The sequence below is a fragment of the Centruroides sculpturatus genome, unplaced genomic scaffold, assembly GCF_000671375.1.
Source record: "Centruroides sculpturatus isolate CEXI.00-Female unplaced genomic scaffold, Cexi_2.0 scaffold49, whole genome shotgun sequence".
Taxonomy (NCBI): domain Eukaryota; kingdom Metazoa; phylum Arthropoda; class Arachnida; order Scorpiones; family Buthidae; genus Centruroides; species Centruroides sculpturatus.
The window spans coordinates 1279802-1346759 of record NW_019384317.1 but is presented as its reverse complement, the minus strand read 5'-3'; the positions used below and the strand labels follow the sequence as shown (position 1 = coordinate 1346759).

The 66958-nt window shown below is 32.9% G+C and overlaps 2 protein-coding genes across 2 annotated transcripts in view; both read right to left on the bottom strand.

Moving 5' to 3' along the window:
* Positions 1 to 8136: 8136 nt before the first annotated feature.
* Positions 8137 to 47236, bottom strand: LOC111624020 (malate dehydrogenase, mitochondrial-like). Its single transcript, XM_023366791.1, has 8 exons — positions 47078 to 47236; positions 32457 to 32651; positions 27344 to 27511; positions 25037 to 25162; positions 19775 to 19951; positions 18024 to 18074; positions 17860 to 17961; positions 8137 to 8341 (listed from the first exon to the last, which is right to left on the bottom strand). The coding sequence occupies exons 1-8, from the start codon at positions 47153 to 47155 to the stop codon at positions 8216 to 8218; spliced, it is 1023 nt and encodes a 340-aa protein (XP_023222559.1). The 5' UTR covers positions 47156 to 47236; the 3' UTR covers positions 8137 to 8215.
* Positions 47237 to 52039: 4803 nt separating this feature from the next.
* The window catches only part of LOC111623708, a 62307-nt gene continuing 47388 nt past the window's right edge, over positions 52040 to 66958 (bottom strand). The window contains exons 17-20 of the mRNA XM_023366396.1: positions 59039 to 59176; positions 55677 to 55745; positions 52250 to 52444; positions 52040 to 52172 (exon numbers count right to left, since the gene is read on the bottom strand). Of these exons, the coding sequence (XP_023222164.1) occupies positions 52131 to 52172; positions 52250 to 52444; positions 55677 to 55745; positions 59039 to 59176 (444 nt within the window). The 3' untranslated portion in view covers positions 52040 to 52130. The remainder of the gene's footprint in view (positions 52173 to 52249; positions 52445 to 55676; positions 55746 to 59038; positions 59177 to 66958) is intronic.

Below are 66958 nucleotides of genomic sequence, written 5' to 3'. Positions count from 1 at the left end.
TCTGATTTATAATAGTCCTATTAATAATTTATGTCCAAGTTGACAAATATAATAAGAATTGAAATAAGGAGAATAAGGCAATAATAATTACGAAACTGGTCTACTGGCGGATACTCCCGAGATCTTTATCCCCGCTTCAACATATAATTTTAAATAGTTAAACGACCCTCATTCTTTTACAAGTACGTTAGTTTTAGAAAGAATTTCGGGTTTGTTTCGGGGGATTTTCACCGTGGAAAGTTGGCAACACTGAAAACACGCGGGAAAAATTGTGAAAAAGACGTCACTAAGAAACACTCCCGATTGGCTATATTAAAACGGAAAAATTCTGCCCCGTGGTCACTAAGGGGGCCTCTCTTTAGCGGGCCCACGGTGGGCGACCGGGTGGTGAGGGACGGGGCCCGACATATCCCAGCGGACCACCCCCGAAAAATTCCTGGGGATTCCTCGACCCGTCCGGAAGCGATCCCGGGTCCCCGGAGCGGTGGGCCGCTACCTCGACCGCTGGGCCATCGGCCCAAGACGCGCTCGTTACCAATTTCTTCTGTTTTGTCGTAAAGGCTACGACGCGTTTCGTGAGTACGAAATATAAAACGTCGTTAGTTTACGCTAACTTTACCGTACCCGAGAGGTTTCGTGTGGTATCTTACGCGACGTCGGTCAATCCGACCCCGGGCCTATTACAGAATTTGTATTAGGTATACTAGAAGTAATAGAACACGATAAAAAAATTCCGATAGGCGACCTTAATCCCCGAATACATAGTCTAATGATAATAAAAAAAAAACTTGTTATACTTTTAACTAATAGGTATTTCTACTCGAAACAAAAAGAGTTATTTTTTATTAGCGAGTGTTATTTTACATACATAATATTTGTACACATTATCGTTGATACTCGAAAACAAACATTTCGTCGAACTTCCTACAGAATGATGAAAGTTTGTACTAACGTCAAGTATGAAATTGTTTCTTCTGAGCAGGGCCGGATTAACCCACTTTGGGGTCCTAGACATTTTCTTCTTCCGAGTCCCCTCCCGGCTTTTTCAATCAATAAATCTTGTTATTATTTATTAAATTTCATACGGACACTGCAGCTGCTTTATAAAAAATAAAAACAATATTTCACAGGATTTAAGAATACATATAGTTAATATTATTCTTATCGCTATAAAGAATATTCGAAATTATTGGGAGTTTTACTTTCGATAAAAAGAAACATGAGAATACGAGGGTTGTTCAAAACGTTCCCGAACTTTATTTATTACAAAAAAAAAGTGTTTCCACTTTTTGAAACATCTTGGAACGCTTTTTCCGGAAAGCTCATAAGCTCCTCCGTCGTTTTTTTCTATCTCTGGAATGGTGGCAAATCTTTTTTCTTTCAGCGTGTTTTTTAGTTTGTTGGAGAACAGGAAAAAGTCGCACGGGGCCAGATCGGGTGGGTGGGGAAGCGCAGCGGCCTTGTTTTTGTCCAAAAACTCGTGTTCTGAGGGACAAATGAGCCGGCGCGTTGTCGTGGTGAAAAAACCCACTCGCCGCTCCTCCAAAGTTCGGGCCGTTTTCGCCCGATTTTCTCTCTTAGGCGTTTCGTAACACCAGGTAGTACCCCGTGTTGACTGTCTGGCCCGTAGGTAGGTATTCGTGATGCACAACCCCCTTTGCATCGAAAAAACAGTCAACATCACCTTAATATTTGAGCGAATTTGTCGAGCTGTTTTGGGGCGGGGCTGTTTCACCCACCCGTGGAAAGTTTCCGTGAAGGATTTTCAGAGTTTCACGCAGAATTTCACAGAACAACGCTGTTCTTTCAAATAGCTGATCTTCGCAGAACCCCACAAACACCACTTCACATAAACGGCCGTAGCTAATCACCAAAATAAGATATCAACAAATGGGTTGAAGGAGGTTACTCGGGGGTTTCCGCGGACACCAAGCGGATTAAAAAATAACAAACTGGAGGTGCGCTATTCAAAAAGTTCGGTAACTTTTTAATAACCCACGTACATTTTCTTTAGATTTTAGAATTCACAATAATCATATAAAAAGAAATATATTTTTGTTTATTATATACTGTTATCCAACAGAAAAGTAAACTATCTTATTTACAAATCTTTTCAAAATAGACAGTTTGACCGGGCCCTAGACATTTGTCTATGCGATGATCCGGCCCTGCTTCTCAGACAATATTTCATCGTACCGAACTCGGAAGTTCGGTACGATGAAATTCCTAACATTCCCGCGGGCCGTAGTTTGCCGACCCCTGGTCTAATCTATTGACGTAGGCCTAAATGATTGTAATCATTAGCGAAGTAGAAGGCGAAGTTTTAAAAGCGAAAACGGGTACGTCGGACGTTTAGCGCCGCTTTCCCGTAAGCGTAGAANGAAAGAGGAAGCTGAAAGGGACAAAGTGGGTGGTCGGCGGAATCTGCAGAGAAGACAAGAACTGTTTTTTGTGTTTTGTAAACCATCGCTCCGAAGCCAGTCTAAATTGGGTCGTTAGCAATTTCGTACGGTCCGGATCTACGATTCGTACCCTTCCGGCAGACCCGGAAGCGACGCCGAAGAAGCCAGCGAGCGGCGCGACGAGCGAGAGGAAGAAGCGCGCTAGAGTCGCCGAACGACCACGGACGAAGGTGAGTAAAAAAATGTTATTTTGTTACTTTTAATATATTTTTGTAAAAAATTCGTTTGGAGCGATTTTTTATCGATCTCTCTCTCTCGTTTTCCCCCTTTATCGCGGCGGCTCCGCCGCCTCTCGTTCGCTCGCGTCGTCACGTGACATGGCTGGTCTCCAAACCGCGCCGGGGTGGAGGCTGGCAGTCGGAAAACGGCAAGTGCCGCCACGACAGTACACGCATCTGGACTTTAACCAAAATTTTATTTCGCAAGCATTTTTATTACTGCCGAATTTGCATAATTTCCTCTTCTTTTACTCTCGTTTCTAATTTACGTTTGGTTTCTCCGATATATGTTTTACTAGGGTTACAACTGCGATTAAAAGAATAAACTACTACTTTTTCATTCGATAAATCTAATCTTTTGTCTGATTTATAATAGTCCTATTAATAATTTATGTCCAAGTTGACAAATATAATAAGAATTGAAATAAGGAGAATAAGGCAATAATAATTACGAAATTGACTCAGACGGTGAGTCTGAGTCAATTCCCGGACTGTCCGGACGGTAACACTATTCCCCGTGCTCGTTTCAATCGGTCCGAATCGTAGGTGCGACGAAAATATGAAATAAAATGGTTTTTACAAGATATTATTGTTTATTGTGAAATTTTTTCCGTCCCCATTACGCTACGCCACTGCCTAAGATATCTCGACCAACACCTAAGTGTACGTAGAAACTCCGAAAGTTTCTTACGGTCCCTACAGACGCTCGATGGGCACACCACAGGCTCGCGTAAGTCCATTTTTAAAATTGGGGAGACTTTCTCGACTTACCCTGTATAAATAGGGGGAAGACAATAATTTCGAACATTAGAAAAGAAAACCAGCGGCTGTTTTAATTTACTAACCGTTTTGTGGGCCGCACGTGCAACGAACAACTTACCACCCACGATAAACGCGTACCTTACAGTATTGTCAACAATGCTTTCCTTCTCCCCTCCAAGTAGCTTTGGCTAAAGCCGGCATCGCACCGGACAGGACGAGAGTAAAACGTATACAACCGAGTACGGACATCCCTCGCTTAACGTACGAAATTAATTGTGGCAATCCCTTTTTGTAAGCGGCAGAAGTTTTAATTTACGCGGACGGTAGAACGGAGGGTTTAATTACGGTCTATTTTGCAGATAGAACGAGTATTCTCCACATAGTAAATTACAATGTACGCATGTATTTTGAGTCTGGCCATCTTTATTTCCGATCAGTTTACAGGCGTGTAAGTGGCCGAAAACATTTATTGTGATTAAAGTTATTCCAAGCTGATCTCGTTCTCAGTGTCAATAATTGTGGTGCAGAGTAATCTTCACCAAACGAGACTCTGGCAGCAATAGCACCTTCACGAAGCAATCACCCTCTCGTACAGAAGATGATTGTTGACTATTGTATAGATAAATTGGTGCTTCAATAAACTGTCATAAATTAATTAATTCAACTGCGTGATTAAGTTATTTCCTTTTCTTTCCTAAGCGAAGCAGATTTATTCTTATCTCTATTTATCAACCCCTAACATTGAACGTAAGACTGTGTAAAAAGTGTTATATGGCGCATTTGAACTCGTCTGTCAAAAGGTTGGCCACCCCTGCCGTAGATAAAAAGTCTGGACTAATCGAGTGTCTTGTCTGATCCAGTGTGACGCGGGCCTATAACCGAAATTTTATACGGCCAATCAGTTTTTCGTAACATTATTAGCGAGGTTGCGACCGACGTTTTCGGCCCAAAACGTGAACGTCGCCGTCTGGCAATTCTAGAAAGGTTGATCGATAACGGCGTTGGCTACGTCTAGCAGGGGGAGAAGATCGGTTTAAACTTCATTTTTGTGTTTGGGGTTAAAATTACGACCTATTTTATTAAAATTATTATTATTTAAGCATTTACGAATAACATTGTAAGGAAACAGACGATTTTAATCCAAAAATTATTCAATTTTTTTGCGAGTGATGCCAAGCGCCTACAGAATTTACATGTTTTTCTGTTCATAATTGTAGGAGTAGGTTTGTTCTTTGGCAGTATCTTCTACCGTCAACGGCGTAATACGTTCGTAATCTTTCTAAAAATAATTTTCCCAGCCGCTTTCGAATTTACATAAGCTGGACAAAAGTACGGAGGTAGTCCTATCGTACTGTAGGAGACCCGACGATAATTAAAAACAATTATTTAGTGTTATTAAACACGCTATAAACACTTTAAAATAGTTTGTTTATTTACTTTGGCCGTTAAACTTCTCCGCCATTTTTTCGACAATATCCCGTGAGTCGGTGGGCGACGCTCATGTTTTACTTGGATTTCAAAGTCGCCGTACGAGTTTAATTAATTAATTAACGGCCGCAACTGAAATGAACGTAGAGAAAAACGGTTGTTACGCCGGTGCCTGTTTTCCGGACCGACCGGCCGGTTATAAATTAGCTCGCTCCTCTAATCTTCCGGAAATCGACGAGCACGTTTGAAAAACTGATAATAGTAGTACTTTCAAAAATATTTCCTCAAAATCGACGAAAAACTTTATGAGTTAATTGTACATAAACAACCCCCGTTTTTTTGCCTGGACCGCATTTAATCAGAGACAAAGCTTTTATTCGTATTCTTTATTTATTTTCTATGCATTTCGGGTGCAATATTTTCTTGTAATTTGCACCCCTCTTCAGGATTTTTACATTTCTATACATTTGGTAAATTTAATTATTACATCGGTAAATTACTACAATAGTTATACAACGGTTAACTAACTTGTTTTAAGTTTTAGATGGACATCTGCCCAGTGTTGATGTTATGTCCCCTAAGGCATTTTAGACCGTTTCCCCCTCTTTTTGTTTTCTTTCCCTTTAGCTCCTCCCACACGTCGTCAACCTCCATTCCATCATTTAGGTTTATGGTTTTGTTTTTATTAATGATTTCCAAGTGCTCTTTGAATTTCCGTAGATAGATATCTTTTTCTTTATGGATAATTTTTATACTTTTTTCGTTTATTGTGCATCCAAATTCCTTACAGTGATTTGTCCACGGTGATTGGTTATAATTAAGTCTAATTGCTGCTTTATGTTCTTTAATTCTGGTACCGAGTTGTCTTCCTGTTTCTCCAATGTACTGTATATTGCTGGGTTCTTACATGTGCATTTTATTTCGTATATGACACCTGCTTGGATTAGTATTTCGTTATTTTTGATGTTATTGGTGGTGATGATGTTTTTAATTTTATTTTTTAATTTGGCCGCTAGTGTAACACCGTGCTTACTGAAAATTTTTTTGTATTTTTCAAATGTTCCCTTAATATAGGGGAACGACGTATATGTAGTGTTCTCATTCTTATTTTTAACGTTGAATCTGTTTTTCTTAAATGCATTTATCCACTTTTTTTAGTAATCTGCTTGGATAGTCGTTCAATATGAAGGTATTTATTAGTTCATTTTTTTGTTTTTCTTTCTTCTGCCTTAGATGTTCTGTTCCAAATTTTAGTTATTGCTGTTATAAATATGTTTCTTTTTACTGTAATAGGACTGTACGACTTATAATTAAGGATTTTGTCTGCATTGCTGCTTTTTTGTAAGGCTTTATATTGAGTGAGTTTTATGCACGGTTTATAGTTTTATCTAGGTACAGTAGTTTATTTCATTTTTATTTTCTGTTTCACATTCATACTTAATGGTATTGCTTAGCGTGTTTGCATAGTTGTATATTATATTTCCGCTAGTTATTTCATTGTCGTATATTATGATATCGTCCACATATCTAGCCATAAATATTATTCCGTTTAGTTTTGCCAGCTTTTTTTCTATTTCTTTCATGCATATTTCTGCCAGTTTTGGTCCGATTATTGTCCCCATGCTAATACCATTTTTTGTCTATATATTTTTTCATCTATATGGAAATAATTGTTTTTAAAGCTGTATTTTATTAACTCCAGTAGCCAGTTATGTATTTCTAGGTTGCTTAGGCTTTTTTCAATTAATTCCCATTTTATTGACGGGTACATAGAGATTATGTCTAGACTTAGTAGCCTATACGTCGGTTTCATTTTAATTCTCATCAGTTTTCTTATTAATTCGTCAGTGTTTTTTATTGAATAATCTGAATATGGTACTATTTTAAGTTTTTTCTTTATGAATAGTTCTAAATTAGATAATATTGTGTTTTTAAAGTCTACTAATGGCCTGCATATATCTCCTGTTTTGTGTGTTTTTAGCCTTATTTTAAGTTGCGGTTTTCTGATATTGTTGTAGTTTAGTATTTGTTTTTTCTCAGCTGGTGTTACCTTTCCTTGTTTATACAATTTTGTGATTTCTTTCTTCATCCATTTTTTAATTTCTTCTTTTGGTTCTTCTGTTAGTTCAACAAAGTCATTCGTTAACACTATTTCAGATTTTTTCATTTTTTCCCATTCTTTATCCACTATGATGATTTGATTAGTTTTATCAGCTTTGATTATGTTAAGGTTATTATCCTTCAAGTATTTTTTTGGTATTGCGCATTTTTTTGAATACTCTTTTCCGCCCCTATCTCTCGACATTATCTTCCCTATTTCATTGTTTCTTTTTAGTTTCTTTATGTCTTCTTTTATTTGATGTTTTAAATTACACCTATTTTCTATTTTTATCTGATTTACCGCTTTGTCAATTTCGGATATTATATTAATTGCTTTATCGTTTAGTGGCATATTGTATTCTAGTCCTAGTTTTAGTATGTTAGTTATATTTGCTGGTATAGTTTTGTCTTATTAACTATTAACTTACTTTCCCATTTTCTTTTTTCACTTGGCATTGGGTATCCGAATAGCTTTTTAAGTTTCTGGCATAGAAAATAAATAAAGAATACAAATAAAAGCTTTGTCTCTGATTAAATGCGGTCCAGGCAAAAAAACGGGGGTTATTTATGTACAATTAACCCATAAAGTTTTTTCATCAATTTTGAGGAAATATTTTTGAAAAATTGATTTTTTAAAAGTAATATAAAGTAAACCGCACCATGGATATATACATATCTATTACTTATAGCTGATAAAAGTAGGTTTAGAACACCGTGCAGAAAAGCTTATCAAATAGCATTTATTATTGATTATATTCGGGAAGAAAAATTTGTTTAAAACCGGTTAAGAACGGGTGGACTGAAATTGCAGTATTAATACAATTTAACAAAATAACGAAATATTTAATAAGTTAAAAATATTACTACTGTGCAATGGTTGCGTGCTTGACTTTTTTAAATCAATAAATCCAATTAGATTTGGCTATTATAAATTTAAAAGTAATGTTTTGATTGCATTAGCTTTTATCATTTATAAACAGATTAATAACATCGACTGCGTAACCATTGGAAACGCGTTTTTGAAAAATATTAAAGCGCGTGTTTATTATTAACAATATACAGTACTTAACAACAGTACAACTGGTGGAGTCGAACCCCTTAGCCTATAAACCTATGCCGCCTTTTCCAAAATGGTTGGCGTAAGTCTACGGAAATGACAAACCGTATAAATTCTACTGTCCGTTTAATGTTTCTATTTTGTACAGTTACCGCGCCGTGGCGGTTTCCTTCCACCCATTACGCCCGTCAACCTTTCACGAAGTCTTCTCCCTTCTTGATGTTTCCTTTCAGTTCCGGAATCGCCGCCTTCAGCAGGTCGGATTCGTAGGACGACAGTTTACCCACTCCCAGATTCTTGGCCACGCCGTTTGGCTGTAAAATAAAAATATCATTATTGCGCTTACCTAAAAGAAAGCTTAGAATTGTTTAGTGCCTGAATGATAATTTGATTGTTGCTTCGTTTAAATTTGTAACCTTAGCCCGCACTTAGAAGATCGTGACCTCGAAACCCTAGATCAAATAATGTTAGTTTGCCCGTTTGTCAATTTCCATAATGCGTGGAGAGCTTTTCTTTAGGATAGCAGTCTTTGAGCAAATGGCTTGGCTTACTGTACCAAGCACGGCCGTCGTAGAAACACCGAAGTACAATTGTTGGCTCATTTTCATTGCTTGTGGTAACGAGGAAAAATTTTAAATTTTTGTTGTTAGAGTGCTTTTGATATACACTAGTGTGCAAAACTTAAAGACCAGGTAGATAGAGTAACAGAACTTATGAACAACTCGGTGGAAATGAATGAAAGTGCGGGAGCATCTTGCCAGAGATCTCTCGGTTGTGCGCAGAAAGCTTGATGTCGAGTCGGCGCGACTATAGCGCCAAATGCGGCCGGCCACACAACACAAGTTGAAGAAATGGTAAAAGACAGTGTGTGCCAATCGGTGAGCAGTTACGGTGCATTGTGGTAGTGTTCTTCATTACAATATGGCCCAGAGACGACATTTGGATGACTTCACACGGGGAAGAACCATTGGGAGACTGGAAGAAGGACGAAGTGTAGCCCAGGAGTTTGGTATTGCTTGCAGCATTGTTTCACGTCCATGGGGAGCGTTCCAAACCACAGGCACTGCTACCCAAAGGAGAGGAGGTGGTCGGCCACCATCAACTATGGCAGCAGATGACCGCTACATTGTGCAACGGGCAATAAGGGACCCGTGTCAATGTGCAACCACATTTAACAGGACTGCAAGGCGTGCAATCTCACGCTCCGCGGTGGCACGGCGACTGCATATGGGTGATCTCTTTGCCAGACGACCGGCACGTTGCGTTCCGTTTACGACAGTGCCAAGAGCATAGGGACTGGACCAATGAGCAGCGGGGTGGTGTGCTCTTCTCGGATGAGAGCGGGTTCGGTCGAGTAGTGATTCTGGACGTACCCTCGTATGGCGAGAGGTGGGAACACGTAATGCACCCGGGAACATTGTCGAACGTGATCATTTTGGTGGTCAAGGTGTTATGGTGTGGGGAGGCATAATGTTGCATGGGCATACTGACCTCCAAAACTTTGAATGCGGTACTGTCACTGGTCAATGTTATTGTGACACTGTACTCCTTCCCCGTGTGCATCTTTTCAGAGGTGCATTCGGCCCTGACTTCATTTTTATGAATGACAATGCTCGACTGCATTGAACAGCACAGGTGGAGGAGCTCTTGGAGCAAGATGATATTCGGCAAATGGACTAGCCTGCCCGTTCCCCCGACTTAAATCCCATCGAGCACGTGTGGGAGAGACGTATTGCAGCGTGTCCACACACACCAACAACCATCCAGCAGTTGTCAACTGCACTGGTAGAGGAGTGAAACGCCCTACCACAGGAACTCCTTACCAACCTTATGGGCGCACGTTGCAGAGCGTGCATTGCCGTCCGTGGTGATCACACACCCTACTAAGAATCATGTCCTGCCGTTTTGTAATGTCTATGGGACCATCAGAAATCGCAGTGACTTTAGTGTAATTATTGTCATTGAATAAAAGTGTCATTTCTGTTTGTCTCGTTGCGTATTTCTGTCAGTTACCTCCTGTACTATACTGTAGCAGTTCTTTCTATGTATGGACCAAGTTTCATCGAGCTATGTTACTTGGCAGTGACACAACACGCAAACGTTACTTTCGTACTTAAGTTTTGCACACCAGTGTAAGAAGTTGGCTTATGATTAAAAATGAACAGATCGGCCGTGGGGGTTTCCGCACGTCGGTACTCTTTAGTGCAAATGATATTAAATAAAACTTCAGCCTTTGGAGTTTTTCATTAAAATATTGTTTAATTCGATCTTTGTAGTAGTAAGTATTATAAAAAAAATTATAAAAGCTCACAATTTAAATAAAACTAAATTCCTAAAATTTATCAAACTCATTTTAACTTTCACTTTGAACTGATTCAACAGAAACAAATTTGAGTAAAGAGATTAACACACTGACTGCCAAATACGAGTCAAATCGTAGGAATCTGTTACTGGACCCTAGTGCCAGAAGCGTATATTATTTACAAATAGGTAATTGGTATCTGAAATAACAGAAAAATTTCTGATTTTCTTTCCTGCATAAATCACTTGTGTGTGTGTTTATTCTGTTAAAATATTTTGTTTTGTGTGTGAAATATTTCTGGTCTCGCTACACTAAAACCTCGTCCTCGATACCAATCGGGCATAGCCTGTAAATAATGAAATTAGTCTTCGGTTCTAATTTTTATTGTTGGTATTTTATTGCCAATCATTTCAGTCATACAAGAATACATATATAATATATCATTTGAAAGAATGCATGCATTATATAATGTAATTTTTTTTTGTGATTGCTTTTCCTTAGCAATGAATAATAATGCAAACATTTGATCTGATCGATCTATGCCAGATATTGTTTGTCATAACACAATCAACCCAAACACAGAGATGATCATTCTCTCTACCTGCTTTGAGAATTTTTAAAATCTATTTTGTATGCCAACTATGAGATGAATCAAGTGGGATTTCTTGGCAAATGTAAGATTATTCTTCAGCCAGACAAGTTATTGTATGCAATATTCGATCTATAAAATTTTTTGTAACAGTCGGCATTAAGGGCACGTGAATTTGTGTAAATTAAACCACTCTGCAATAGATCTAATATGTCAATAGTCAATGCCAAATTACTTCAAAAGAATTCTTGTACAGTCTGTAACAAAAGTATAAACACACCTGTTTTTGAATTTTTTAAATTTTAGGTTAAAAACCTATAAAAATTAATATAATTTTAATATAAAAAATGTTTATATTAAAATGATTAAAAAATTGAAATAACTTTTAAACTAGTAATTTTGGATTGTAACAAAATTACAAACACAGGCTTAAAAGTGACTAATTTAAGTTGCTCTTATTATTTTTAACAACAGAGAGCAATAATAATTTAAAATTGCCACTGTATTTGATTTCAAGTGTTTATAAATTTTGAAACATTGTTTAAACAATGTCTTGTGGTTGCAGTCTAACAGAACAAGAAATTCACAAAATGCATTTACTGCATGGATCTGGCAAGTCACTAAGACAAGTAGCAGCCAATGTGAATCATTCTACATCTGCTATAAGACCTGTTTTACAGCAAAAAGAACATTATGGAAAAATTAAATGATCTGGTAGGCCTAAAAGTGTGACTGACAGACATAGATGCCAAGTATTTAAATTAATAACACAACAACGTGTCATCGAGAGAAGCTGCAGCTGTTCTACCAACCAAAGTATCATACATGACTGTTTGGAGAATACTGAATAATTATCAAACTGTAACCTTCCCAAAAATGAAACAAACAGCACCTAGAAGTCAATGGGCAAAAGAAAAAATGTCTTGAATCTCAGAGTGGAATTAAATAGTATTTACAGAAAAAAAAATGGAATTTAAATGGACCAGATGTCTAAGTTACTGGCATGACTTAAGAAAGAATGAAAAAGTGAAAATATTAGACAGCAAGGAAGAAGAGCAGCTGGTGTGAGCAGGTTTTTAGATATACAGTGGTACCTCAGGTTACGAACGCCCCAGCATACGAAATTTTCAGGATACGACATGAAATTCGAACATATTTTTGCTCCACGATACGAACAAAAACTCACCATACGACGTTACATTAGTTCGCATTTTTCATTTGTTTTTCTTACTACAGTTATTTTTTTAAATGTATTACTTGGCTTTAATTTGAGTATGTTTTTCGCGTTGGAACGAATTATTTGGTTTTACATGTAATCGTATGGGAAAAGATGATCCACCTTACGACATTTTCATGATACGATCTCAGTTTCGGAACGAATTAATTTCGTATCCTGAGGTACCACTGTACACAGACGTTGTTTTTATATTAGTAATAAAATGAACTCTGAAAATTAAGTTGTCATACATCATCTTTTGATAATTACATTTGGGCCATTAATTGGTGGAAGTAACAGGACAATGCTTCAGTACATATCTCAAAATCAACAAAACAATAGCTTGAAAAAGAAAAAATTGAGGTACAGTGGAACCTCGCTTAACAAACATAATTCGTTTCAGAATCTTACTCTTAACGCAAAACAGTTTCCCCATATAAATTAATGTAAAATATGACAATGCATGCCAAAAAAATACTCAAATATTTTACATATAACATTTATTCAAAGGCAATTACAGGTATACCTCGCCTTACGTCTGTAATTGGTTCCTGGAGAATGACGTAAGTCAAATTTACTTGTCTCCAAATCTACTTGTCACTAGGCTAAACCATAAATTACCATTCCCGGTTCTGCATTTTTAATAATATATGGTTAATAAAAATCTATTTTAAGCTTACAAACAAATAAATTTTAGTTTTTAATATGATCTTATGTGCTTTAAACACTTTTCTAGTGATATTACGACTTCAATATTTGTGGCGGACAGACGTAAAGTCAAATAAAATGACTTAAACTTGATTTTTATTTTTCCATGTACTTTTTTGACAAACGACATATAATCGGGAACGACGTAAGTCGAGGTATGCCTGTATACAATATACATTAAGGAGCATGAATCATCATCATCATTTCTTCTAGCATAGAATGAACCAATCTGGAATGCAAATTCCATTTGCAGAAAACAAAACAAAAAATCACAGATAATATGTCTGATAAACATGCCAAACGATATGAAAAATTCTTGGGGCTATGTAAAGACTATCATTAAATATTATAAATTAATTAATTTGATTAGAGGTAGGGAATTATGTTGCTATCTTGTATTAAATTTAATGAGATAGCAACATAACTAACTACCTACCTCTAGTCAAATTAATTAAATATGCCAAACGATATATAATAAAGCCCCAAGAATTTGGCATTACAGGTTATGGTTGTTGATGTTTATACATAATATGTGCAAACACAAGTTTGAAAAAATGTTTGATCACGAGCGACACGAATATGCTAGTGGAACGAGTGCTAAAACACAGACTGGTGGAGCATGCGCACAATCCGGGACTTCCCCTCTTCTCGTCGCTCGTTAAGCGAGTAGTTTTTTTACAATTTGTTTTGCTCATTATGCAAAATACTTGTTATGTGAGGTTCCACTGTAATTGATTGACCATCTAGAAGTCTAGATAGGAATCCCATCAAAAATCTATGGGGCTGTCTAACGTTTGCTGTCTCTGGAGGAAACAATCAATATAACAGTGTAAATGAACTAAAATTGGAAACTATGGAAGCATGGGAGGCACTAACTGAAGAAAAAGTTAGTAAACTCAATGCCAGATAGAATATTTCAGCTAATTTCATCAAAAGGGGATTTCAAAATATTAAAACAATTTTTAATTGTTATTTATTATTACTATGTTTATAATTTTATTACAATCAAAATCTAAAAAAAATTGTATAAATGATATAATTATTTTATACTTATTATGAAACTTTGTATAAATAATTTTTATTGTTTTGTATTAATTAAAGATGTGTTTATACTTTTGTTACAGACTGTAATATTTAAAACAATTGCCACGGTAGTAAGCATCCAGCACGAAGAGTACATCTTAAGTAGAGTAAATGCTTCAGCTCTTAGTTAACATTGTCATTTTGAATCACTTGAAAGACTAGAATAAGAAATGACGTCATTCAAGTTGTTCTTTATTACATGCTGATGGGCAGAATGAGAAAAGCACACCTGAAATGGTTTGGCTATACAAAATGAATGAAAGACAGCAGACCAAGAGAATGTGGGAAAACTAAAAATTTTTGATGGAAAGAGGAAGACGATCTTCAATATTGGTTGATTGACTAAAACCAAATCTGTTTTTTATATAGGTTTAATTTCATATACAGTTGACTCGCCTTAAAGCAAATTCTGTTGTCGTCCTGGCAAAATGCCATTGTCACAATGTTAACATTTTTGTTCAATTTGTCATGCAAAAATTATCAGAACCCTCAAGAAATAGGGTTATTTCTATTATTACTATTATTATTATTCACATTGAAAAGTGTAAAAAGCAAAGTGGTACTGTAATAAATGCTCTATTTTGAGTAGAATAGATTTTTTTCCTTGCAATAAAGACATGTTGGACCTCAGATTGTAGAGCAATTCAAACATATTGTTTTAGCAATCATTCTACCACACTCAGAAAATAGGGGTTAAAGTTTAAGGATATCCACCGCTTTAAATGGATGTGGTCCCATGCAAACACACAGTAGTTTGCATTTCAGTGAGTTCTTACAGTTATGATTGTTTTTAGCCAAATTTGGCATTCTAAGTGGTTAAACAAAACAAAGCTAAAAAATCTATGAATTTTTAGCTTTGTTTTGTTTAACCACTCTGATATACTGCTCCATACTTCAACAGCAAATAGCATTTTCTCATCGTTTGATTTGAAAATCATTTAGAACATTAAATTTATTTTAAAAATAAATTAGTTTACAAAACAAAGTTAAATAAAATTAATTCAAAATATTATAATTTAGAGATTTATGGAATTATGAATTAATAAGCAATGAAAATTATGCAACCTTAACCATGAACCTGACAATTGTTAGTTCACTTCATCAAAAATTTGTATTAACTACTGTTTCCCTAGCGATTCGTATTAATACGAGACGATTAATTTTAGATTGAGATATCACTGTATATATACATATATCATTTTTGGTGGGAAAAAAGACTGACATGAGAAATTTATGTCATTTTCCATCATCAATCAATGTTTTTATTGTTTATCTCATACGAAATGTGTATTTTCCAGTGATACACCTATACGATGGCTTTCTGTAATACTAAACAATATGGCACTTGTGCACAAACGTGACAATTTTTTCAATGAAGACTAAACACAAGAATACTATAATTTCTTCTATTTTCTTTTGGTAAGAATACCTAATGTATTGATATATTGTAGGCAGCTGATCAGAAAAAATTTGATAGTGTGTAAAAATGCATTACTTATATGGTAAACAACAACAGTATAATGTGCGCATTTGCCATTACTAGTAAATCTGAAGACATCTATGTCAATATAGAAGATTATGTAGAAAAGTGCATTTCCAATTTTTCTGATATACAAAAATATATTTGGAACTGGTTGTCATAATCTTCATTTTAAGCACGTAATATGCAAATAATTTATGATGGCAACCATCTTAACTTCTGATTTTGGCACTCTGAACCTCACTTTACTAGTGCTGTAGCAGCTAAGTGGAAATGGCTTAACTGTCTTTAAACAAAGCAGATTTAAGCAGTTTTACCAGAAAATGAACCCAATATGTACAATAAAATAAAATCATAGCAATTGAATGACTGACACATTCACTAATCACAAGAATTATCCAGGAAAAGACAATCATTTGTCTGCTTTTTGCATGATTACATTATTATAGTACAATACAGTATTTTATTACCCTATTAGATAAGTACAGTATAAGAGGAGCTATTTGGGAAAGTTTCATAAACTTTTTAACTTTGAATTTAAAAATTATTACTACTACACAAACATCTATCTCAATTTAGTTCCCTCTATTGATGCAGGATAATATATTTCTTTATATTTATCTTCATTATTATTTTTATGGTTAATTGTTAATTTTAATTCCCCTGTGATAGTGTTCTCTTTAGAACACCTTTTAATTTTTAAATTATTTCCATTAAATTCAGTATGTTTTTTTTAATTAAATATTAAATGGTGTAATTCACTGAAGATTGCCAGTCATATTAGGTTGAAAATGTTATGGTTTATTAAATCTACTGAAATGTTGGTTGTTGGAATAACCTTGGAGTCACAAGGTGATCTTTTTATTCTCAATCTCTGGTTAGATATTATAAATAAGATTTTTCTTTTAGTTAAAATACAGACTGAACATCGAGGTAAAATGAACTATGCAGGAATGAATGATGGATCGAGGTTTCACTGTATATATGTAAAACTCAAACTAAAAATCTAGCTCCAGGAAACTGGCTACTACAGCCTGCCAAATTCAAAACTACAGCTGTAATTTGCCACATGGCGCTTTGGAATCATTGGATGTCGCACAATGCCGATTCAAATGTGACTGCTATTGCATGCAGGTGATCCTCTCCAGTTATTTGTTAGAATTTATTAAATTTTCATTTGTAAGGATCAAACAGACTCTGTACTAAAGTGTATTAATTTGCATCTGTTAAATACAAACAATGGAAAGTAAAGAAACTTTTAAGTGTATATTTAGACAGAGTCCAGAAATTCAAACCAGTTCTGGTCCCAAGCTTGCTGCATATTTGGTCTAATATTTTAAAATGTTTGTTTTTATAATTATCTAACTTACTTTGCAACTAATATAATTATGATTTCATTGGACTATAATTTGAAAAAAAAAAAAAGTTTCAAATTGCAAAGACACAGATGAAATCTGAGACACTGTAACTGTTCTTGAGATTAAGAAAAGACAAATTCCACTGCCATCTGTCTGTCTATGTATTAAAATCTTACAGGCATGTGATCCCGATTAACTGTGTGTGAACTTCAAATGCAAACCAAAAGTTATGTTATTTCAATTAAAAAATTTTTCCACTATAAGGCATTAGATGATGGCATGACATTGTTGCTAACAGGATAAGTATGATGTAAGGGGCAAGACACTACTAATTTGAGGTGGGGGAGCATATACAGTAGAGCGTCGATTATCCAAATGCCGATCAACCGAAACGTCGGTTCACCAAAAGCATTTCGGTTGGACCGTGTCGTGCTGAATCAAATGTTTCTGATACTAGATTAACTTCTAAAGTATAATTTTTTTGTTTTTATATTTTTCAATATATTTAAAAAGTAAAGAAATAGTTTTTAACAATACAATAGCCACGATAATAATCGTGGCTATTGTATTGTTAAACACTATTCATAGTGTTTAACAATACAATATTAATATAAAAATATTAATATTTTTATAATAATAATTATAAAAATATTAAGCCTAACATCGACAAAAATTCAATTCAATGCATAGCAACACGTAACGGAGAATAAGTTAAACTTGGGATATACTAATATACTATATTAATAATGTACTTTTTCTTACATAATCGGTTAACCCAAAAAATTGGTTTTCCAAACCCGTCCCCAATTGATTCGGATAATCGATACTCTACTGTACTTTAAATTAAATAAATTTTTAAAAAATGATTGAAAATTAAAGCCCGGCATTGTGACGAATGTTACAATAAATAATTGCTTGTTGTTAATGGTTTTTGTCCATCTTTATCTGTTCATTTGTTTTTTATCAAAAGATTAAAAGATGCAGGTGGCAATAATTAGTTAAAAATCTAACAAACTTCACAAAACCATTATTCTTTTGCTATATTGCTTTTCTCTTCTGCAAAAACCTTTAAGAGATTATTCAAAAAACAACTTACTCCTAACAAGATCGGAGTCGAAAAGTAAGATGCTTCGGTTTCTTCGGATTTGACGTACGAACATTCGACGACTCCTTGTTTTCCGCTCATTGCATTAAGCAGCTGTAAAAAAACAGAAGTTTTTACATTTTGTTTAAAAAGTATAAAAGTATAAAACTACTTACAGAAAATGTGAATCTTGCTCCGGCAAATGCCATCGAAAGAGTTGCCGAACCCTGAAAAATAAATATGAATGTTACTTTTATTCAATCTTATTACATTGCTGCTTTTTACATTATTGATGTATAACGAGAGCAGAAACTAGTTGAGGTGATATAATTACTTAGTTTTCCTCATCAATTGATTTAAATGAGTTAGGCTGATGATTAGAATGAGATGATAAAATTATTTTAAAGCATATACAACTTTTTTATTGCTTGTTACTGTCAATTCTTTTTATGTAAAGACATATCTGACAACATTAAGGAACATCAAAACACAAAAATTAACAGAGAATTATTTAATAAATGTTGGCTCTTCTAATGTTTATGCTTTTTTAATCTTAAGACAAGACTCCCATTTATTTTTAAGTCATCTAATTATTTGTAAACCAATCTCTCTATCATTGAAGTTACAGAACTCGTGGACAGCCCTAATTTGTATATTTGTATTGGGTACAAAATTTTCTTTGTCCTTACATCCATCTCACACAGGCCACCAAACAACATAAACTAATCTTTTTGTTGCAGTTATTTTTCAAGAGTTTGAGCAACCATCAACAGTATGTTGGAATAAGTACAAATAGTCATACTGTCAACCGAAACCAAAATTTCTACCGTATCGGCAAATGCATAGTATCAAGACTAGAGCCGAAAATCCCTAGATTCTTTGACTGTATAATTTAAGCAACAACAATAATAATTATGAATCAGTAAATATCTCAAGGTATTTATTACTGTAGAACTTGCTTACTTTGAGCTGGTTTGAAAATCTATTATATCAAATTATTTCCCCCCCTCTCATAATTCTCTCTCTCTTTTATCCCAATGTAATACTTTAATACTGGAATAAGATACACTTTCTTAAAGCATTACTCCCAAAAGTATTTTATACTCATATATTCTTTCCCATATTCCATCATCAGTATGATGTGGAAGTTTGGTGATGACTTTTATTAAATGCATCTAATAATTCTCTGGGCAATTTTTCAATATGTAAAAATTTATACATAATGAAAAATTTAAAAACTGCTTTATCATCAAATCTGGGAGAGTCTTATAGATAAACTTACATGCAGTAACTATTTGAATACATATTTGTCAAGTTTAAATTTTTACTTCATAGAAATATTTTTTTTTTTTTGGAACAGAGGAAGAAGAAAGGAAGAGAAAAGTATTCAGAATTGACAGAACTCACACAAGACAAACTGAAGAAAGTTTTGCCATCCACAAAAGAAGCTGATGTCTCTAAATGTTTCTCTAATTAGAGTATATTTGAAGCTGAATAATTATTTTGAAAAAATCAAATTTCTTTATATCATATGTTTTGCTTATGAACGCATTTTATATATTGATTTTCGATTTGTGTGTTTTATTTTATTAAAAATATCAATTATTATTAAATTAAAAAGGAATAATGAAATTCTTTCTATTAACTTATCAGCATAGGAGGAGGTTAGTAAATTAAATTTAGTTTTGTAAGAGGCTTGCAACAAGATGCTGGACATCCCTGATCTAAACAAACAAAAATGTCTTAATATCATTTTTAAATCGTCAGAACCAGAAAGTCTCTTGTTTTCATTTAAATTGCTCTTTTTTTTAAAATACCAACCAAATTTTCTCTAAAACAAATTAAAAAGTGTCAGTTTGTTTTATGGAATCCAGCACTTGCCATAAAAATCTTTACGCGAGCGAATGACTTTTGAAATGGTACTTACCGTTCCAGCTTTAGCTTTGACCACTTCGGTTCCGGCTTCTTGTATTCTTTTTGTGAGAGCATCCAACTGGTCGGCCGGAAACGAAACCGACGGAGTCGCTTGAGAAAGTAAAGGAATGATCGTGATTCCCGAATGTCCTCCTATTACTGGTACATTAACTTGAGCAGGATCTAATGACTAATTCAATAATAAACAATAATTTATTTTTCTACTTACAATATACAGTCGACCCACCCATAATACTGTTGATTATTCCGTTTTATATGAATTCCATGTTGTACGAGTCACTTAGATTTTACAAATACGTGTGCCGGGCTGTGAATGGCTCACGTATTTGTAAAATCTAAGTGACCTTGTTCAACATGGAATTCATATAAAACGGAATAATCAACAGTGTTATAGGGGGTGACTGTAGTTGAACTAGATTTTTAATGTATATTCTCAATTCTAAGATGCATTAAGAGTTTATAAAATTCTTAAAAATGTTTCCTCAAAAAAAAAATCAAATCTTAAGTATCAAAATTTTTTGATACTTTTGTTATTTTTTGTGTTTGTTAACAAAACTTAAATTCTTCAAAAAGAAGTCATGTTTGGCAACTGTGTTTCTACTCTTCTGAATATGCAATAGCTTTTTGTTTTGTCATCTCAAAAGTATCAAGCCAAAAATGTCTTATTGGTGTATGTGGTGATTGTCAATTCTTGTTTTGGATTGTAAATGTAATATGAGCCCGTGGATTTTTACGGGGCTCTTAAAAAAAAAATTCCAATTTTATGTTAAGTGTAAATATCTTCGGAAAAAACCCGAAGAAATTGAAACTAGATTGGAGATCACCAATTGTAATAACAAGTAGATGGGAAAGTTGACACTTAGGTGTGAAGAATGCACTGTCATCATCAACAAAAGTCAATCACGTGGCAGTTTTCCCATGACAATGATATAAAAGGTGCAGACCACCGGAAGCTCGGGAGTTCGTAAACAGAAGTTATATTCGGTCATAGTGATTCCACGTCTCCCGCATCGGTAGAAGACAGCGACCAAGCCCAACTCTGGCATAAAGAACTGTTATTGCCACATATAGCACTTTGAGGTAATTATTTTGAACCAGCGAACTCTCTCTCTCTCTACACATACAGGACTAGTCATTAGAGTAAACCCTTTAGAGAAAGGCTAGATTGTATAATTGCCATAGGCGTACTTATGTTATCCGCATTTATTCTTAGATGTATCCAACCTTTTGTAACCTTTTGTATTTCCTAGTTAGTTATATAATAAATGCTTGTTTAGTTTTTAAACCTGTCTCTTGTCTTTAAACGGGCACCTGCCAGCTTTCTCACCTCCCTCCCCACTCGATTTGCCCTCCTAGCCATCCAACGGCTCCAAGATCGGGCTTTACCAGCCTGTGCAGAGTAAGTGATCAGGCAGAGATTAAGCCCTGACCCACTGTTAATCTCACAGTAAGATAGCATCAATTCTAACATATCTCTATTTTGGACAAGCAAAAAATATCATAGGACTAGTGCTGAATATCGGATAGTTGTGCACCCAGCTACAAAAAATGAGTTTTATCTGGCTAATCAAGTATTTGGATACCCATATAAAGAAACATAGAAATAGTAAAGTGTAAAGAACATGGAAGAAAAAATCTGACAAGGGCTCTTGCTCGACTTTCCTGACACTCGAAAGGAGATTAAGGTGATTGGGAAGGAAATCCGAAAAATTTCAATTAATAACAATTTAAAATTTAAACAACAAAAGCTTAAAAAAAAGAGTAATTTTAAGCTAAAAGGAAGAATAAAAGCTTACTTTTGAGGAAGAGACCGTGTTTTAAAAAATTGTAAATGTCAGCAACAAGTCCGACACATCATTTGAGATACAACACAACAAGATCCCATTTCCCCATCCCCTTGTACTTGAACAGCATCAATCTATAATTTGGTACACAGTTAGGTTACGTCGTGAAAATGCACACTAAAAAGGGATTTTTCGAAATTCCCCCGCGGGGGGAGAGGGAGAGGATTAAGACTTAATCTGAAGAACAGCTTCTACTGTACTATTTTAGATGCGGTTTTTTGTTTTTAACAACATTTAGTCTTCATTAAGTACTTAGGTGTATTAAATTGATAACATTTCAGACATTGTTATAAATATTTATATATTTCGATTTTTTAAACAAATGTTCGAACCGTTTTAAATTTGAATTTGTTATTGCATATTGGTTCGATTATAGAATGATTGTCAATGTTCCAGAAAATTGATGAAATTGAAAACAATTCGTTTGATTCTTAGTAATTCTCTGCATTCTCAGCGGTAAGTGTTATATAATAATTACTATGTATGTTGAAATACTGAATATAAATGGGGGTTTGCTTGCAAAACTTCCACAGGCGAAGTCACAGGTAACAGCTAGTGTCCTATATATAAAAATAATCTTGCAAAGTATAACATTTTTAGTTAATCCAGCCCCAAAATATAATGCAAAATAAAGCAAAATTGTGTGTTGGTGTCTATTTTATTTTATTTTTTGGGGGATAGATGGAATGTTAAAACATCAGAATGCAAAAAACTGGGTCAAAATTTGACAAATCACAATACTTTTCTTATATTATATTCTATAATAGCCAAGAAAGTAAAAAAAAAAACAGAAAACATTTACTATGCTTTATTATTATTTAATTTTTGTTTCTGTATTGTCACCTTGTTTAATTTTCAACCAAGTGATCAATTTATTAGCTGTTTTTAATCGAATATACTTTCTAACAAATTAAAATTTATTAGTTTTAAAACTTGAAAAAGATAATTTTTAAATAAGTTTTCTTAGAATCATCAAATTATTAAATTAATTAACCTATTACATAATTTTATGGTTGTGGTTATAATTTTGAAATAAAATGAGTAATTAAAAAGTTCCCCTATCAAATAAATCTATTAATCCATTACAAAAGTGTTAAATTTCTCCCTTTACAAATATTACTTTTTAATAAAAAATAATAACTTAATTTTGATTTGTATTAATTGGAATTTTTTTATTAAGTAATCATTTAAATGAAATTTAAATGATTACTTAATAAAAAAATTTAATTTAAATTATAAAAATATTTAAAAAATACTTAATAATAAAATAAATTTAAATGATTACGTAATAAAAAAGTAATGGTACTATTTTAGTTATCTTTTGCACTTTGTTTTCATCTTTAAACTAGTTCATTAGCACTTGCCCTCAAATTGAAAGCATGAAAGATAATTGAATGGCCAGTGTCTCTCTCTCTCTTTCTCAAATTCATATATTTTGCCTAACTGACAGCATGTTGAAAATTTAATCATTGTGATCAATATTACATTATACTACGTACTCTATCCAAATCCCTTTGGTGGCCCGACCCTAGCATTTTGCAGTGTTTCTTGTGTTGCATTTTATAATAGTTATTTTAAATTATTTAAAAATTGTTTATACTTTTTTTAAGATAAAAAAGTTAATATTTCATGTACTCTGCAACGGTCAGTAAAGCATATTAAGTAAGGAATAAAGGAATGAGAAAGTAAAAGTTTCCATCAGAATGTTAAAGTTACACAGTGAGATCGCAATTTATATAACCTGTTTTACTTTAGAATCACTTCAATTTCAAATTCTAGTAAAAATTTAAGATTAATACACAAGGTACTGTATATCAACACTTCACATGTTTTTATATACTATAACGGATAATTGGTTTTAATTTTCTTGTTGGTAGTTCATTTTTGTTAAAAATCACACAACAAAAAAATTATTCAATTTCTGAATGTTCAGAAACACAGCATCTTCAGTCATTTTGTATTCAAGGCATTCAATAACCCTCAAATTACCTTTGGTACAAGAATACAAAAGTTTCTGCACTGTTTGGCACTAGTAATACCTCGACTTATGCTACACTGACTTACGCGATTTTCAAATCTCGTCGATTCATCTTTTGTTTGAGTGGCACGCAACTCTTGATTACTCACTCCCCCCACACTATTGTTTGGCTTACGTGTTCAGACCTGTCGTGCAGAATCGACATATAGCTACAATTTATTTTGTGTTATTTATTTCTGTTTGTTATATCTACGGAGACTCGAGAGACTCTACTATGTCATCTAAACGAAGTAGAACTGATTCTTCTGCATCAAACAAGAAAAGAAAAACTTTATCTTTGGAATGTAAAGTTAACATTATTAAAGACTTCGATACAAAAATGAAAATTTGTGAATTGGCAAAGAAGTTTGATCTACCGGAATCGACGGTCAGAACAATTATAAAAGGTAAAGAAAAAATTCTCGAAGCTGTGAAAAATGCTCAATCTTTAAATTCGACATCATTCGTAAATGTCACGATATTATCCCTGAGATGGAAACAATGTTAAAATTATGGTGTGATAATCGACTAAATGAAAAATTGTATAATAATATAATTTGTCATACATATGTATTATTTAAGATTTTATTAAACATTTTTTCTAAATTATTGTTTTCTTTAGTCTCCGGCCCAAATTAAAAATTATTTGTATTTATGTATTTATGTGTGAAATTATACACCAACTTACACGGTCATCGCTTGGTCCCACCTATCACGTAAGTTTGGGGTATAATACCCCAAACTTACGTGATAGGTGGGACCGAGCGATAACCATGTAAGTTCTTATTTCTAAGTGTAAAATATCTTTAAAAAGGATTTATTATTAAAATAATAATTATTATTTTTATATAAATATACATCAAAGAGAAAAAACAAAAACCTATAAAATTGTAGACTTCTTTTTTTTTGTAAAATATTTTCTCTTATAAACATATTTAGATTTGTCAGTACAATGTACTATTCAAACTTTATATTCTGAATAACTTACAATAATGCAAGTCAGTCAATGGAATTTTTTCAAGAGAGTTTTTTTTAAAATAATTTTTAACAAAAATCTGTACTTCGTGAAATAACATAAATATTTTGTAATAATACAAGTCTGCATTCAAAATTTGTATTTATTCAGATCCATCAGTACAGTTTATGTTTGGAACACGACAGAAAAACCACAAAAACACCTGGTTTATTTTATTATTAAATTTGGATTTTACTATTAAAATAATTTTTAATAATAATATAAAATGGAAACAAATTTGGCCATTATTTGGATGTGTAGTGCATTTTAAAACTATTTTGAATTAAGAATGTAAAAGTATAAATAAAAGTAATTGTCTTAACAAAAATACACATTCTAGAACATTGTGATGAGTTTCATTTCATACAATTTACTTACTTTTGCTTCTGCTACAAAAGCATTGGCTCTGACTACATCCAGAGTTGTTACGCCAAATATTCTATTGGGATCATAAGCATTGTGTTTCTTGAACACTTCGGTGGTGATGGGTACTGTGGAATTCACCTTTAAAATGAAAAAAAATTATTAAGTTAAATAATACAAACTAAAACATGTTTCTAGTAATCATGAAATTTTTAAGAAACATTTCATATCAATACAAATTTATGATAATTTTTGTTCTTTATTTATAATAAATTTTCTAAAAAAAACAATAATTCTTATATAATAATTAATCTAAACTCAATTTTTTACATTAGTTATAATTACTCTTACCAATTCAATTTTTAATGAAGTATAGATATTTTAGCACCCAATTTTTTTAATCATGTGCTTATAGATTACCAATTTCTAAACAAAAATACATATGCTAGTCTATGTATGAATGTACAGTATTTCATCATTGGACAAAATAGAGAGTATCATGGTTGTTTAAGCATAAGCAATGATGAGAAACAGTCTTTCTCACCATTGGTTATTCCAAAATCTAACAGTAGAAGTTATCCAATTTTACAATCTTGAATGATGGTATTATTGCATTAATTATTAAAAATTGTAAATGTTTTGTTTTATAGGTCAAATTTTTAATGTTGATTTCCAATGAAAACTATATTATGGAGCATTACATTTAAAATCTATACCAAAGAAATATTTTTCTACTATAATAAGACATCTTGCATTACAACATGGTGACAACTCAATTCTGTTTTTAATGTTGGATTACATTAAGTCTATTTATATAAAATGAATTCAATTTAAGCTAAATTTTTGATGCATGCATAGTTAAAAGCAATTTATCACGGTAGCTTCCATTGCTGCTACTGATCAGAATCTGAAACGCTTTGACTTCTCATCCATTTTAGGTAATGGAAGAGTAAGGAGATTAAAGAAGCGCCATTACATTCTTCTTGTTTGAATATTTGTCAAATAGAACAACAAACATTCATGAAGACACTCATTGTATGAACTCTGTTTTGTCTTCACTGCAAATCAGACTACTTGTGTTGTATGGCTTCCTACAGTTGGCCAAGAACTTCAACATAATTTTTATTGTTGGCATGCTCACTATTTAGACCAGTACATGTAAGCCAAATAAACTTATCATTTTAGTTAGCCAAATATAATTAATAATTACCGATCTATTTTTTTCCCCTTATGCAATGATCTTGGCAGAGTGACAATTGATTAAGTATGCAATTAATTTTAAAATTTAAGCAAACAAACTTTTCTATACATACATAAACATTTGAATAGGCAGAAATTGAAATAAACATTTGTAATGTTTATCCCGTGATACAACCTATTTAGCTGTAAACATTTAATGGGTAGTGTTATTTAAGATTAAATCACAAACAGATGAAGAAAATTTAGCACTATAGACAGACAAATTTAATTAGTTGCCTTATGCTAAAAAATACACTATTACATAAACTAAAAAATTAGAACTAGTTACTAATTACAGTAGACCCCCCTATAATTACGGTTCCTATAAAACTGCAAAAAAATTGCGACGGTATCTGTAAAAAAAGGTAAAAAAACTCCTATAATTACGTAAAACGTCATCGGGCAGCCAAACTACTTTCCCGCCGTCCGTAGCGCCACGCTACGGACATTTAGGCGGGTAAATTGAGTTTAGTTTCGTCTGTACATATAATTATATATAAATTATATATAAATTAGGTACTGTACATATAATTATATATTAGTTATATATAAATTAGGTACCGTAAGTCTAATACAGCACTGTAATTTTATACATTTCTTGTGAAAGAAACGTTTCTTATTCAACGGCCATAAAAATTATTTATATTAATGATGTCTCCAAAGGTCAACGAAGTTTTCGCAGAAAAATAAGTTATCAGAAATCGGCCGCGGTTTGGTGTGCTGCTTTGCGACGAAAACAAGCTTGAGCAATGGCGATGTCGAATGGTGCGCACTCGGCAAGTAATCCTACAATTTTTTGTTTATAGCGTAGTTTATATGGATTATTCTCAAAAAATATATACGTATTTTAGAAATGTTGAGTCGGATTAGTCTAGAATCGATTAATTTTACGGAAGAAAACCTTTCAAACCGCCGTAGTCTGTAAACTTGACATGTGTCGGGCTGTGATTGGAAGGACTCATAAGAAATCGGATTCCTAAAGAATGAAACGTATCTATGATCTTATAGGGGGGGGAGTCGACTGTATATTTTGCTCCTGAAAGACATAATAATTGACAATATTTAATTAAAAAAACTACTTACGGGATTAGCAATTATACAAATCATGGCTTTTGGGCAAGTACGGGCACAGGCATCCGCCAGATCCCGAACAATCGAGGCATTAGTATTAAACAGATCGTCTCTAGTCATTCCGGGTTTTCTGGGAACTCCTGCAGGTATGACGACCACATTACAGTTTTGAAGACATTCCTTTAAAATAAATTAATTTAATTATCAATGATCATTTAATTAAATAAGTAAAATTATATACAAAGAAAAGACCACAAGTTACATAAATTTGTGCATTATTTTAGTATATGTCAATTAGAAAAGTTTACCATCCAGTTTGAGGAATACCTCAAACTTTTCTATTTTGGCAACAAATAAATATCAATTACTTGAATCTTAATAGTAGCAAAGAGTTCCTCTATACCAGAATGGCAAACTTTTTTGAGCCAGTGTGCCATATAGTAAGCATAACCTAGCTTTAAAGATGTTCATGTGTGCCAGTTTTAGACTTTGAATAATAATACTTAAAGAAACTTATTCTAATTAAAGCATATTTGTTTAATGTAAAAAGCTGATCAGTTGATAAACTAAAAGGATAACTGGAAAAAGACAGACAATAAATCAAAATCATATGATATGTTACATGCCAGATTATATCTCCTTATGTGACACTTTGGGCATGCATGTCATAGGTTCGCCATCCCTCTCTATACAATTGACGACTAGCAATACAGAACATTGTGTTGCAGAAAAGGATTTTCTCACTTTACTGTAGATCATTTCTCATATGTATAATAAAAAAATTATGATTGAAGTCAATAAGATGATGCATATTTTTTACAAAATGAGACATCATGTAACACTTGAAACCTATAGGCTGAGAGTGGTAAACTTTTTGAATCTGATGCCAAAGTAGGCATGTTTAAATTTTTAAAAAACTTTTCAGTATGCATAAATTTTTATTTAGTTTCAACTCTTAAAAGTTGATTGAGAAAAAATGACTATATACAAAATTGAAATTAATATAATTTAATAATAATTCAAATGAACTTTAGAGGGTGTCATATAAATTTTAAAATGGCAAATTCAAACATAGCATTAAATGATGTCTTAGGTATTATATGGACAGAGATTCATGTTGTTATTAATCCAATTCTTTCCTCAAAATCCAATTATTATAATTTGCATTCTCTATACTTTCACTTTTTCAAATAATCTTATTGGATCATATTTGCAAGACTCCTGCATTTACCAGAAGGTGTGAAAATGCAAACAAGTATATATATCATCATCACTTGCAGGAAAATTGTATTTTGAACAATAAAAATAAAATGAATATTAAGTATATTAATAAGATATTTCAAATTCAAAATGTAATGTATACAAGCAACGCTTTCATAATATGAAACTTCCATAATGCAGTTTCACTCTTGCACGATTAAAGAATTGTGGCAAACCTTGCATAACTATTCCCAAACTTTTGGATGAGTAAATCCTTACTATTATGTTAAATATAAAAGTAACATTTTGACATTTCAATCTTTTTTTATGAATCCACTCTCTCGATTCACTACATGTTAAAAAGGGGAAAAATCTCGGCACATTTTGTTTGGGAGATCTCCATATTAGGTTCTGTGTACCGAACTTGCCCATGTTTGAGACCATTAAATATTATAACTTTGAAGCACAGTTTATAATGCTTAAGATTTTCTTAATAAAGTTATTTTGTTTTTATTTGATCAGGTATGTATCAATAAACTTTATTCTTAAATATACTAAAATAATTTCTTTATTAAGAATGAAATTACAATCTTAAATTATATCTAATGAAAAAAAAGAGCCATGTATTACATTGACAAAAATTTAAATTTAAAATGAAGCATAAACTAGACCATAAAGAAAAAACAAACAGAATTACAACTGATATTACTATGGAATATTCTATTTTTTCAAGTTTTATGAAGAGGGGAATACCATATTGACTCAAATACCAGTCACTATTTTTTATCCAGCTTTAAAAGGGGAGGAAAACACTTTTGCTCTATATTTGAGCCCAATTTAAGCTTCTTTTAATTTCAATAACTAGCCATAGTATACGCTGTATGGAGTTAATACAATGTTTAAAATTTGGTGTGTCGATAGTCTAGCAATGTTGAATACAGGCCGAGTTGTGACCCGTTGGTCCGTGACCTGCAAAACAATGTGAAAGAATTAAATGTTTGGCATGATTGTTAACAATTGATTAGGTGGTTGTTTTTGAACAACTGACTAAACTAAGCCAATTATTTTTATTATATTCAAAAGATTCAGTCAGTTTTGGTAACTTCTACATAAATTTTATTTTAGTAACTTTTTTTTACTTCTAGGAGTCTCTACTAATCAAGAAATTATCAAAAATTGGAAAGAAGTTTGCCAAAAATTTACCATGAAATTTATTCTGTCATAAAGTATAATTATAAACTTATGTATTTAATATAAATTGTCTAAAACATAATACAAGTGAAAATGAAACAAAGTTTTGGATCATTTTTAATACTCTTGAAAGTGTACTTGCAAATTTGACTAATACAAGTGAATGTACAAGGAAGCCTACTACTGTTTCCCAATGCAACATATATGCCAGGCAGACTACCACCTGGTGCATAGAATATTGAATCTATAACATTTATTAAATAATTTCATTTTTATTGATGTTGACAAAAAATAACAAAAGTTATAATTTGTCACTTATCAATTTCCAATGCATATATTTCCTTCTTTAAAACAAACCCTTTGATTACAATTTTCTGAGTGAATAGATATCACCACCTGGTGGGCTTTTTAAACTTATCATCTTGTATTTTTGGTTTTGATTCATGCAGCTTTGTATGTGCTTTATTTATATTGCCTTGGTCATGTTTACAAAAAATTTAAAACAATTATATAAAACAGCAAATTTTAGTACAGTAGAGTCCCAAAAACTCGGCCTAATGTGGACCGAAGGGTGGCTGAGTTTGTGAAATTGTCGGGTTATCGGGAATGGGGTTAAAAAAAAAAAAATAAGTACGAGTGTTTCCTCAGAAAATACAGTACCATACTTGTATGTATTGTTTGCTTAAGAATACAACAAAGAATAAACTGCCCAAATACCCTCAATCAAAGGAAAAGTACATACTTTATGAAGGCACAGAGCCTTTACTACATGAAAATGAAAATTAATGAATACACAGTGTACAGTAATTTACCTGATAAGACACTAAGACAGACCTCAGAAAAATACTTCATGAGGCATAAAGCTGTCTATAATGAAAATTAACTAGCCGACTTTGCAAAAACTGGCTACATTTTTTTAAAGAAATGCATAATGTCCTGTTGTCTTCCGCAATGCACTCTGCATTTTGCTGCTTCATCACGAAGACAACAAAAGAACAGTAAGTCCATTACCGACACACCTTGTTCAAATACTAAAGGGCAGTTTTGACAGCCTTTAGTCCCTCACTATGTGATATTTTAGGAGCTTGTACGGTAGAGTCCTCAACGTCTTCATCATTTTCCGGCATTTTTTCATTAACTGTGACAGCAGCAATAATTTCTGCATCGGACATAATGTCTTGCTNAAGAGCTTGTACGGTAGAGTCCTCAACGTCTTCATCATTTTCCGGCATTTTTTCATTAACTGTGACAGCAGCAATAATTTCTGCATCGGACATAATGTCTTGCTTGGTATCGTTCTGGAACCACTGTTCGACATCATTTTCATCAGCTTCTGCACATCCATGTGAACCGCCGGGGAGGGTGTAGGTCTCCCGATCCGGCAACGGCTGTTTAACCCTGTTCACAGTCAGGATGGATTAAAATTTTGTTAGTTTATCCCGCTGTAACGGGATTGCGAGTCGAGTGGCGGAGGAAGGAGTGCCGTCGGTAAGGGGATAGACAATATATGAATCAAATAGGAGACCAAACGTAACATTAAAAATAACAATTTATTAAAGCTAATTTCGGACAGTACAACGTCTAGTTCGCGTCCCTAAGTCGCGGAGAGACCGAGAGAGAGCTTACAATAATTGGTTCCATACCTCTTGACTTGTTATCCACTGAGGAAAATTTATCCAATATTTGATTTAGGAAAGTTTTTCACTATTTAAAAGGACACTATTTTAAATTTATTTTCTCCTGGCACCTGCTCTGGAACGACTCCCCCGAGAAGGGGAAGGAAAGGGTTTTTATAAGATCGGCATGGGAGAATGGTCACGTGATTGATTGTTATGAGGCAAAAGGTACGCAGATGGGTCAGAGTTGTCCCCGGGCTCATGCTAACTATCAACTTTGGAGTTGGAATGTGGGAATGTGGCTCGTGCTAACTATCAACTTTGGAGTTCGAAATGAACGGATGTTTACCTCGAATAGAAAGGGGCGATAGCCATTTTTCTTTTCTCCTTTTAGTGAGGTTTCACTTTAAGTCAAGGGAGAAATTAATTAGATTTTTAATTAATTAAGTAAACTACAGGCCCTTAATCGCAACGATCGATAAAGCTCCGGATTTCACATCCAGGAACTCTTTTCAGGAGGTCGAGTAAGTTTACATTTTCTGCATCATCATATTCAAAGAACTCACTTCCCTCGTGATCAAGAAGTTTTTGCCAGAAACAAACTAGTGTTAATGACTAACTCATTCCAGGCGTCCGCCACCCAGCCAACAACATCCAATAGGTTAATTTAAGTTCTGGATAAGACCTTGACCATCATTGTTTGCAGAAAGAAGGGAGGATAACAGCTTGTGCCGAGTTATCCGGACTGCCGGGTTATCAAGTGCCGCGTTTTCGGGACTCTACTGTAGTGGGTAATCAAAGCTTGGTGCCATTTTCGAATCCCATTTCCAAAAATTAGTTTCCTAGTTGGCTACTTATGGTTCTATACTCGTGATATGTATCTTGAAAACCACCATAGGCTGGAGCTGGTCCCACGGGTATAGGTTATCCAATCCTTGCTTGAAGTTTCTGACATTCAGTTCTATACATAATAAATTTTGTTAAGGTATAATAGTAGTATCTAACTTTTATATAAATCTATGAGATACAAGCCACATTGCACAGAAATATGTTCATACAAAAACTAGTACATCAAATCTTGTTAGAATAAAAACTGGTTTATAAAACATTCTACTTACTGGCAACTGGTCTGGTCCGAGATGACCGGTAACTTTAGCTTTAGAATTTATGTGACTCAGGTCTGCTGCAACACCCGGTGTATTTGCAATATCATAAAGTGCCAACTGAGAAACAAGGGGGCTCTCTTTTAACAGCAGAGACAGGGGCTGACCAATTCCACCACTGGCACCTAACACAGCCACCTTGAAATTATTCTGAAATATGGCAAAATAAATTTTAAATTTACATTCAGACATTATAAATTAAATAAAACATTTAACATTTAAAATTTAACATTTGCTTTGAAGAGATGTTCTCTTTAAAATTATAAACACATTCTTCTCTCTAAAATTAAATAAAATCAAATTTATTAAAGATTTATAGCAATTATACGAACACATCACTTAAGCATTTCATTTATAAGAAATCAAAGTACAAGAAACATTAAAATTATAATAAAAATACACAATTTTCTTCTAGACCTGTAACAAAAATTCCAGCTTCTTGTATGCATGAAATAAAAATATTAAAACAACATTAATGTAAATGGCCAAAGAACTTTGTAATAGATTTGCAAATACCTTTTTATAAAATCATGTAAGTTATATTTGATTCTAAAGTGTTTGAATCAAGTCATTAATGCAAGATGCGAGTGGTTTTTATGCGCCTTTGAACTTAAAAACACGTCTATTTGAAATATTGTATAATTGTACAAACTGTCTCAAAGTACCTTTATGAGATATCCATCATATTTCCACTAAAAATGGTCAACACATTTGTCTGTAACTTTGAGATTAAGGTTCACCATTTGTTTGTCATTCTTATAATTCTAAGTTCTGAAAATTTCTTCTTTTATATTTTGAAACAAAACTGTTTTTACCCCCCTCAGGCTAAAAAGATAATTTCTGTAAAAAAACCCAATCAAACAACTTTCCCTTTGGCCAATTTAATCTCGAATAGGTTAAGGGCAATTTTGGCAAGATTGTCTTTAGAGTTAAGTGGCATTCTCATTATTACTCAAGAGAGACTTCTTAAAGTAGAATCTTGCAGCAAGTCATTCTTAAGCTCAGTATAGTAGCAGACAGAGTTTAGAATCAAAGCATAAGTCTTATTCACAGATTACTAGATAAAACCAGCATCAACATGCACGTCCAATCTACTCTAAATGCTCTCTCTGTAGAGAACAAATTCAAATAAATCCAATCCAACACAAGTAAAATCCAACAGAAAACAAACCACTAAAAATGTATGTACAGATATCCCTCATACAACACGGCATTTCCTCAACACAATTTGAGAATTTGAAACATGCTCCATACAAAATTTCATAATTTCTAAGTGTGAACTCCGGTGTTTGAAAATATTTTTTTATTCAAGTAGGAATACGTGCCATTTCAAATTTGCCCCGAGATTTTATAATATTGAAAATTTTCAATTTGTTTTGTGCCTTTTGTCAGATTTACTTTAAAGAAAACTGATAGTACAAGCATTTTCTTCCCTGTCCTAGCTTTCCTATCAACTGGATGTCGTAGTCATCGTTGCTTTAAGATTGTCACTGTACTTTGTTTTTAGTAAAGTTTATTTAAACATTTTTAAAAAAGTGTTATTAAATTTTTTTAAACCATAAATAGGTAATCATTTATAAAAATGACAAACGAAACACAGCAATATCTTGGTATTTGAACTGTTCCCAATTTGAAAAATTTGGTATTCAAACATTCTGGGGTGGAAAAATCACTCTGTACAAGACTAAACAAACACGACCCTCTAGAATAAATTTTCAATTAACATTATTTTTATTTTCTCATCCATAAAAAATGATGTCGCTGATATTTATCTCTGATTGAGATCAACAAAAAAGCTCACATGATGGCAATACTTTGTAAAAAGAAAACAGCCTTGTTTAACTAAAATTAATAACATGTAATACATTATTTTTAATTGTGATTGTTAGTTAATTATCGATTGCTTTAATACACACATTTCTCTCAGTAACGAAAAAGAATAGTATACTTTTGTTAACTTTTGAAACCTAACCTTTATGTTTAGCAATAATCCTTTGTTTTGTATAGCACAGATTCACATAACGTGGCACTTTTTTAAAACCTAACTACCGTGTTATATGAGGGAATGCCTATACATATAAAAATACACTAATAATTGCAAGTTTATACTCATTATTTTAAAAGATCAAGAAATGTGCCTCCTAGTCCAATGCTAATATTTTTTTTAATTATCTTCTGTATTAGAGAAGTCTAGTCTCTCTTAAGATACAACTTATAACTAAAATTAACTTCCTACTTTCATAGTGATGTTTTCCAAAATCAAAGTACTGTACTACATTGAAGTATGACTTATCATTCAAGAAAATGCATATATAATTATGAAATTACTATTAAAAAAAGTGAGGATTTAACTTAAAACAATGATAATTCTTGTTAAGGAGTTAGGAGCAAGCATCTTATTTCTAATCTTTCTAGAGAGATTAATCATCTTTGTCAATTTTGAACATCTCTCAAGTCTACTTGCATCAAACTTTAGCTATAAATCATGCCAATCAAGAGGAGAAAAATATCTTTTCATTTAAAAAAACAACTAAAAGCCTGATATTTTTGTAATAAGTCAAACAATTGCTGGATTTCGGGGCTACTTCACCACTACTAATTACTTAATATTTCATTATTAATAGTAGCAATAAAGTAGCCCAAAAATCCAACAATCATTTGGCTTATTAAAAAAAAAACAATTTTATCATAGCAACAATAATAAAGGGCATCCAGCATAAAATCAGTTATGTTCCCCAAATGCATAAGTTATTGTAATCTTTGTATTGGAAAGGAATTTTTTACAAACAAAACAAAAAAAAAAATTAGACAAAAACTCTTTGAAAAGTTTGTTTTATTTTACAAAACAATATGGAAGCTTCCATAACCAAAGCTTTGTTATTTAAGGCAGCCTGGTTTTATATGCAACATCTTGTACAATAGTAATGTGTTTGAATTGATTCATTAATTGTCATTTTTATAATAAATTTATTACAATTTTTATTTTAAAAAATGTCAATATATCTTATGCAATATTAATCTCTCTATAAATATTTCTGGAATAAAATACTTCATTTTCTTTTTACTTTTATAAATTTTAAAAATATTTTTTGTGAATGGGGTTCTTAGAGGGGTAGTAACTTTTGAAAGTGTCAGCCGCACTGAAAAAGTGGACACCGTAGACTGTTCCCCATGAGGACCCAACTCTCATTTATGGCTCCAAGTAGTTGGTAGTGCATGCCAACGGCCACACCCTGGGAAACCGCCTCGGCTGGTGGGCTAAACTAAGTGAGGGTATCAGTAGTGCCATCTGCTACTGGTAGTTAGGGTGTGCCACTCTATAGTGCACGAAATCTGGAATGGCCAAAGCAGCAGAAGAATCTACTATCAAAGATCAATGGTGTAATGGGCATGACTGCAAAGTAGGTGACATACTAAGGACACATTCTTGGCATCCAAAGTGAGATGTGGCCAGTCACCATGGAAGAGATTGGAGCCTCACCACGTATTCTCCACCATAGTAAACCATGAGAACCGCTACCACTAAAAGAATTAGTTCTAGAGACAAGGTCGAGCCCCCTGCGAACTGTATCTCTACTGTATGCTACAGGGAAGAGGAGTCATGTCCTGAGAACAGTAAGTTTGACTCTAATATTAGAGAATATGAAGAGGCCATCTTAACCCCACTTGGGAGGATGATATCAGAAGTTTCCAAACTGAAGACCAGGAATGTACTACTTAACATAGGAACTTGGAATGTTAGAACACTGTATGAACTGGAAAAACTTGATAATCTCATTCAAGAAATAAAGTCAATGAGGCTAGATGTTATAGGTATTTGCAAAACAAGATGGACAGGTTCAGGAATGCTTTACAAGAATGAATATACAATGATGTACTCAGGAGCAGAGACACATGTAAATGGAGTAGCCATCATAATGAAGAATAGTATAGCAAGAGCAATAAAAGGTTTCACTGCAGTCAATGAGAGAATCATTGCAGTAAAGATAGCTGCTCAACCTTTAGGCTGTGTACACACTAGGAGTTTTTAAACGTGCATTAACTCGGTGTTCGACAAGCGTTTTTGGAGCATACGCACTGGCTCAGTTTGGAAATGGACGTGAAAGTAATTGCTTGTGTGCCCCTCCTCCATCGTTGCTATAAAAGATGATGGCAGAGGCAAAGAGAATTTTGGATGCACCCAATATTACGAGATAGACTGACGCATGTAATGTTTGCGACGTTGTATCCAAAACTAAGACAAAATGAACCCAAGATTTTTAATTCTTTTAAAATATCTATGAAATCCTTTGACGATAGTTGGTCTCTTTTAGATTTCATCAATAAACAGATCAGTATCGAAATGATCGTTCTCCATTTCAGCACATATATCTCAAAGCGCTCGGCTGACGCCCACAAAACGCGCGATCGAATGTACAGTAACATGGCAGCACATATATCTCAAAGCGCCCACAAAACGCGTTTTAAAAAAAATCTATAAATGCGCGTTTAACGCGCGCTTGGCCAAAAGCGCACGTTTGAGTGTGTACGCTTATATAGAACTCTTGGTTCTTTAAAACGCACATTTAACACGCGTTGAAAAACACCTAGTGTGTACACAACCTTAGACATTCTACTAATCCAGGTTTATGCTCCCACAGCTGGACATGAGGAAGATGATGTTGAGTTATTCTACGAAAATCTGAAGGAATCGGTGGAAATGGCAAAATCAAATGATATAATCTTAGTTATGGGCGATTTTAATGCAAAAGTGGGCAATGAGAAGATATCGGAAAGCATGGGCCAACATGGACTTGGTAAGAGAAATAAAAGAGGAGATACTCATTCAGTTTTGCGAGGAAAATAAGTTGATAATCACCAACACCCTGTTTAAACATCCAGCAAGAAGAGTGTATACATGGAAAAGTCCAGGGGACATATGCAGGAATCAAATAGACTTCATTTTGATAAAGGAAAGATTCAGGAATATTATAAAACAAGCCAAGTCATATCCTGGAGCAGATATTAATTCTGACCATAATCCAATTGTAGTGAAAGCAATAATTAAACTGAAAACCTGTAAGCAAAAGGCAGTAGCAAAGAAGTTAAATTCAGCAACATTAAAGGAAGAGAACATAAAAGTAAAATTTAATGAAGAATTCAATAGGGAGATCAATAATAATAAAATAAATAAAGAATATAATCAATCAATAAAGGATATTAATGAAGCATGGAATGCCTTTAAGGAATGTATAAATAGAACTGCTAATAATAACATACCAGAGTACAGTAGGAAAATTAGCAAACCTTGGATGACTGATGAAATTCTAACAATGATGGAGAATAGGAAAAGTTTGAAAAATAAACCAGGTTATGAGAATTTAACAAGATCTATAAAAAGAGAGTGTAGAAAGGCCAAAGAAGAGTGGCTTAACAAAAAATGCAAAGAAATTGAAAGTTTGGACAAAGAAAATAAAATAGAAGAACTCCATGAAAAAATCAGAGAAATAACTTTTAAAAAACGAAATTTTCAGGCACATGGTATAAGAGATTTAAACGGGAGAATAGTCTTGGAGACAGAGGAAATAATGAAAAGGTGGTATGAATATGGAAAGGAATTATTCCAAGGCAACAGGGAGAAGATCGAGTCTCCAAGGCCCTCCAATACTCAAATGGGAAGTTGTAAAAGCCATTGATAAACTTAAACCCAGTAAGGCTGCTGGCCCAGACAATACAGAACCAGAATGGATTAAAGCTCTAGATGATAGAGGCATTAAAACCCTGGCTAAGTTATGTAACGACATCTATGAACTGGGATACCTTCCTGAAGACTTCGAACAGTCAATATTTGTTCCAATCCCCCAAAAATCAAAAGCAAATAAATGTGAGGAGTTTAGAACCATAATTAGTCATACCTAATTAGTCATGTGGCAAAGGTTCTAACTTATATCTTGTTAAATAGAAACAAAGGAAGATGGACAGAAGGCATTAGTGAAACACAAAGTGGCTTCCAGAGAATAAGGAACAAGAGAAGGTATTTTCAACCTGAAAACTATTATTGAAAGATATAGGGAAAAACAGAAGAATATTTTTTTGTGTTTTATAGACTATACAAAGGCATTTGATAATGTGAAACATGATTACCTTACGTATTAGATGTCTAGTAGAAAATGGTATGGATGGAATGGATGTCAGATTACTTGCCAAAATATACTGGGGACAGAGAGCTACAATAAGGATTGGCAAAGAATGTTCGCAAACCTTCCCAATTCAAAAAGGAGTAAGGCAGGGTTGTGTCCTATCTCCAGAAAGAATTTTCAGTCAGGTGAAAGATCTAAAAGGAGTTAACATAGGGGGCAGAAATTTCAATAATGGTAATCAGGTATACTGATGACACTGTGCTATTGGCAGAAAATGAAGGAGATCTAATGATATTGATAGAGGAAATTACAAACTTGAGCAATCAACTTGGACTAACACTGAACTGCAAAAAGACCAAAACTATGGTCATTTCCAATGAGAAAGAAACTCCAAGAGTAAATATTAAAATCGGAAACAGTAAACTGGAGCAGGTCAAAAGTTATGTCTATCTGGGACATATGATTACAGATGATGGAAGGAGTGATAAGGAAATTGGAAGAAGGATTGGAATTGCAAGGACTGCATTTACAAACATGAAACAAGTGCTGACTTCAAGGGAGATTACTATAAAAACAAGAATTAGGTTGGCAAAATGTTATGTTTGGTCGACCCTGCTTTATGGAGCAGAGTGTTGGACAATGAATGCAAATAATGAAAAGAAATTAAAGGCATTTGAAATGTGGATGATTAGGAGAATGCTGAAGAGTTTCTTGGAAGACAAGAAGAACAAATGAAGATATCCTGGCAATTGCAAATCAGAAAAGAATCTTATTAGTAGTAGTAAGGAAAAGAATAGTGAGGTATCTGGGGCATGTAATGCAACAACAGCCTACAAAAACTATTACTAGAGGGAATGATTGAAGGGCAAAGAGGTAGGGTTAGGCCAAGAAAGAACTGGTTCAGCAACATCAGGAATTGGACAAACTTAACATATGAAGAGTGCTCAAGAGAAGCACAACATAGATCATGGTGGCATGAAATGGTTGTCAACCTCCTGACAGGAGAAGACACCTAAAGAAGAAGAAAAATATTTTAATGCTACAAATGCAATTTGATTTTTCATTATTCATATTTTTAAAAAAAAACAAAAAAAAAAAGCCTCTAGAATTATCTGTAGTCGACAAATAGAAAAAATATATTTTTATATATTAGATGATGGGAAAATTATACAAAATTACAGCAGCATTGTTCGCAGATTTACCAGCATAAAATGTTTGAGTAGGATCAGACTATTAAGCATAGTTCACACTGAGCACAATTTGCTGGTGAAAGCGAAAAACAGAGCGAATAACCGTTTATATTTGCGTTTATATATAGAGCGAATAGTTGCTCTGTTTTTTGCTTTCTCTAGTGAATCGCGCTCAGTGTTAACTAAGTTTTACAGAAAAATAAAACAGTTCAATCAAAAGAAAACATTCTATACATCACTGGAAAAATCCAAATTCTTGAAAAATTAAATGGTATTAACTACAAGACATTGAAGTTTAACTCTTTAGACCCCTTTCACAGGATCTGGTTTCCCTTTGATAAAAATTGGAAAGGCAATTGCAAGACACAAATGTTGCATCAAATGGGCATTAAATGTTGCCCAGATAACTGGCAGTGAATTGCAAGACAAAACTTTTCATACAACAGAAACAGTAAAATCTCCATCCAACAACAAATCTGCCTGGATTGCCCCTGCTACAACTTGACACAAATGTCTGTCTGTCCATGTTGCAATGTAGTGGAGCAAATGTGCATCTTCACACGATCCAGGTGATTAGTTGTCGGGGCAACTTCAATTAGCTACCGCACATGATACACAGTACTGTTTTGTCAGTTCTATCAGACAGTAAAGTTACAAAAAATTTTGTAGCTTTTATTTTTATTCTGAAGAAGTTAAAGTTTAGCATCATCTACTCAGAGTTCCTCAAAAAGAACATAGGAAGATCTGGGAAGCAGTCTTTTTCCACCAAAAGGATAATCCCACACTTACCTATTGCATTTATCTTTCCATCTATGTCACACTAAACAAAGTACAGTAGAACCTTGATTATCCGGACTAATTGGGGATGAAGGTAGTCCGGATAAGGAAAAATCCGGATAATCGAAACAAATACTTTAATTTGTCTTTTAATGATAATACAACACGTTTTCTTTTCGATGACATATCGGTAATATTAAAAGTAAATACTGTATTTAAATCGTGATCAAATTTTCAAGAAACAAACGTTCGTATTGAATTTGGACTACTACTGACCAACGCTAACAGACTACCTATTGTTTAAAAGGCCCTCTGGTGGCGCAAGAAGACGGATTTTATAAAATAAAAAGCAGTTGAAACTGCATTTTTATGAATAAAAATTTGACAAACTATTTATCGTTTTATGACGAGTAAAATTTTTTCGTCGCGTTCACGGCTTTTAAGTAATGCATAAACCTTCGAGGCGCGAGGCCCTTCGGACCGCGAGGCATAGGCGGTGGCGTCCATGCCTTACGCCGCCCTTGGTCATAGAAATGATGTAATTTGAATATAAATTATTTATAAATGCGTATGTCAAGTTATATTTTTATTACTACGTAAAATATATTTAAGAGTTTACTACCACTGTGCTGGGTGAGACGTTGTTGAAACAAAAAAAGTTATGCATTCCATCACGTACATAAACAGTGTCATAATTTGCCAAGTGCAAACCAGCAAATTCGTAAAATTTTTGTTTATTTTGAACAATCCGGATAATCGAAAATCCGGATAATGGAGGTTCTACTGTATTAGCAATTTTTCTATACACATCCCTTTCATTGGACTTGAGAGATTTCTCACTTTCAACTGAGAGGAGATAAATCTTAGTCAAGGGCAACACCTAAAAAATGGTACCTGGATAAAATCTGGATGTCATCTGAAATCATATGGGCATTGCCCATTCAAATACTTACTTACCCATCCAGACAAAATATCCAAAATTTATGATAAAAGGCAGTTAGCACTTTACCACTTAATACTGGGAGAGTTGATAAAATGTAGCTTTACAATCAAAATGGGAATGACTCAAATAATCAGTGAATTGATTAAGACATTCAGAAAGTTTTTTGAAATTGCCTGATCTTTTCACCAGATTTCTGTAAGTGTAGCTAGTTCTTCAATGAGTAAGAAAAGGAACCCTGAAGAGGTGCATTATTTAGTTCTGCCTAATGTATTGTATTTGTAGTAGTGGTGTGGCTAGGATTCCATGTAACAGTGTATTCTAAGGAGGTATATGCTCACAAATAAAGACACATGAGAATTACCATAGCCTCCAAAAGATAGGTATTTCTAGAAGGACTATTACCAATATCATCCATAACTACAACAGCAGAATAGGAAAAAACTTGCACCACATGCCCTAAAAAGAATTGCACCAGGAGCAGAAAGCAAAGACAATGATCAGACAAAAATAAGCTTGTTACAAATTATCTCTATAAATCATTGGATATAAATATATCCCAGTATTAGCTGCTTGTTTCACAATGTGAGGTTTGTGGCTAATGCAAAACATTAAAAAACTGTAGTACTTCTGACTCCATGGCATAAACAGAAACACTATCTTTCCAAAAATCACAAATTTAATGTGGTAGTTTTTCAGAGGAAAGTGATTTTCTGTGATAGCTCAGACAACTTTTACTCATGATCATATCTGATCACACTGTACCCATCCATCAGCATACGAAGCATCAACAGTACGAATAAATGTTATAACTGTACCCATCCATCAGCATCCATGTTATAACTAGTGATTACTTCAAGGAAAACCTAAAAGTTAAAGTATAACAGCAGTGCTTATTTGGAGGACTTTTAACACACATTTCTCCCAGGAATCAAGCACAGTTTAGCCCAAAAAATAGACACGGCAGTAGAATAACGATATATGTAAAATCATCATCCAGTACATCCATGCTAACAATGTAAAAATGTTCTTCACAGGCCTCCAAGTTCAGATCTAAATATCATAGAAAATATCAAATTTTAGAAGTCAAATATATCAAGATCAGTACAACAACCAGTAAAATGTAACAACAACCATGAAAAATGCAATGCTATATATTAATCTGAATGATTGAGTTTAATTGTTAGCATTCAGATCTAAACCAAAATAATTTCTAAAAGGTGATAAGATAAAAAAGTCCAATAAAGCAAAAAACCAGACCTAAATCTCTTCTTTGATATGACAATGTTTGTTTACCACCTAAGAATAAAGTCTATGTCCATGTTAAAATCTCAAGTTAAAAAACTGTAATAGAATTTCAAACCAGCACTATCTTTGTCATTTGATATCACTACATTCCAAATTTCTGCATTAGCTTCACATGAGAGTACCAGTGTAGCACATTACATGCCAGATAGCAGAAAACATTTTTGCCAGAAGTGTGTATCTTGCTACTGCTACCAACTTAAACTAAAAAATCTCATTTAATTTAGGGGCTCTCTCCCTATATGCCCAATTTTAAAATATTTTAATTCAAAACCATTTTTTATAAAATACCATTCTATCCATATTTACATGAAAATAACTATAAAAATTGTAAATAAGCTTTGTTCATCATATTACATATGAATTTTTGTTATATAAATAGCCAATTAATCACTTCCTAAAAACAATCCAATCCCAACAATGGATTTATTTTTATGACATTTGGAAATGTCACAGTTATATTTGCAACATCATTGCTTACGGTGCACGATAAATGCTACATTTTCAGTAATAATTTTTACTAATTTATATAATTTTTTAAAATAATCCCATAACTACAAATAGTCAATTATTTACAGTTATCAGCAACTATAAATAGCTACTTGGTTATCACGACTACAACTATAACTAGACATTTTCTGCTATTAAAACTTTTTGTCTAATATGCTTCATTAAAATTAAGACTCAGTGAACAAATGATTTACAAAAATATTTATCAACATACAATTTGAAATATAAAAATTTACATATTCAAAAATTAGTAAGGAACAAAAAAAAATTCAAAGTGCATAAATATCATAACTTCCATTGTGTCTTCTTCAACTCTGACCTCCTAGAATGGGTCATCAAACTTTTTCACAGCGGGCCAGATAACTGATAGAATGACACGCATGGGTCATATAACCATTTTGTTCAATACAGCACACTAAATAAATACACACACACACAAAAAAAAAGCACAATTGCTGCAGCAAGCACGTAACCATTTTCCTTAGAAACTTCATTGCAGATACTGTACTTATACAAAAAAGCGCTCTGATAGCTAAAGTTGCAAAATGTCACCAAAGATTTTATTTCATTGATTTTCCTAAAAATTATATTACTGTCAGATGCAAAAATCAGACTGGACCAATTTAGACAATTTACACTTATTTTAAACTTACAATGTAAAAAAATTATCTCCAATCTGTGATATTTCCATATAAATCAGGGTTTCTTAAACTATGGGTCGTGATCCCATTTGGGGTCTCTTAGCGAAATCTTGGGGTTGCGAGATTTTAATGCAAAATATTGAAAATAATTTGTGATATTTTGAAAATGGTACGCTTTGTGTCATAGGTTTCGTGAGTTGCACATTGTGTCACTTCTGCTGCAGCGAGACAACGATTGTAGTGTGAACTAGTGTAGTGTTGTTGATTTTTAGTGCATTCAGTTGTCTCTGTTCCATTGTAACACAAGAGTGAACTGTGATAGTACACCATTATTGTTTTTGCAAATTTGTATATATCTTTATTTTATATTTTTTTGGGTCACGAAAAAAATCACAATCATAAATGGGGTCGTGAATAAAAAAAGTTTAAGAAGCCCCAATATAAATAATTATATTTTAGCTCATTTGTGGCAACAGGCCGGATAAACTGACCACGCAGGCCGGATCTGGCCCGCAGGCTGTAGTTTGGTAACCCTGTCCTAGAACATAAATATATGTTTGACTGAATGTTATTTCAAAATCCATTCCAATTTATCATGCTTTCAATTTTTATTTATTTAAAATTTTAAATTTTGTCTAATCCTAAATGCTGTAAACAAAGTAGATTTACAGTTTCAAAACGTTATACGGTAGAGTCCCGCAAACTCAACTTAATGTGCCGAGAAGGTGACAAGTTTTACCGATAGCAACGACGCTAATCTAAATGGCAAAATTTCTGCGACGACATCGTACGTGCAAATCAGCGTACATATTAACTATGTACCAATAGTGACTATTTTTGGTTAAATTTTAATTTATAAAACTATTGACTATTTGGCGGTTACTTCCGAGTTAGCAACGTTCACACGGTGGTGTCTTGGAAAAACCATCATCATATATTCTTTGTTAACATGTGAAATTGATGCTATTAACAAGTGTTGCCAGTGAATAACTAACTTATTTGATCCCAGTGTTTCATTATTGAGAAAAATATCATTACACGTATTTCTTTTTTTCTTGGACAGCGTGATGAGTTTTACAGAATACAGAGTTATTGAGAGTAGAGTTTCTGGGACTCTACCATTAAATACTTTTATGCATAAAATTTGCATGATTGAATTAAATTATATTAATAAAATTAATCTATTTCTTTCCAAATTATTATGTTAGTTAAAGTAATTCAATATCCTATATTGGGCACATAAAGCCATTAAAAAGTTATAAATCTAACATCTTTGAGCATGCATTTATCTTGAAGCATTAGAGAACAAAACTGAAATATTCAAATTTTAGAGATGTATTACTAACTTAGAATATCAAAGATAAAATGATTGTTCAAAAGCATTAGAAAGTCACTGAAATTACCATCTTAAACATCAAATGCAGTTTTATTGAGTATATAATATTCCTTCCTTATGTCTTTTTAGACAATCAAATGAAGAAACTTAATTGATTCAAATAATATAAATAAAAATTGGAAAAAAATAAATACAAATAATTATTTTGATAAATCAAAACTATAAAATGGCAGTCTTATGCATTTATAAACAGGCCTTACAAAGATTAAACAGTTAATTAAAATGTTTCATTTAAAATAAAACATCATTTGGACAATGGATTGCAAATGCCTAGTTATAAATCATAAAGTTCTGAATATTCAAGAATAATCTCACAAATGAATCTAAATTTTCAGCAAATTAAATTATACCCAAGAAAAAAATTTTAGCTATGTTGAGAGATTTTCTGAATTTTTTCTTATTAAAAATTTTAGCTGACTTGTGGCATGATCTATACTCTTGTGCAAGCAATTCAACAAGTTTTGCTAAATGATGCGAGTCATTTTGTTCTTTTCACTAAACTGCGGGACACTTAATTGAAAACGTAACCAACCAATCGTGTCTTTTACACAATAATAGATGAACACACTACACAACATTCAACAGTTAGATAAGCAAGACAAAAAACTTTTAATCTTAAAAACAAAATTATTGAAACTTGCACCAATGTCAAGAATAATATAATAAAACCAAACATTTGACTGTAAAGGCCAAGAGAACTAAAATTTTGATTTCTGTTATCAAACTTTATTTCTCGTTTTGTTGTTGGGATAAGTATTATAGCAATACATTTTGTTCGCTCTTTAAAACAAAATTAACGGACGTAATCGAGCGGCCACTAACTCGGCCGGACGCGTCACAAATTAAACGGTACATTTTCCTCCGTTCTCCACGGGAAATTTTAACCGGTCGTCGACGTAATTTCTACGGTCGTAAATTATTAAAGCGGTTCCTTGTAGTTATTTTATCTTTGAACGCCACAAAGTAGTTCGGACGTTCCGAAAAAGACTTCTCGGGCAAACCGTCGCGTGCCAAATCTCCACTCCGAGAAGACCGCACCGCACGGCAGAGCAATTATTTTTGCAAGTTTGTCTCGGCAAACTCGCAAAAACATTTTATACCCGCAAGCGGCACGTACCAAGTTTACGAAAGAAAATTATGGAACCAAAGTAAAAATCTAGAAGAGCCGCAAGCGGTCTTCGAGCCACGGTTCGACCGGAACCGTCGGAAGACGTTCCGGCGGGCGGCGGGTCCTCGCCGAGGCGCGAGGATTCTTCTCCAACCAGAAGAATCAGCACGCATCGGCGCAGACTTGACGACCGTAACAGGAATTCCACACTCGTCAACTTCCAAATAATGCACATAAAATAAACGTTTATATATTAAATATTCGGAAAAACGAAGTTTTGGCACAAACATTATTAGGAAAATTACAATTAGGCACAAGTTACTTTTAGGCTACATATAAGCATATAAATATAAATCAGCTAAAAGTCAGTCGTACCCGAGGATACTTCGGACCTCGCTCTCCAAGTTACAAGTTCAATATAAAGGATATCTTACAGAAATATCATATTAGATACGTAATTACCATTTATTAGGCCAGAGAATATAATAATTACGTAAACTCGTACAAGATTTGATTGGGGGACGACCTTGCCAAGGACGAGACTCGAATTTAGCAAGGCGTTGGGATTTAATGCAAAATGACGTAAATACCTTGGATGTGGTGGCAAAATTTCTGTAAGCCAATCCATAAACCGAAGCCATCGACCGTTTCGCTAATGTCGAAAACATCTTTTTTTATTCCCGTTTTCCTTAAACAACCTTTAACTCGCCGGCCGCACCACTTTCACTAAGGGCAATTGTAGCCTCGATCCCCTCTTTATATACAAATTTAAAAACCAATTTCCTCTGCTAAATTTAATTCTGTATAATTTTTAAAGAAAATTTGCATTTTAAGAATTACAAATTTAAAAATTTTTGTCTAAATAAACACTCTTATGAAACAAGAAACCTATTATGTAATGTATTAAAATGGGTAATTTAGTTCATGCCTGCCAGGACGTAATTGTTACCAAATGGCAACTAGCGGCAGTGAAACGGCATTTTGTGTTCTGGAATTTTGCGAAACAAAATCTGTTACATTAGCTTGGTGGCACTTTTGTTCAAAGTATCGAGAGGAACCTTTGACTAATTCTATCCGATAATGGTATACTCATTTCTGGAAAATATGACATATGCGTGTTGGCAAAAGTGATGGCCAACCCTCGGTTTCAAACAAACGTGTGCAGAATTGCGCATGTGGACCTCTGAAAAACGAATTGATTCTAATGGGTTTGAGGGACCTGGGTATTCCACAAACAACAGTGTGGCAGGTTTTAAGAAAATGACTTTTTACAAAGCCAGCCATACCATGCAGCCTTGCTTTTGGTCCTAATGGCTGATAATCCACCTTATTATGAAAACTACCTCCTGATAAATGTAAATGTAAAACATCACATGTGGAAATCAAACATTTTCTAAATATATTGGAGAGGAAACAATCATTTAATGCAATAGCTCCCAAACTGTTTTCCATGGAACCTTAAGATTCTGCAAAAAAAACTCAAAAACTAAATTTAAAAAGGATTTTAAAACAAATCATTAACAACAATAAATAACTGTCTTTCATTTTGATAACTGCAAAACAAACTTTTCAATGAAAAGACATTATACTTAGTAAGTACCAGGTTCTGTATTATTCCATTTCTACAAACCAACAATGCCTCTTGCAAACCTGAACTGAGCAAAAACAAGTTGAAAATCAAAGCTGCCTTATACAAAAACATTTGTGAGCATTTAACACACATCACAAAATAGCCATTGAAGTACTTTCCAGACACCAAGGGTATCAACCGGGTGCAAAAACCATTTCTTAACTGAAATAAACCATACGTTGTCTGTGCCACCAAATGACACAACTTATAATAAAGTATGAAGAGCTTATTGAAATTTGAAAATAATATACAGAAAGAAGTGAAATATATAATAAAATTAATTAGAATACATAAAAAAAATAAATTAAAAATACACATACTTTTGACATTATTGTGCTAGTTCTGAAAGTTTGTCATTTTTCATTTTACATCACATAAATCATTTCTATGAGAGTTAAAAGGAATTCAGAATTTATCGTTTTTACAGTGGATGTCAGCCGCCCGGGGCAAAGGAAAATTTCCCTGTCCCCTTATTTAGGTATCTCAATTTAAAAGACTAAAATTCAGTTTCGTTACAGAATAAGTAATGAAAAATTCCGTGCTAGTGTTGCCACCTTTTTAAAATTGCTGACCCGGACGGCAGGTCAGGTTTGTTCAAACAGAAGTTCCTGACGCATGCGTAATGTCATTTTACAATGTGAAGAATAATGTGCAGTGCATGCCGGTTCTAAATCAGGTATAGTTAGCGAACAGGGAGACTTGGGTAGGAGTAACGTAAGTAACCTAGTTGACTTAGCTCTATTAGATATTGGAGGTGTATATTATGAATACGAACGAATTGTACAACAAACAAAAATAAAAAAAAAAGGGGTTGAAAGGTTGCGCATGATATCCCCAGGTTAAATTAATAGTTCACCCGGACAGTGAGTCTGAGTCGATTCTCTGACTGTCCGGATGGTAACACTATTCCCCGTGCTCATTTCAATCGGTCCGAATTGTAGGGTGCAATGAAAATATGAAATGAAATGGTTCAAATTTTTTACAAGATATTATTATTATTTATTGTGNAAGCTACTACATTATACGATAGTAAATAAAGTTCTGCTATTAATTTTAAAAGTATTTCTCTTGTCATTTTTTGATCAAACCCGATGTAAACAGGTTGCTTCCAATTTGAAAAAAGAAGGTTATTATTGCAACCATACACAGCACACCTAGTACTCGGCATTTTGTTCTTCACCTAACATAAAAATATAGCTTTAAATATTTAATGACTTATATTTAAATCATCGTACCTTATAAAAAACTTAGTCAAATAAAACAATTATAGAAATATTAAAATAAATCACTTCGTTAATCACAAAATTGGACGAATATTAAAAGCGAAAACTAAACACGTGCACACCCTTCTCTATGTAAACAGAGAGGTCAGGACTCGTGCTGACGTCACTAACTTGCCATTCCTGGCTAACATTGTAGAATAGGGATCTGGCTATTCTTGTGGTATATAGTCCTTGCGGCCGGATGGCCGAGCGGTCAAGATGGCACCACCGCTCTGGGGCATCCGGGAACGAAAAAAATCTCCAGGAATCTTTCGGGGGTGGTCCGTTCGGATATGTCGTGTTGTTGCTAGAAAAGGATTTGGTCAAATTGGTTGTATCGCCTCAGCTGAAAGGGGCAAACTAATAACTATGGCTCTTGCAGTATCTGTTTCTGGAAACAGCATTCCGCCGTTATTTGCGTTTCCTCGAGTACACTTTAGAGACCACTTTCTGCAAAATTCTCCTCCTGGTTCTACTGGAACAGCAAACTCATTCGGCTGGACTAAAGAGGAGCAATTTCTAATATTTTTAAAGCATCTCGCTGAACAACTAAATGTACAAAAGAAAAGCCTATACTGTTAGTGCTTGATAACAACGAGTCTCGCCTCTCTATTCCCGGATTAAATTTCTCAAAAAACAACGGTGTCGTTATTTTATCTTTTCCCCCACACTGCAGCCACAAGCTCCAGCCATTAGACCGGAGTGTTTTCGGCCCATTAAAAAAATTTATCAACTCTGCACGTGCTTTGTGAATGAAGACTAATCCAGGGAAAACTAACACCATCTATGACATTCCCGGTATTGTCTCTTTAGCACTTCCATTAGCAGTTGTGCCATATAATATATCTAGATTTCGCGTATCTGGAATTTATCCATTCAACAGAGATATTTTCACTGATCAAGACTTTCTTCCAAGCTATGTCACGGATCGTCAAGATCCGAACAGTCCCGCATCTGCAGCCGAAAACATTTTCATAGAACGATCAAATAACACAGAAGATTCAACAACTCATACAGATTCATTTATAATAAATAAATTACTAATACATGTGCAGAAATTCCAAATCCGAACATACCTTTGGCTTCTGGTCTATCTGGTACTCCACCAAATGCGAAAACCTTAGAAGATTGGTTTGGGGCACCCGGTTGGCGGGGATCCAGAGCAATTGCTTTTTTTGTGCCCATAGGATAACGCACCACCGTGAATCGAGAACATTGGAATTTTTTGGCGGCGATTGGTCTCGTATACGCGGAACCCGTCCCTCGCCGCACGGTGGGATAAAAAGACTCTCTGAAATGTCTACGGGAAAATATGAACCAAAAGAAAAAAACTTTGGTCATCCACCCATCGTCGTTAACCAATAAAACTTATTTTCCAGTTGTGTCGTTTTTTATCGCTGTATTGTTACGAATAATTTGTTATTTAATTAAAATAATAAAAGACTTGTTATTTTAATTCAAAGAAATAGAATAAATTCAGTTATTGTAAGAAACAGATTGAAAACCTTGATAATGATTAATTGGTCGGTTAATCAATTATCACAAACATATTAAGGCTATAAGATCTACCATAAATACAGTATTTCCATTGTAAATGGAGCCAACCAGTTCCATTATTCTTTGGATATGATTCTCCAACTATACACGATAAATTGTGGAATCTACACCAACGTTGAACCCGAATTCGTGTGCTAAGTTAAAACTCTAAGGCACGGCTATTTTGATTATAAGGTAATCGCTTATTGGTGGAAATAACCTTTAAATTTAATTAAAATTGACCTCAGTACGAGAAACAGTAAAAGTATTTTAAGAGATTTAATGTTGTAGCATTAATTTTATGAAATGGTATTTTTAAATTATTGAGTGGTTTTGACGGGATTATACGGGGTCTTCCAAAAAGAATGCCACCATTGAAAACTACTGTAATTATAATTATCATCCGAGAAGTATTCGACGTACACCAACCGATGGAGTAACCGTCCAAGTTGTCTCATCTCCCATCGACGCTCGAACGTCTAAAAAGAGCCATAAATGAAAAAGGCAACTCTGCAACAGAGAGGACATTTTGTGTTCTGCAGTTCATAAAGTTGCAATCACGAGTAATCTGCAAGAGCCACAGAATCGTGGCTGCAGCAACCACACGTATTCTGTAGCCAGCCAAAAAAGAATCGAGTATTTGTCGACAGGCACTGTGGGGTGTGTGCACCGAAAAATTGTAAATGAGCAAATGCGAAACACGGATGGTTTCCCAATGTTTCAATATGTTAAAACATTCTCGGATAATAGTTAACATAATTACAATAATTTAAAATGGTAGCATTCATTTTGGAAGATCCTGTACTGTCAACTTTATTACATATAGTTAATTATAACTAAATAATAGTTTAAAATGTAACTTAACTGTGCATACGGCAACTAATGTAACTGTTACGTACTGTACATTGCATTGCTACTTTTCATTATTTGATATCAAACAGCACCAATAAAAATGCTTAGAATTTATATACACAGAGGCGTAGCGTGGGTGTCGGCCGCCCGGGGCGGAGGAAAATTTTGCCGTCCCCATTACGCTACGCCACTGTATATACAGCATTCTTTTGAATAATAAAAGTTCAAACACGCAATTTCTTTATTACTGCATTTTACAATTATTACAATCGTTTGTTAATTAATTAATTTATTATTTTCTATCTGTACAGACAAAATTAGTGACGATGGCGTAGTGCTTTACCGGTATAAATACAATTCAAATTATATTAAAGGAGAAAATCCAGCTTCTTTCAATTCTTTATTCTAGAATATTTTCAAAATAAAATGAAATTATTTACATTACAAAATTTTAATAATTTCATAAAAAATATAGATATTACCATTAATATATTAAATTTCTCTTGAACTAATAGTTCAAATTTAGATTTATGTTCTTCAAATTCTTTGGAATCTTTGTGTATGGAAGAAGGTAGAGATTCTAATAACAACTGCTGCACCGGTGGTCCTCCACGTTGCACTCTCGCTTTCAGATATTTCTGAGGATGTGCAGTTACTCTCAAATATGATTTTATAACCTTTTGAAAAAGATAAATGGATAAGGATCAAAAATATTTATAGAAAAAATTATGCAATGTATTCTCATTAATCGGAGAGTTGTTCGGATTAGCAACATTATAAATAAAGAAAAGGAAGTCAAAAAGATCTATAGGGCTAAGTGCTACTTAACCGCGGAGGTCCGGTAAGATTATAATGGAAAAATTCACAGCCACCCGTACATTTTCTACCTTTAGATACAGAAATACTTATCATTGCGTTACATACAGACGATAACAAAATGTTTGCCTAAGTGCTTAGTTGCTTTGCAAAGTATTTCTCGGAACATATCCCCGTTAAGTTATTGTAAATACATTTGCGTATTGTCTTAGAAGAAATACAATTTTATAATTTCAAATTCACACTATCTGTCGTAACTTTTTTGACCAGTTAAATGTGTAAATAGTTAATGAATTGTAACGCTTATCTATTCTATTAACATTCCTGTAATCGTACAAATATAAAATTAGGCTAAATAAAAAAATTATTAAGAATAAAAATTATAAAATCCAGGAGAGAAATATCTTATTTTTACAAATAAAAGTTTACCAGCATCTGATGGCCGAGGAATTTTTAAACAATTTGCATAAGTGTAGGCAAAGTGGGAGCCTGTAAAGGAAAGTATGTTGGTTGTGTTCTGACAGTTAGAGAAAGACAAAATTTCTTTTTGTAATTTTAGAAGAAATATGTCAGAGTAAAACGGCGTGTTTTTGACTTTTCTATTATAATTTAAGGAACTGCGTCATTGAATAAAAAACAATAGAAAAACTAGTGAAACAAATTAAGTTTGGGTATAAAAATTTATTTCTAAAATTTTTCTTTCTTGCATTATAAAAATTTCATCAAATTAAACAAAAATTATGTAATGGGTTTCCTTCTAGAAGTCAGAATCTCTTAAATAGTATTCTCTTGGAATACTGTAAATGTGAGAGATCCAAATTGTATCAATGAGTGTTTTTTGTCATTAATTTGCAAAATGAATTAAAAATGATTTGTTATACAAAATCTAGAGATGAAAGGTATGATTTCAATCAAAAGATACAATTAAAGTAAAATAATAATACAGTATTTCTTTTTATATCATAAAGTTTATTGATAGACATTTCAGGTAATTTAATAAATAACATAATGTAAATTAATTTATATTTTAAAAATATTTATAAACTATTGAAATAAATTATGATTCTATAGCTATAAAAGAAAGCTACAATGACTGTTCATTTGTAATATTTTGTAAATTTATATTTGTTTTTGTATTTAACACAAGTTTTTTCAATTACTTAACTACCAAAATAATAAATTGTAACTGTCAGATGATGAATTTAAAGCTTTGGTTTTCAAGAACTGCTTTAATATTCTTGTAAGCTAAGCTAACTTGACTTAGTAATTATAAATAGCTTTAGAATATTTTTAAGATTCCTTCATTTTACAATAATTATTTATTATAAGAATAGATAATGCAACTTAAATCTAGTTAATGGCTTTTTCCATATTTAGTTAATGAATAATTTTGTTTTTATAACAACATTCGTACATTATAAAATATTTAAAAAAAACCAATGGAGTCAGATAAATTGTCTTTACCCAATTGTACTATTAACTAGTACACGGAAAAATAATTCTCCTTTCCTCTCTGACTTCTGAGGCTTTAGAAATTCCAAGTCCGTAGACTGGTATAAAAAACAAAAGGACCCACGGAATGCTGGGAAGAGTTGATAATATGTAATAGCTGTAAACACAATGGTACTTGTGTCTTCTAATAGATAACCTGTATTGCATTCTGGTTGTAAGAAACCCTATTGAAGAGGCCAAAAACGGCAAAATGCATTTGGGGTGAAGTATAGTGTAAAATAAAAAACTATTTTTTTTCTCTTAAAGTTAATATGTTGGTCCTTTTGTTTATTATACCAGTCTATGGACTTGGAATTTTTTAAGCCTCCAGAAGTCAGAGAGGAAAGGAGAATTATTTTTCCGTGTATTAGTTAATAGTACAATTGGGTAAAGAACATTTGTACATTTGAAATTTTAATTAAGGGTATACTTTACTTTAAGGCACTTTGTTTTATAGTGTGGCAGTCTGCCATTTTGTTGTATGTAATTACTGTATATAGAATTAGAACTCCTTTCTATAATATTTCTTTTCTATAAATAGTTCTTCTTTCCTATCACCCTTCTTCCTTCCGCTTTTAATCCTTTCCTGTCGCCTGACAGGAGCGGGAATATTCGTGGGTCCTGATTGGTGGTTTTGCCAATGGGGACAGGGAGGGGGTCCTGCCCAAAGCGATCGTTAGATGCGGGGTCAGAAAACGGGCACTTTTTGGATTTGCCACCGGAAGGAAGGTCAAGGGAGAGAGATCAAAGGACCGTGCGTGAGATGGAGATCAAAAGTGAGAGCCCAGATAGAAAAGGTGGGACAGAGACGAGAAATAATTGAGATATCCATTCCTGAGAGGTCCCTACAACTACCTCGGTGTATATTTGTTAACAACTGCATAATATTAACCCCAATGCTGACGGATTGTACATTCGCCGTTATTAATCATCCAGCTCAGGACCCATTTGCCTAACTACCGGTAGATTCCTCTTACTATCGTTCCTTCTCTATTTCTATTAGTTGTAGTGTTAGGTTAAGGTTAGTTGTAATTATTTGAGTTTTAATCGAAACTGTACGTAAACAAATTTTTGTTTGGAAAATCTGAACGAGAGCGGAGACATTGTAAATATATCTGTGTAATTTCGTCTCTGTGACTGGCATCAGTTCTCTGTTAAATAATTCGGCTAATAAAACTGCTCGTTCCTCGTGGCTTGGTCATATTATTACGTGTTCTACAATCGAACCTTTCACAATAGCACTTAACTAATATGGCACTTTTCAATTATATTTATGTTTATTATTTTTGACAATTATCTGCCTCTTAAGGAAATTTGCAGGTTTTACTTATCTATTATTTTTACCCTGCTTTATTTTTTTAGACTTCTATAAGGACTAGCAAATGAAAAAAGCTGTGTTTCACTTTATGGCAGTGCATTTGAACCTAACTCACGGTATTACAGAGATAAGTCTATATACAGTAGTCATTTTTCTGTCACATATACTTGTGTAATTAAATGTGCCCTCATTTAAGGTAAAAAAAATTAGTAATTAAGGTGAAATACAATTCCATTACAAGTAACAAGAATATTAAACAGAATCACAAATTAAAACATATCTACTGGTAAAGGAGGACAATCTTCACTAGTGAATCTTCCATCCCATATGGTGACTTCCAAACTTGCTAATTCCTAATATATAAAAATTATCCATTTAAAATTTTAGCATACAGTGAGAAGTTATACATATATCTTATAGATTTCAAAATTTAAAACCAGTTTCAAATATCAAATGATTATTAGTTTTCCTTCTTTAAAAAAAATACGTTCGTTTTGGAATTAATTATGCAAATTTTAATTTTAAAAAAAATTTATTTACATTTAATAATTTTTAAAGAAAATTTGCATTTTAAGAATTACAAATTTAAAAATTTTTGTCTAAATAAACACTCTTATGAAACAAGAAACCTATTATGTAATGTATTAAAATGGGTAATTTAGTTCATGCCTGCCAGGACGTAATTGTTACCAAATGGCAACTAGCGGCAGTGAAACGGCATTTTGTGTTCTGGAATTTTGCGAAACAAAATCTGTTACATTAGCTTGGTGGCACTTTTGTTCAAAGTATCGAGAGGAACCTTTGACTAATTCTATCCGATAATGGTATACTCATTTCTGGAAAATATGACATATGCGTGTTGGCAAAAGTGATGGCCAACCCTCGGTTTCAAACAAACGTGTGCAGAATTGCGCATGTGGACCTCTGAAAAACGAATTGATTCTAATGGGTTTGAGGGACCTGGGTATTCCACAAACAACAGTGTGGCAGGTTTTAAGAAAATGACTTTTTACAAAGCCAGCCATACCATGCAGCCTTGCTTTTGGTCCTAATGGCTGATAATCCACCTTATTATGAAAACTACCTCCTGATAAATGTAAATGTAAAACATCACATGTGGAAATCAAACATTTTCTAAATATATTGGAGAGGAAACAATCATTTAATGCAATAGCTCCCAAACTGTTTTCCATGGAACCTTAAGATTCTGCAAAAAAAACTCAAAAACTAAATTTAAAAAGGATTTTAAAACAAATCATTAACAACAATAAATAACTGTCTTTCATTTTGATAACTGCAAAACAAACTTTTCAATGAAAAGACATTATACTTAGTAAGTACCAGGTTCTGTATTATTCCATTTCTACAAACCAACAATGCCTCTTGCAAACCTGAACTGAGCAAAAACAAGTTGAAAATCAAAGCTGCCTTATACAAAAACATTTGTGAGCATTTAACACACATCACAAAATAGCCATTGAAGTACTTTCCAGACACCAAGGGTATCAACCGGGTGCAAAAACCATTTCTTAACTGAAATAAACCATACGTTGTCTGTGCCACCAAATGACACAACTTATAATAAAGTATGAAGAGCTTATTGAAATTTGAAAATAATATACAGAAAGAAGTGAAATATATAATAAAATTAATTAGAATACATAAAAAAAATAAATTAAAAATACACATACTTTTGACATTATTGTGCTAGTTCTGAAAGTTTGTCATTTTTCATTTTACATCACATAAATCATTTCTATGAGAGTTAAAAGGAATTCAGAATTTATCGTTTTTACAGTGGATGTCAGCCGCCCGGGGCAAAGGAAAATTTCCCTGTCCCCTTATTTAGGTATCTCAATTTAAAAGACTAAAATTCAGTTTCGTTACAGAATAAGTAATGAAAAATTCCGTGCTAGTGTTGCCACCTTTTTAAAATTGCTGACCCGGACGGCAGGTCAGGTTTGTTCAAACAGAAGTTCCTGACGCATGCGTAATGTCATTTTACAATGTGAAGAATAATGTGCAGTGCATGCCGGTTCTAAATCAGGTATAGTTAGCGAACAGGGAGACTTGGGTAGGAGTAACGTAAGTAACCTAGTTGACTTAGCTCTATTAGATATTGGAGGTGTATATTATGAATACGAACGAATCGTACAACAAACAAAAATAAAAAAAAAAGGGGTTGAAAGGTTGCGCATGATATCCCCAGGTTAAATTAATAGTTCACCCGGACAGTGAGTCTGAGTCGATTCTCTGACTGTCCGGATGGTAACACTATTCCCCGTGCTCATTTCAATCGGTCCGAATTGTAGGGTGCAATGAAAATATGAAATGAAATGGTTCAAATTTTTTACAAGATATTATTATTATTTATTGTGAAATTTTGCCGCCCCCTAAAAAGTGCTGCCCGGGGCCGCCCTGCCGCCCTCACTATGCTACGCCACTGCATTTTTAATATTCAAGTTTGATACAGTGCTTATAAACTCAGTTCCACAGTTCATATTTTTGGAAAGTTTAGCTTTGTTGGCTCAAATTGCAGACCAATGTGAGAACTCAGGCTAGCATTTTTCTAATTTTGGCAATTTAATTATTTAATATTCATTCCAACAGCAGAAAAATTATTTAAGCCCAAGATGAAAAATATAACAGAGGAAGTTTACAAGATTTTCTCTGTACTAACATTTCCTTCGTAAGTGATGCATCTTCCAGGAAACCTACTCGTTGGAAGAAATTTTTCCTAAAATCAGAGATTGGACTAGTAGCTAGCTCTCTGAATAAGTTTGCAAAATTTGGGCATAAGAATAAAGAGGGAAAGAAATAAAAGAAATAAATCCCAAATAAAAGGAAAGGACATGGGAGGACAGAGAGAGAGAGAGAGAGAGAGAGAGAGAGAGAGTTTGTCCATTCGTTCATCAAGGTGGCGACCATCCACCGTAGTGCTCTGCTGCCGCCACTGACCTTCTCAGTCTCTCATCGTACTCATGGAACCTTTGCCATCCCATTGATTTTGGGATATATTTGTGAGCGACCGACTACATTCCTGCTGTCATCTGTCCATCCATCTGTCCTTCATTAATCACAAAAATGAAGTTAGATAGATGAAAATCAAGACCAGGATAGAGAAAGCTTACCCAATTTACTATACAACCTCTCATTAGGTCTGGACTGGAAGTCAGACCATTGATTTCCATTAAAAGTTTTTACCCTACTATATAGAGCAATAAATTTGGTATAGAACTGATTCTTAGGATAAACTGCAATTAATAATATATCATTCTACAATAAGACATACAATATTCATGTGATCTCACATTTAAAAAATTTAAATAATTTATATTTTGATTCAATCTGAACATAGGTTTTTTTTTAAAATAAAAATAAGATAAAAAATTGCAGCTTGGCATTGTGACGCCATCACCATAAATAATTGCGTAATATTGTTCTACCCTTATTCTAGACTTCTTTGGCAAGTCTGTTATTGATATTTTGCTTGTCTTTCACTCCAAATAGAGTATAATCATCTTAGTTTGTTCTTTATATTAACATTTTGGAAGACTATAGCTTATAATAAATTTTTACTATATAAAATAATTTTAAAAGTAATGAAATATTTAAAAATTTATATTTAATTACAAATATTAATTACAAGAAATCTTAAATTCTTCATATTTTTCCTTATAACGTCTTCAATCGGAGAATATTGAAATTCTTCAATGATATTCTTTGGAACCCGTCCTTTAAATAATGGTGTAAGATGAATACCGGCAAGAACTCCTCCTCTAAAACATATTTAAAAAAATAACTAAATGATTTGATATGCAATTAAATTATCTTAAAATTTTATTTACATTTAAGAGTAAATAATAATAAATTTTGTAGTGTTAAACAGGTCTGTCCAGGGTATAGTCACATAAAATTGAACTAGTTACTGTAATTAATTTAATGAAGCAAGCAATTCATCTTTAACAATGGGTAAGATCAGCACTTTTTTGGGAAAAGAAAGGTGATGGAATACTCATTTCATTACTAAAAATATATTACATGCATCGTACACAAGATTCGGCACACAAGCAGGAGCAGGACTGTCTTAATAATTTTGTTACCAATCTTCTATGTTCAACAGAGCAATTCAACGCTGACCAAACATCAAATTTTCAAAAATTCTTTTAAAACTTTTAAAATATATCGAAAAAAGATGATGGAACACCATTCCATTGCATTCTATGACAAAAAAAGCACTGGGTAAGATTGATGAAATGTTAATGATCTGGTTTATTTCTTTATTTGAGATGGTCCATTAATGAGTTCAAAAAACATTAGCATTTCTCCACCCTTACTCACTGTTAAAGGTGTATTGCTTACTTCAGTATACAGTTACAATTTAATGCTTTTGAAAAAATCAAGAGGACAGGATCAAAATCCTGAAAAATTAGAACAGCTTTTTCATCTCAATAATTTATATATATATATATATATATGTTTTTTCTGGATTAAATATAATTTACTTACTTCACTTATATTTGGATAATATTTTAAATTTATCAAATACTATGTTCAGTGGTGCATCCAGAGGGGAAGGGGTCCTTGGCATTCTCCAAAGGAAAAAAAAAAAAACTAGAAAATTTCACAAAAATCATTTCCTAATTAAAATTCATTTTTGTATTTATATCATGTTGTGTCTTCTATTTCTACACTGCTAATGAATTAGCAGCCATGTGTTGGGAATTGTATTGAATTTGCATTAAAAATTTTTTTATCAGTTCAATTCAACCTCCTCAAGATTAAATCCCGAGTGTGCCACTAAGTTAACAATATAAAATTATTTTGTATGTTGTCTCGCCTATTGTGTTGTAGTAAGTATTTTAGAAAATTTAATTCTTTGGAAAAAACAAGACAGAATATCTGAAAGTATAAAAAATAATTTTTACTGAAATCAATATTTTTATTTTGGTGTACTGATAAATTATAATTAACATAAAAATTTCAGGATGTAAAATTGTTACACAGGGTTTCAGAAAGAGCACATCTTAAATACCTGAGGCAGTTGAAGAGGGAGTCACTATTAATTTCAAAGAAATGGACACCCTGTCTACAACATGGTGCAACATTTTTGAACTGGCCAATAAAAATTCGCATTAATGATAATTTAAATTATATTTGTTATTTATGTCATAATAACTAATGTGAAATTAATTGATTTTTTATTCATTAATTGTTTAAATAATATACATATTTTGAATTATATCTCGAACATAACATATAAATTCTATTTGGTTCTGATGAAACCGTGTTGTAATTTACTTTGCTTTATACAGATACACTACAGTGACTTTTTTCAGAACACTTGGCAGATTATTCATCTCTTTATTTAGATGGCTGAATAAAGAGATGAATAATCTGCCAAGTGTTTTGAAAAAAGTCACTGTAGTGTATCTGTATAAAGCAATATAAATTTTAAACGCAATGTATTCTAACACAAACACTGAACCAAATTTACGGTGTAGAACGATCAACTAATCATAAAAAACAAACATTTTCGAACCCCTTCTGGGCTCTTCATCAGGTTTTAGCTCATAAATTCGATGAAGAGCCCAGAAGGAGTTCGAAAACGTTTGTTTTTTATGATTAGTTAATCATTCCACAACGTAAATTTGGTTCAGTGTTTGTGTTTGATATATAGGTGTGGTGAGTAGTGAGTTTTGCAATGTATCCTATTTACATAATCAATTGGAAAATGTAAAACAGCATTCGATTTTTGTTTTAGCTGTTTTGTTGTATATCATTATTACCTGATAATGTCTATTTTTATATAGATGAAAATGTTAGTAAAATTTTCTTTTCATAGTGCTGCTGTTGGTTTGTGCTCTGTGTCAAAAATGAAACTAACTTTTAGTATAGGTTTGACTGAACAACACACAAACACATGTCAGGGTGCATAGTAAGGTCCATATATGCTGATGAGTGTGAGTGATTACACAGCACACAGTAATGAACGTAGCACAAAGATATAGGAAAATGAGAAATACACATGTTTTAGATTAACATGTGAGAAATAGACATTTTACTGTCTTGCTTGATATGCACATGACTGTTTCATGCTTTCCCTGTGTTGTTCACTTACACAGGGTGTCCTTTTGTACCAAATCAGTCATGCTCTACAACTATGTAACTGACTTTTTTCGTATCATACATTGTTTTTAAGATGTGAGTGCTAACTTATGAATTTTACCATTATAGGTGCTGCTAGTGATGTTGTCTCATAACACATTCACTTTACTATAAGTCACATTCATCTGTTACTTGGTGAATGTGTAAGGACTTTACTATGCACCCTGTATACTTCTGTTATCATCTATACTAAGTTATTTATCAAAATAATACTGATGTTATCTTTAATAGTTCAAGAAAGGTATAATGGTATTTTCCTAATCTCTCTGCTCCACTGATCTGCCCCTACAGAATTTTATCTGTTCCTAAAATGAAAGAGAAGTTGAAGAGTAATAGAACCAATAGCAGAGTTTAAGTCTTAGTGATAATAGCCTTTTTTTTTTTTTTACTCTATCTGCCCTGTGAGTACGAGGAGGAGAGCCTGACATATTGCCCAAAAATAATTCCCGAGTTGCTTGCTTATATTTGATCCTGATTCCTCGAGTAGCAAACTGCTACCTTAGCCATCTCAGCCATTGGCAAAATGCATTAAAGATATCATCAAAAAAATGTGTCTTCCCATACTATGTAGATAAGTGATACCAATGCTGGCAGAAGCATGTAGCTTCAGAAGAAATTTGCTTTGAAAATGGCAGTGTAAAAGTGTGTATATTGTGTAATAAAATCTGTAGTAAAAGTTATATAAATATTATAGTCAATAATGTAAGCATACAAATTCATGACATTTGTGCACTGGTTGGGCAATGACACGAAGAGCAGGACAGGACATCAATCACCACTCTAGAGCCTAGATTCTCAATCCGTGGAACACAGGTACTCCGTGAAGCCACTTCAAGTGTTCCTCAAAAAGTTAAATATACAATAAAAAAATTGTTGCAAAAGAAAAATCTATATAATGTAAAATAATTTTTGTATGGGAATGTATGGGTGGCATGATGACATCAATATGGCTAACCGCCGCACCTCCTCATGTTTTGTCTGTAATCTTAAAATTTTGGATACTGATTTACTTTCATGCTCACAGTGTTTGAAAAATGCTCATTTTTATAGTTATTGTGTTGGTTGTGCTACTTTCCATAAATTTAGTAAAACTTACAAAAAAAGTTGATGAGTCAACTCACTTTATCTCTCCAGTTAGTGACAAACCAATTAATAATAAAAATAAGCAATGTAGCCTCCTGCTCACCTGAGCCTAATGAGTCAACCCGGTGTGATAAATTATTTTTTGAAATTAAACAAATTTAAAGAGGTATGGAGAATATAAATCAAACAAATAAAAGCATAAAGGATTCAATTCAATTTTTATCAGATAAATTTGTTAAAATTAACAACCATCTTAACTCTCTGGAGATAAACAATAAAAGGTAACAACAAGATAATAATACAATAATAACAATAATAACAACAAGAAAATTCTACAATGTAACGAGAATTAAATATAACACAAGAAAAATTAAGGTTTATGGAGCAAGATGTTAATAATTCAAGTTTAGAAATTGCTGGACTTCCTACTTTGTTAAATGAAAATTTAAATGTTATTGTTTATAACATAAAGTCATGACATTTGTGGATAATATATTTGATAAATTATCTATTGTAAATGCCTATAAGCCTAAATTCCTTCCAAGTAAAAGAAATTTAATGCCACATAAGTTAAAGCCAATTATAGTGAAATTAGCTAATATTACATTGAAGCAAAAAATTATTGATAAAATTAAAGAGAATAAACTCAAAATTACCTCTAGTGCATGTAATGAAGAACATAAAATTTATATAAATGATCATCTTACACCATATGATAGAAATCTTTTTTTTTATAAAACCAGAGTTTTAAAGAAGGAGGTGAAAATACTAAATACTTGGACTAAAAATGGTATAATTTACATAAAGATAAATGCAACCTCTCCACCTTCTATGTTAGAGTATATTGAGAGTTTATTTCCTGATGGAAGATCTATTAAAACATAATAAAATAACTAATTTTGATAGGGATGGACTCTATATATTTTATAGTAATGTAAGATGCTTAAATAATAAATATCAGGAGATAAATCATATTATTTCTGGATATGACTGTAATTTTGGAACAATGGCTTTTTGTAAGACATGGACAAATGAAACTCACCCTCATTTAAAATAATTTTAATATGGAAAAAATCGAAAGACAACCTAACCAACATTGAGATATAGTTTTGTATATAAATAAGGATTTGATTTATGAGGTAATATCTGATTTGACATTTAATAAAGAGTACATAGATGTGATGACAATATCTATCAATAAAGTTTTGATTGTGGTTATTTACCAATCTCCTACTTCAAACTACAGTTTATTTTTTAATGTAGTAAATTTTAATTCATTTCAATATTACTAAATTAAGGAACTATAAATTTTTTGTTTTGGATGAAACTTCTCCTAAAGAGATTTTTGACTATATCATGAGTGTAAAAGCTAATACTCTGGACATTGAGAAATATATTTATTTTAAGACAAATAGCAAATATTATTGCATTATCTTATTTTATTAATAAATCCTTCAAATGTGGGAGGTTTCTGGAGAAACTCAAACACGATCTTGTAATACCAATATTTAAAAATAAAGAATCTAAACAGGACTTGGAGAACGATTGTCCGATTGCTATCATTCAGAGAATAACTAAAATAATTGAAATGGCTTTCTATAAAAGATTTTTTGAATTTGTCAATAAATATAATATCATATCTAATAACCAGTATGGTTTTAAAAGAGAGGCCTCTACAATCGATGCATTAACTCATCTTAAACAATGTATTATTGACGGTGTCAATAATTCAAATTTAGTAATGGCACTGTTTATCGATCTTCTGGCTAAGGCTTTTGATAGCATGGATATCAAGATATTAAAACATAAATTGTTCAAAATCGGACTGAGAGGAGTGCCATCGGAGTGGCTGATATCCTATTTATCAAATTGTATGTACTATGTTAAAGTAACTAAACCTTTTTAAGTGAACAAAGGTGTCCCACAGGGATCCATTTTGGGCCTTTTACTTTTTAATACAGTGGAACCCCAGTTAACAAACGTCCTGGTTAACGACCAAATCGGTTAACAAACTTTTATTTTGCAGAAATTTTGTCTCTGATAACGAACAAAATTCGGATAACGAACGTAACGGTATTTTGTGTGAAATTTTAGTTGGTGTTAGGCATGCGCGAGTTAAGCATTGCTTTTCCGAGTGATTGTGCTATACTTCTTTTTTTCAGTTTTGTGATTTATATATTTAATCAATATGGCATCCAAGAAAGAAAAAATTCATAGTGGCAATAGAAAACGACAACGCAATATAAACGACAATGCGCTATTGCATTTGAGAAAAATTTTGATTAAAAGAGTAAGACAATCAACTTTAGATCAATTTCTTGTTCCTTACAGAAAGAGTTTGTTTGTTTGTTAAGTTATGGCAACGCAACACTTGGGCGATCTGCCTAGGGGGAATGTTTTCTGGGAGGTGTTTTTAAGGGAAACTGGCCCCTATTTAGGCATTACAGATGTGGAGAAAACCCGGAACACTCCACGTGGCCAGCCCGTCTGAGCGAGGTGCAAACCCACAAATAAACGTTCGTGTTCAAGGTACAAAGACCACTTAGCCACTGGTGTGTTTATTTATCGAAAGAGACTTCGACTTGAAGAATCTACCGATGAAGTGTTACCCGTTATTTTTTTGGAGGGATTCCCCTTCTAAGCATTAAAGTTCGTATATCTCCATTTTTCTGCCACCAAGTACAACAAACGAAAGTATGTACTGTACAGTGCTATTTTATTAAACAAAGTTTACATGTTTGTTGCTGTAATGATGATACTATGTTTTCCTATATTTTCATCAAAGAAAATCTACTTTATATTACAAATAAAATCACAAAAATTTTGGAGACTAGAACGGATTAATTGCATTTGCATTAATTTCTATGGGAAAAATTGCTTCGGTTAACGAACAATTCAGTTAACGAACGGAGTCGCAGAACGGATTAAGTTCGTTAACTGGGGGTTCCACTGTATTTATATAAATGATATTATAGAAACTATTCCTGAAAATAGTATTATATTGTATGCAGATGATATTGTTATAACNAAACAAGTTGAAAATCAAAGCTGCCTTATACAAAAACATTTGTGAGCATTTAACACACATCACAAAATAGCCATTGAAGTACTTTCCAGACACCAAGGGTATCAACCGGGTGCAAAAACCATTTCTTAACTGAAATAAACCATACGTTGTCTGTGCCACCAAATGACACAACTTATAATAAAGTATGAAGAGCTTATTGAAATTTGAAAATAATATAAATTCTTTGTTGGCTAAATTAAGTAAATATATTGAAAATTATAATTTTAGTATAATTATGAATAAAACAAAATATTATTTGTTTGTCAAATAAAAACAAAAAAGCCAATCTAGGTGATTACAATTAAAAATTAATAATAAAACATATTCAGAGTTAATATTGTAAAATATTTGGTTATTGAAATTGATGATAAATTACGATAGAACAATCATATAAATAATTTAACACTGTCTTTATCTAGATTTATTGGAATATTGAAAAGAATAACGAGTTATATAAATTCTGAGACTGTTTTCCGTTTACATCATGCTTTTATGGAACCCAAACTTTAATATGGTATTTCCGTTTGGGGTACAGCTTCTTCTTTTGTATTGAACAGGTTGCAAGTGATACAAAATAACTTTATTAGAACATTATACAACTTACCTTATAATTCTTCTGTCACTTCTTATTATAACCAGACCAATATTGACAAATTAAAAGTTTTATATAAAAAACAAGTTCTTTTAGAAAGCTTTAAACTAATAAAGGTTGGCAGGAAAGAATCTTATTTAAGTGATAAGTTAAATAAATACTTTAGACCCTCTAACTACATTTATTTGTTAGAAAAATAATTTAATTCTACCAAAAGTTATGCACTGTTTTGGCTGAGATGCACCGATTTACCAATTCATATATAATATAACTGGAATGCTTTAAAAGAAGAATATAAAGATTTAAGAACTTACGGGCAATTTAAACAAGTTGTTAAAAAATTGAACTGTGTCTAGTTTTTTGTATTTTTTCTTTTTGCTGTTTTTTTTTTGTGTTGTTTATTTTTTATATTAGTATTTCTTTTGACACTTGGAAAAGGCCAATGGCCATAGTGTTGTTTAGTTAAATAAATAAATAAATAAAATAAAAATAACCAGCAAATGCTAATGACTTCTTATAGTAGACGGAGTGCATTCTTGATTTCAAAAAGGTTTGCACCCCTGCTTTAAAGCTGACATATTGTAAGTGTTCCGCGGAAAAAAAATGTTAAAGTTTAGTGTTCTCTGACTTCAAAAAGATTGAGAACCATGGCTCTA

What these genes read in the sequence shown, in the direction of transcription:
- LOC111624020 (XM_023366791.1), bottom strand. Translation starts at nt 47,155, where the DNA reads ATGTTTTCGACATTAGCGAAACGGTCGATGGCTTCGGTTTATGGATTG. An exon ending in ATTTTGCCACCACATCCAAG is followed by an intron (nt 32,652 to 47,077) that starts GTATTTACGTCA and finishes GCCATATTTCAG; the next exon opens with AATAATTTCAAGGTGGCTGT. An exon ending in GAGCAAGATTCACATTTTCT is followed by an intron (nt 17,962 to 18,023) that starts GTAAGTAGTTTT and finishes GTTTTTTTACAG; the next exon opens with CTGCTTAATGCAATGAGCGG.